This window comes from Eucalyptus grandis, chromosome 8, assembly GCF_016545825.1.
Source record: "Eucalyptus grandis isolate ANBG69807.140 chromosome 8, ASM1654582v1, whole genome shotgun sequence".
Taxonomy (NCBI): Eukaryota; Viridiplantae; Streptophyta; class Magnoliopsida; order Myrtales; family Myrtaceae; genus Eucalyptus; species Eucalyptus grandis.
The window spans coordinates 42,734,695-42,806,783 of record NC_052619.1 but is presented as its reverse complement, the minus strand read 5'-3'; the positions used below and the strand labels follow the sequence as shown (position 1 = coordinate 42,806,783).

The 72,089-nt window shown below is 39.0% G+C and overlaps 4 protein-coding genes and 1 long non-coding RNA gene across 5 annotated transcripts; all 5 read left to right on the top strand.

Moving 5' to 3' along the window:
• The first annotated feature begins 13,967 nt into the window (after positions 1–13,967).
• On the top strand, positions 13,968–17,863 carry LOC104414512 (inorganic phosphate transporter 1-4). Its single transcript, XM_039299455.1, has 2 exons — positions 13,968–14,023; positions 16,022–17,863. Exon 2 carries the CDS (start codon positions 16,043–16,045, stop codon positions 17,624–17,626), a length of 1,584 nt encoding a protein of 527 aa, XP_039155389.1. The 5' UTR covers positions 13,968–14,023; positions 16,022–16,042; the 3' UTR covers positions 17,627–17,863.
• A 1,675-nt stretch (positions 17,864–19,538) lies between these two features.
• On the top strand, positions 19,539–24,121 carry LOC104414511 (probable inorganic phosphate transporter 1-3). The gene is made up of 3 exons (XM_010025655.3): positions 19,539–19,661; positions 19,870–20,143; positions 22,293–24,121. The coding sequence occupies exon 3, from the start codon at positions 22,314–22,316 to the stop codon at positions 23,895–23,897; it is 1,584 nt and encodes a 527-aa protein (XP_010023957.1). The 5' UTR covers positions 19,539–19,661; positions 19,870–20,143; positions 22,293–22,313; the 3' UTR covers positions 23,898–24,121.
• Positions 24,122–26,400: 2,279 nt separating this feature from the next.
• Positions 26,401–29,527, top strand: LOC120287075. The gene is made up of 2 exons (XR_005545643.1): positions 26,401–27,480; positions 29,245–29,527. It is a non-coding gene; the product is annotated as an uncharacterized LOC120287075 (long non-coding RNA).
• A 6,344-nt stretch (positions 29,528–35,871) lies between these two features.
• Positions 35,872–44,584, top strand: LOC104417217 (low affinity inorganic phosphate transporter 1-like). Its single transcript, XM_010028526.2, has 3 exons — positions 35,872–36,163; positions 38,004–38,239; positions 44,291–44,584. The coding sequence occupies exons 1-3, from the start codon at positions 35,872–35,874 to the stop codon at positions 44,582–44,584; spliced, it is 822 nt and encodes a 273-aa protein (XP_010026828.1).
• Positions 44,585–57,576: 12,992 nt separating this feature from the next.
• LOC104414509 (low affinity inorganic phosphate transporter 1) lies at positions 57,577–60,330 on the top strand. The gene is made up of 3 exons (XM_010025653.2): positions 57,577–57,648; positions 58,175–58,963; positions 59,453–60,330. Exons 2-3 carry the CDS (start codon positions 58,187–58,189, stop codon positions 60,263–60,265), a joined length of 1,590 nt encoding a protein of 529 aa, XP_010023955.1. The 5' UTR covers positions 57,577–57,648; positions 58,175–58,186; the 3' UTR covers positions 60,266–60,330.
• The last annotated feature ends 11,759 nt before the right edge of the window (positions 60,331–72,089 follow it).

Genomic DNA, 72,089 nt, shown 5'->3' with positions numbered 1-72,089 from the left:
TGGAAATTGTTTCCAGAAAATTCAATTTCAGAGAAAATAAATCATTTTCTTATATTTGTTTAGGTAAAAACCAAATTGAAAAAAAAAAAGTTTTATGTTATTTGATTGTAAGTTATCTACTAACGACAGGCTCATATCATTATATGGCCATGAATGACTGGCAAATTAGAATCAACATAATCTTTATTTATTCTGTAATCCATCAAAATACGATTAATTGTAAAGAAATTAAGAAATCATATTGATAAAATATTATTTATAATCATGTTTTTTGGGAGGTTGAAGAACCCGAGCTTAACGGAGGGAGGGAGGGAGAGAGAGAAAGCACGATGACACAATTTTAGGCCAAGCAACGTTCTACCAACATTCAAGAAGGTTTCCATTGTTTTCATACTTGAGAGAGGGAGAGGGTTAAAATGTACTTGCTTTGGGGGATGCAGATCATCTGTACTCATTTGCAGTCTCTTCCATGGGATGTTACACTTATCCATCCAATTATAAGCTTCGTTGTACCTAATTCAAATCATATCAAACGCTAACACATAAATCTATATTCTCTCCTCCTCTAACCCATTGGTTGCCTTATGCCTGACTGTTGCGCTTCCCTCGTCAATCACCATCCCTGTCAGGCCACGCCACGGCGCACCTCCGTTCCTACCATCTTCTCCTTATCGTCTTCCCGCACTTGTTCAAATCCTCAGTTGTTTATTTCAATCCGGCTTGGCTTGACTCTCAATCTTGGAGCACCTCCATCCCTATTGAGATCTTGATGTTTGTCGTTGAGTCTTGCAATAGTGTATGGATCGCCGGTCTTCGAATTTGGAGGCTCGACGCTTCCATGGACGTCGAGCCAGCACCACGGCATGGGAAGTTACGGAGGTAGACGACAACAATTTTGAAGTAACAAACCAAATACTGAAATATTAGCACAGTTATACTGAAAATCTTCTATCAGTCAGCTTGAAGAGATCACATCAAGCAATGCATATATGAGCTGATTATTTGGAGATTTTTCCTCATTTTCCTTTTTTTTTTTTCTTTTCATGTAGATCAAATTGTTATTTTTATGTTTAACTTATACCAAAATTACATTAGGCGATATCTACCTCTTTATACCATACAAAATATCAATAAAATATGCATGCTTCATCGACTCAATTCTCCAATTATTTTAATGCTATTAGAGCTTGTATCTGGCCCAATTTATTTTACACGTGCCCTACCTTGGCAAGTGGTCGTCAAATTCGTGTAAGTTTTAATTCAATTTGCATGTGAGAAAGGGTGTTAAAAGTATTTCACTCTCATATCAATGGGGTTTTTATACTATTTATATACATGTGGTCTTTTTTTACTAATCAATTAAAGTTTAGAGTTAAACTTTCTAATAGAAATAGTGACCCAAGGTTTAGTAGTTGATGTGGGTGAGATGGAGGTTGAGGAGTGGTAAAGAGAGAAGGAAAAAGGCTCTTAGAGTTGGTTAGTGGGAGTTGGCCCAATATGAGTGAGCACTTATGGAGAAAAAGTATAAAAAATGCCATATACCTATTGCCTTTATGCTAAGTTGGTCATAAATCTTTTTATTGTGTCAATTAAATCATAAACATTTTGACAATTTGCCAATGTAGTCTATCGAGCCAATTTTGATTGGAAATTACTGATATAGACGCCAATCATTCTTAATAACATGACTAGGATAGCCAATATTGAGATGGACAAATTTGACAAATTTAAATATTTTTATTTTCTTTTCTCTATTATTTTCTTTATATATATATATATATATATATATATATATATATATACAAAACTCCGAGCCAATGAGGGCCAATGACCCTTGCTTGATTTGGGTGGAGGCATCACAACCCTCCCCAGCCACAAGCAAGGCCTCCATGTCGTCACCAAGGTCTTGACAAGAGCCATGACACCCTCGCCAACCATAATCAAGGAGCTCAAGCGATGGCGTCAAACCTTCACCTTTGGCCGGCAATGGTTAGCGTTGACCTTGCCGGCTCACGGTTGGTGGAAAAATATTTTTAAAAAAAAAAAAAAAAAGAAAGGGGAAAGTAAAGAAGAAAAGTAATTCAGAAAAAAAAAATTATATAAAAAAAATTATCTACATCAATACTAACCATGCCACTTAGGACATTCTATATCTATGTTGGTGGTTTTTGGTCAAAATTGACTGGATGTATTACATTGACAAATTTTTGAGATTTCAATTAATATAATTGAAATGTTTATGATTGAATTGGTATAAGTGCAATATGTTTAAAACTTCTTTTTTATACCTCCCCCACACAAATGGAGTTTTTAAGACTTATCCAATTTTTGGTTTTAATTTAAGTGTTTTCTAAAATTTTTCTCTTTTTTTAAATTAATTTTTAATAATTATTTTAATTTTTTTTGTACAATTTTCTAAAACTCTAATTTTTTATTGATTTTCGAATTTTCGATTTTTTTTTACTTCCTAAAGTTTTTAAAACTTTTTATCATTTTCTGAATTTTTAATTTTTTATTATATTTCGAATTTTGTAAATGTTTTTTAATATTTATTTATTTACTATTAATATATTTTCAAATATTAATATGAAAGTAATTCGGATCGGGTTGGGCTAAAAATGTTAAGGGCTAAAAACGTTCACCCGGAAGGCCCATTCGAAATAATTAAATAAGCCCATGAACACTTCTCTTCTTTTTAATTTTAATTTTTTGGCCCAAATTAAAAAAAAAAGCCAGCCCACGACCAATCAGCCAATAGCCCATTCTCCATTCTTCCTAGCCTTATCATTTTTCTTGCGGTTTTCCCCCTTTTTCCTTTCTTTTTTTTCTCTTTTTTTAATTTCTTTTCTCCTTTTTTGTCTTTTTCTCACCGCATCTTCTTCAACCTCGCGACTCCTCCTTCTCCGAAGATTTCCTCACCTGCAGACCGTTGGCCACCGCTCTATATCAGACGGCCAAACTCTCCGAACCACGACCGACCACCGGCCTACGCCACCAACCACCGCCGGCGTCGTCTGCTCTGACGATAAAAAAAAAAAAATCTTAAAAAAATCTCACCAAACCGAGGCATTTAATAGCAACGAAGCCAAACAAAGATGCACTGAAATGCAGCGAAGTGGACTGATTGGTACGGCCTCAAACCGCTGGCTGCGCTGGTGAGGGGAAAGTAGCTCCAGTGGAGGGGGAGACTCAAAGCCAAACTACCATCGACCGATTGTTTTCCACGAGCTCACACAAAAACTCAGCGAATAAACACAAAAATCAGTCGCCTCCGGTAATGTGTGAGCAATCAAACATTAAACAGACTTCTGATGTTGAATCAGACAACATGATTTTTTAAACTTGATTTTACCTGCTTTGCTCAGCTAAGGCAAAGCAGGACTCTCCGAAAACGAGATTTTACCTACTTTGCTCGGCGGTATGAGATCCTCGTCGGCAACGTTGGGTAAGAGTTTTTCTAATGTGTACTACATGAATTCATATTATGATTTATCGTTTACAGGGTTGATCTAAAGTGAAATATAAGGTTTTTTAATTAGTCTAACAAGACTAACTAGGCCGAGTTGAGCCTGGCCCTTAGTGATATGATCTGATTGAAAACTCTATAAATAATACTTAAATCTCTCATCTAACCATAATTCTTACAATTATCATCAAGTAATGTTTACCTCTGAGAGGGTCATCTTAGTGCAATAAAAGAGAAAGACTTGTGCATGTTTCATTGAGCCGCGATAAATGAGAAAGACTTGTGTATGGATCATTACTTTTCAACTTTTGCATTAAGAACAAAAATTCCAATTCATTGCTTTTTCGCTTCCGCATCAAGAACGATGAATCTAGTGTGTTAATCTTTTTAGTGTTCTTGCTATAGTTATGAAAATCATAGATTGCACGTTTGCATCTTACAATACCCACTTCCTAAAATGTCACTCTCTCTCTCTGCTGTGGTTTTTTTCAGCGAACCAACGATCCCCAAAGAGTTCTAGCTCACCCCTTCTCTCCTTTCTCTCTCTTGTCTCCAATGGCGGAACTTCTCTCTTCCCTCAAAAAACCAGCCAGCCCCCCAGCAATGGCGGCCATGCCCGATCCTCTTGTTTCCGTGAGCGTTCCCTCTGCCTCCTCGCGCACCCACCCTCGCTTGAGCGTCCTCCCCCACCTCTCTCCGAGAAGGAATCTTTCTGTTTTTCTCTTCTTCCCCCTCGCGCCAGCTACTGCATTCCAGAAGGTTTTGGATCGCGGCTTGCGCCACGGCCGGCACACCTCACCCTTTTTAGGCTTTCATGGGCTAAAAGGAAATGGTGAAGATGGGGTCTAAAGAAAAGAAGAAACGAACTTATTTTTGGGTAAAATTAAGTGAAAATTAATTGAACTAGGGTTGATCTCTGAAACCACACTTGACATGTAAAATCCGATTTCATTTTGTTATGCTAACCCATGCTGCACGACTGCTCTTTGGAGATAAGTAAAGAGCCTATACTCAATTACATATATTCTTTCTAAACATCATCATGCTTATCCTTTGAATTCTTAGATAATAAGCCTATTAAATCAATTAATCACTATTATGCATGTTCAACTTACAAAAACCGCTTAATTGGACGGCCAACATAATTTGAAAAGAAGTTTTTGATCACGTAGAAACTCAGATGCTGCATATTAATCTTTTATTGGGTTGGCAATCCGGTGGTCTAAGCAAGAAGAACATACATGCTTTGGCCTCTGGAACCCATCATTTGTCAGAAACAGTTGACCTTGAGGCTGACATCATTCCCGCCTGCAAATACCACCACTCTATTAAGACTTCCCTTTTAGGTCGTATGGATTAGATTTGAAAGCTACCATGTTAAAGTGCTCGAGAGAAATTCGCCGGATGGCGTGAATTTGGACTTTATGCAGTTTTGACTTTACACACACGCGTGTCTGTATGACATCTAAAGATAAGATGTTGAGAAGGTTCAATTTTAAAGCTTTTTGAAGTTTCTAGTTCTTATTACAATCATATTCTACTAAAATTATCGGCCCCAGATAATACCAAATGATGTCTTTCATAGGGTAAGAACGATCTCTACACAAAAAGTCAATCATATTTAAGTAATTAATGCGTGGCAACTTGCATCTGGGACGTAGAGAGGACGATAGCAATTTAAACAATGATTAATGTTGTTTTCGTTACAGTTGGTGATACAAAAGCAAAGTGGGGAAGCAGAATTAATTGTTTTTTAATAGAAGAAAATAACTTAAAATCCATCCCCAAGATTTATCCCGTTCCCTTTTAAATTATCTTTTTCTGGAAGTACTATTTTGCATCAAACCCTTCCCTTTCATTTATTTTTATCAAATTCCGAACTACCTTTGACATAAGAATCTATTTGTTTCACCAAAAACCTTTTGTCACTGGAAATTGTTTCCAGAAAATTCAATTTCAGAGAAAATAAATCATTTTCTTACATTTGTTTGCGTAAAAAACAAATTGAAAAAAATTAGTTTTATGTTATTTGATTGTAAGTTATCTACTAAAGACAGGCTCACATAATTAAATGACAATGAATGACTGACAAATTAGAATCGACATAATCTTTGTTTATTCTGTAATCCATCAAAATAAGAAGAATTATAAAGAAATTAAGAAATCATATTAATAAAATATTATATATGATCGTGTTTTTTGGGAGGGTTGAAGAACCCGAGCTTAAGAGAGGGAGGAAGGGAGGGAGAGAGAGAGAGAAAGCACGATGACACAATTTTAGGCCAAGCAACGTTCTACCAATATTCAAGAAGGTTTCCATTGTTTTCATACTTGAGAGAGGGAGAGGGTTAAAATGTACTTGCTTTGGGGGATGCAGATCATCTGTACTCATTTGCAGTCTCTTCCACGGGATGTTACACTTATCCATCCAATTATAAGCTTCGCTGTACCTAATTCAAATCATATCAAACGCTAACACATAAATCTATATTCTCTCCTCCTCTAACCCATTGGTTGCCTTATGCCTGACTGTTGCGCTTCCCTCGTTAATCACCATCCCTGTCAAGCCACGCCACGGCGCACCTCCGTTCCTACCATCTTCTCCGTATCGTCTTCCCGCACTTGTTCAAATCCTCAGTTGTTTATTTCAATCCGGCTTGGCTTGACTCTCAATCTTGGAGCTCCTCCATCTCTATTGAGATCTTGATGTTTGTCGTTGAGTCTTGCAATAGTGTATGGATCGCCGGTCTTTGAATTTGGAGTGGGCTTCTCTAGATTTGGAGGCCCGACGCTTCCACGGACGTCGAGCCAGCACCATGGTATGGGAAGTTACGGAGGTAGATGACGACAATATTGAAGTAACAAACCAAATACTGAAATATTAGCACAGTTATAGTGCAAAATCTTCTATCAGTCAGCATGAAGAGATCGCGTCAAGCAATGCATATATGAGCTGATTATTTGGAGATTTTTCCTCATTTTGCTCTTCTTCTTTTTTACTTTTCATGTAGATCAAATTGTTATCTTTATCTTTAACATATACCAAAATTACATTAGGCGATATCTACCTCTTTATACCGTACAAAATATCAATCAAATATGTGTGCTTGATTGACTCAATTCACCAATTATTTTAATGTTATTAGAGATTGTATCTGGCCCAATTTATTTTACACACGCCCTACTTTGGCATGTGGTCGTCAAATTCATGTAATTCTTAATTCAATTTGCATGTGAGAAGGGAGTTAAAAGTATTTCACTCGCATATCAATGGGGTTTTTATACTATTTATATACATGTGGTCTTTCTTTACTAATCAGCTAAAGTTTTTGGGTTAAACTTTCTAATAGAAATAGTGACCCAAGGTTTAGTAGTTGATGTGGATGAAATGGAAGCTTGAGGAGTGGTAGAAAGAGAAGGGAAAAAGGCTCTTAGAGTTGGTTAGTGGGAGTTGGCCTGGTATGAGTGAGCACTTGTGGAGAAAAGGTATAAAAAATGTCATATACCTATTGCACTTATGCTAAGTTGATCCTAAATCTTTCGATTGTATTAGTTAAGTCATAAATCTTTTGACAATTTGTCAATATAGCCTATCAAGCCAATTTTGATTGGAAATTATTGACATGAATGCCGATCATTCTTAATAGCATGACCAAGATGGCCAACACTGAGAGGGACAAATTTGACAAATTTTAATATTTTTCTTTTTTTTTTTCTCTATTATTTTCTTTATATATATATATAACTATGAGCCAACAAGGGCCAATGACCCTTGCTTGATCTGGGTGGAGGCATCGCAACCCTCCCCAGCCACTAGCAAGGCCTCCATGTCGTCACTAAGGTCTTGACAAGAGCCACGACACCCTCGCCGGCCATAGTCAAGGAGCTCAAGCGAGGGTGTCAAACCTTCACCTTTGGCCGGTGAACCTTGCCAGCTCACAGTTGGGGGAAAAATATAAAAAAGAAAGAGGAAATAAAAGAAAAAAGTAATTCAAAAAAAGTATTCTATGTCAGTGCTAACCATGCTACTTAGGACATTCGATATCTATGTTGCTGATTTTTGGTCAAAATTGACTAGATGAATTACATTGGCAAATTTTCAAGAACTCAATTAGCATAATTGAAATATTTATAATTGAATTGATATAAGTGCAATATGTTTAAGACTTCTTTTTTTGTACCTTCCCCACACAAATGGAGCGTTCGCATATCATCATCTTGTACATAGAAATAACAGATGAAACTATGGCCGGATACTGTGGAGTTGTGACCAGCTTCGTGACCTCAATGTTGGTTGATGTTAACTCAGCATTTTGCAGTCCCGGGGCACGATTTATAATGTTGTGAACAAGGTTGAGAAAAAATCGAAGTAGAATCGTTCAAAACCAGTACAAATGTCCAAAGTCTTTCGAAAAAAGTCAAGCTATATTTTACTATGAAGCTTCCTTTTTTGTCAACGCCTTTTGCTTCTACTCGGTTCCCGAAACCGGCGAACGAAGTTAGAAAATGTGAAGATAATGTCAACCAATCAGCGCCGGTATCTTGCAAAGATCAAAAGTCAGCGCAAATGACCAATGAAATGTGATCATGATGAAATGTACACGTCGTTGGGTGTACTCTTCTTTTTGATTAATTACTGATTGTCAGGATATTAATTATAAATTTGAGGAGGATATTAACGCGTGGCCTCACTTATATCCGTCTCGTTACGCTAAAATGACGTATTATTCAATGTTTTAGAGACGTTGTATCTAGGGTAAGTTGTTGACCGAATCTCATAATGGTACCCACGACAAATTCAGCCATTGCCGGCCTCATCAATAGCCGATCACGGTCGCCATCACTGGCCTGGCGACCACACCCTTAGGTGAGGGTTTCCTCGCCAACCTTGACAAGGGTGAACCTCATTCGTGGTTGATAAAAAGGTAGAAAGGCTAAAAAAAAAGTATATAGAAGAAAATAAATAAAATATAAAAGGTTTATGATTAAATTGGTAAAAAGTGTAATAGTTTTAAAAATTTTGAACATTTTCTTCCCGTTGATTAAGTTTGTTGAATTGAACTGATTGGTTGTGCGATTAATTCTAATATAGTATCGGTATTAAATGTCACACTTCATTTCTCTTGTTCCTCGATTCTTATTCTTTTTGTTGTTCCCTACAAAGCTTGACTATTATTTAGTATCATCCACTACTATATTTTAGCTCTCATACCATAACATTTTTTTAGCCCTTAGGATCGACACAATTGGTTGGGGTACTTGGAAATTTTCTTCTTAAAAAACTTAAAATAACTTGTTCACAGCCCACCAATTGTGACACAAACCCCTCCAGATCAGAGCCATCTACATAGACCAAAAGTTTGGACATAACCAATTACTGGGAATAGAAGCTTGAGTGATATTGATGTGATGAATACTTTTCCAATATCAAAGGTATATGAAGCATATAATGGAAAGATGACTAGAAGCTCGGAGAACCTTGAAAGAGGGAGAACAAGTCAAGAAGAATTGGAAGTTTGTGAAAACTTGAAAGTACTATTACAAGGTGAACAACTGAGTGAAGCCTAGATCACTAATATACTAAGGAAAACTAATGTATAGTGGTTTGGAAGTCAACTACCAATCGGTAGCTTGGATATGCTCATGGATTGCTGAGATAGGCAACTCCCCAACTATGAAGGAAACGATTATCACATGCTTATCAAGTGAATAAAAAGACCTAGATATACATTATGAAGTACCAACACTCTTCGGAAGTTTTTGTGTCGTGTTGGATACCCTGGCGCGTTTTCGACACTCTTGGACATTCTCTAACACTCAGTCAACATATGTCAGAAAATCCGATACCTAATTAACTTTCTCGACATTCTTTAATACTCAAGTTAAAATTCTGACATGCGAGTTTCAGATACGTAATTCTGACATGCGATATCAATTTTAGAAATTTTTAATAAATAAGGGGTCAAAATGTATATGTGTGAAAAAAAACAATAATAAAATTAATAAATGGGAAAATAAGAAAAACTTACTCTTATATTCTTTTCTAACTCTCACTTTTCGTAATACACAATTCACTTTTCCAGTTCTTTTCTTTTCTTTTCTAGACACATCTGACCCGCGAGTCCAGAATATGAATGGCTTATTTTTTCTTCAAGTTTTATGGACTATTGAAATAGAGTTGAATTTGTTAAAATAAAATAATGAATGATATTAAAAAATGGTAGATTAATGTTTTTGGTGTAAATTCATTCTAGGCTTTTATTATTATTTATTTATTTGTGAATTTGAATCAAATTAATTTGATTGGAATAATCATAATAATGATATTTTATTATGTATATATAAAAATATACATTTAATATATAATGTATCTCAATGTGTCGAAATTCTCTATTTTTTGAAAAACGGCATATCGACGTGTTGTATCATGTTGTGTCACGTGTCATGTGTCGGTGTTGTTGCTACTTAGGATATAGTTTTGGCTTTTGTTGGTTAAAAGGGTTAAATGACTTGGAATTTTGAAAAGAAGAACAGGAGATAAATCAAATCAGTTCATTTCTATTTTATTCACTCAATTAAAGGAACCCTTACATTCCCAAAAGGATTTGATTGTATTGACAGCCAAATATTGTTTCCATAAATTCATAATGACTAATTGATTCTCTTAAAGATTATCCAATAGCTAGTTTGCAGATTAATTACTATATATAAGAGAATCAATGCACACTAAAGGAAATAAAAGGGGAAGAGCAAGAGAGTTACAAATACTAATATAGTCACATTCTCTCTTATTATTGTGATCATGCTTATACTTACATCCTATACTCTTTTGAGAGTTGTTGCCGATTGTAATATGTTGTTTGAGAAGTGTACAAGTGCGTTAGTAGTGCTTGATAATTGATAATATGATCTATCATTTTTTGTTAGAAGCAGCATGTGCTATGTTGTGACTACTCAAGATATTCGTTTGGGAGAGTGAATGTGGGATTGGTCTTAACTGAACCATTATAAATATTTGCATGCATCATTATTTATCTCTTTACTTATTTTGATAATTATCTGATAAAAGTATACCGAACATGATACTATCGATTTATTTATGCACCTATCAAACTTAAACCGAGTTATTCCGTAAAAAAAAAAAATTTATTAAGTTTTATAAATCAAGCTATTTACCCCCCTTAGATTGCATATTTAGCCATAGAGAGAGAGAGAGATCCAAACACCATGAAGGACCAATCTTGGTGAGTTTAGAACTGAAGGGAAGACAAGATGGGAGGGGGGCGTCGGCCACTGCACGGCTACTGCAATGGTCGTATCGATGGCAGGGACAACAGTGCAACTAGTGCGGTGGCTATGGATGCAGCGGCTACGACAACACGGTTGTGCTGTAGGCCAGGGTAGATGAGTCGAGAGAGGAGAAGGAGAGTGGGAAGAGAGAAATTTTACCTTTATTGTTTATTTAAGATAAATTGCCACGTGCCTCAATTTTACCAGAGGGCCTACTTAAAGCTACTAGTTTCAGACCCACCGTACTTTTTGCCAGCATTAAACCTTGGGGAGGATTATAAGAAATCAAGCTAAGGATAGAACTGAAAACAACAGCAAGCCTTAAGAAAATCATGTAAATGGCTGCAAATGGGAGATGGGTTTTAGCAGTAGCTTCATAATTGATAGGGAGAGAGTCAGAGGGAGGTCCTCTCTTCATGAAGAGATTTCAGTAGTCGGTATTAGGGGTGAGAAGTGGTCTAGGGTCGACCTTAGACGGACCCTGGACCGGCCCAACCCTGCCGATCCTAGTCCGGTTCCTAAGGAGACCGGATCGGTCTTTGGTCCTGAAATTTCAGGATCAACACTGTACAGGTTGGTCCTCGGTCCTAAGAGTTTTGAGTCGGTCCAACCCTAGACCAATCATGCATATTATATTATATTATATTATTTATAATTCTTTTATATATTTAAACCTAAGTAAAATGTCTGTTATATTATATTATATTGAGATATTCTATCAATAGCACTAATAGTAATTTCAATTTAAAACTTTTGTTGAGTATTAATTATGTGTCGTTTGTTTTGTTTTCAGGTGTTTAGAAGTTCAAGTGAATTAACAATATGTGAAGTTATATATTCATGGTTTATATTAAATATTTTGAACTTTTTATGGTTTAATTGTATTTTACTAATGAATTTCAGCAGCACTTTGCTTTTTAATTTGTGTCAAATGGTAGAAGTTTTTGAAGAGTAGAGTAGTACTGCAGTTGCTACGATGATTTGCTAATCAAGTGGTGTGAAGCTTATTTTTTGGTTGAGTGGACTCTACATGATCAAATGCAGGAAAATGCTTTTGCATATGGTGTTATGAATATATAGATGATTACAATAACTTTCCATCTTGTCCCATATCTTGATGAGTGGTTAGCAGGTACGAAATTTCTATTATTGTGTCATCTTAAATTTGCTAAATATGTATTGGTATTTATAGTTTAGTTGCACAATGTCGCATTATCAATATATATGTAATTTGGATTTGTAGATTTGTTTTTTTAGGGAGTATAAGACGAAAAAAATTATCGATCGATCCCGGGTTGACTCTGAAACCGGACCGAATCCATTGGGTCGGTCCGGTCCTTGGTCTTAAACTCAATAGGGTCGGTCATCGGTCCTAAAAATTGAGGATCGACACTGTATGGGTTGGTCCTAGGGTTAGGTAGTGGCCCAGATTAACCCGGACTATGCTCACCCTTAGTCGGTATAACTTTTGGTTGGTATTCTCTAAATCATCGATTATACTTCGTTACGGGCACGTACGGAACAGTTGACATCAATAAAGTCAAATGGTAGAGGAGCCCTTCTTAGGGTTCAATAACGTTGACAAAAAAAAAAAAAAAAAAAGAGAGAAGGTCGCACGGAACAGTTGTTTCTTGCACGGCTCGACCTCAGGTAACGAGCCAATATGGAGGAACTTTGAGCTGAAATCCACCTCAAATGATTCCCTTTTTAACATTTAAATAAGAAAAATTTAAATTTAAACTCTGAATTCGTGCTATGTTTTGGATATTCCATATCCCTCGCCTTAGATATATACAACTCATATCAGGTGAGCTGCAAAAACCTTTTCTTTTCCGAAAAAGCAAACAAAAACAACATTCTCATTAGAAAAAACTCTCATAAAAAAAAAGTCCACGGCCTTTTCTTTTCCCTGAAAACGATAAATCAGGCGGCGTGCAATATTTATTTATGTTGAGGATGTTCTAATCTTACCCTTGCAATTCAAATGGACAATTCCCTACACACTTTAAAAAGTTATAATACACCTTAAATTGAACTGACGAAAATAAAATTAAGAGAATTAATTGAACAAAATCACAGAGTGAAAAGAGTGAAAGTTGTCATTTATTGGAGACACAACTGCATGCTGTTATGATAATACAAGATCGTTCATTTTAATCAAAACAATTTGTGTAATTCCACCACATCTAGTTATTTTCTGTTTCTTTTCATACAAAATTTATTTCCTTTTTCACACTTGCTAATGTACTTAAGCTGAATTATTTGAGAACTTTTTCATAATGAGTTTGAACCTTGTTCGTAATCTTTATTGTTAATTATCGATGCAATCAAAATAGCGAACTAGCAATAAAATTCCAATTGATTTTGAAATTATGAATCGAAAAAATAAAAATAAACATATCCAATAAGAAAAATCAAATTTTCAGTTTAAAAAAAGGTAATTTAGATAGACTGCCTCTTCTCGCTTATGTTATCCATTTTTTTTAACCAAAAAAGACTTCTTGTTTGTATCACAACCAATCAAACGAACCCATATATAGACAGATATTTTTTGTTGAATGAAGTAAAGTAAAAAGCGTATTGCTTGACGTAAAACGGATAGTGGATTTGTTTTTGTCTTTTGTTGAATCTTTTTCATGGCTCGATAAATAATTTGATAAGTCAATGATTTTTTTTTCATGTTTCAGAATACGATTGACCAACATGTTAACTAATCGATTACGATAAATTGGATCGGATTTTGCGGTTTTTTCTTCTACAATACCTCGACGTGACATAAGCATGATTATTTTTTCCCCTTAATTGCGATTATCATTTCTTTCTTTGGGTTCGAATCACAATCATGATCCCCCTCCACTTTTCTCTACTTTTCTCTGGGTGTGAATATTAGGAACGCCAGCCGTCTTCGCTTATCATTTCACACGGAAAGCAGAAGCAATGTCTCCAAGAAATTTTTCTGCCTTTATACTTCTATTGCTCTTTTTTTGTTATTTTCCAGCTGACGCAACGCGAAGGAGACACTTGCTGCGAAATCCATGGAAAATGCACATCGTTTGAGCTCACCCGTTTCCGAATTTATGAAAACAAAGGTCACCCATTGACATTGAATTTTGAGGGATATGCCGGCAGATGCCCGTACTGTTTCTAGTTTTCTGCCGGCCAAAGAAGCATTTAAATACCCGACCATCCCTGCTCCCATTTCACTCACTCCATATCCAACCCAGCAGCACCACCATTCATTCCTCTGAGCTAAGCTAAGCTAAGCTGGTCAGTATCACTCTCTCTCCGTGTCTCTCTCTCCATGAGTGGAGACTCCACTACAAGTTTTCCTTTCAGTGGTACTAGGTTCAGAGAGATCTCTGCCTAGGAGCTTTCTGCTTTGCATGCACAATGATTTCTTTCCCCTTTTCTTTCAATAATTAAAGCTCGAAAGGTCATGAGATACAAGATGGCTTTTCTAGCGACCATCATAGCACTCTCTGTGGCTCTCTGCGTGTTATAGCGTCTCGTACTTTGAACTCAACGGGAGCATCTTGCATGGCATGAACGAATGATGGTTCTTGACTTCTAACATATGTAATCCTCATGCTTATTCCTTTGCTGAGATTAGAGATAAATATAGATCTGCTCATTTATGCTGAACTGTTGTTCCTCCTAACTCTGTCTTCTTCCCAGAAAACAAAAGAAAACAAAAAGATACTTTTCTCTTCACCATACTCATATGGAAATAATTCCTCCTGCATAGATAGGTGGACTTTGGTATGCTTTGATTTTGACCTCTGTGCTCCCTTTAGAGTCTTTCGATACTCGTTCATGGCAAATCCTTTTGTAGCAAACTCGCATTTTTACTCGGCTTTGTCAACAGTTTGAGAGAAATTTTCCTTTCAATTTTTCTGCTTCAGTGTAGTCTAAACTCTGAAACATATGGTAACTGTAGCCTAAGTAGCACTGACACGATACGCGATACGTGACACAACACGACAAGACATGCTAATCATAACACGTTGTATATTAAATATAAATTTTTATACATACACACTAAGTTATCATTTTTATGATTATTTCAATCAAATTCATAAATATATAATTAATTAAAAATTCTTAGAATGAATTTACACTGAAAACATTAATCCGTCATTTATTAATATCATTCATTGTTTCAATTTGACAAATTCACCCCTATTTCAATAATTAAAAAAACTTAAAGGAAAAACAAGCGATCCATATTCTAGACTCGCATGTAAGATATATTAGAAGAGGAGAAAACAAAATTAAATGGTGAATTGTATATCATAATAGAAGAGAAGACTAGGTTTTTCTTATTTCTCCATTTATTATTTTTATTATAGTGTTTTATTTTTTCATATATATTTTGAACTCTCATTTATTGAATTTTTAAAATTGACATTAGTATCGAAATCATGTATCGGAAACTCATAGGTCAAAATTCCAACTCGAGTATCGGAGAGTATCGGAAAGTAGACCAGGTGTTGAATTTTTTAACACGTGTTGACCGAATGTCGGAGAGTATCCGAGAGTGTCAATGAGTGTTAAACATGTGTCGAAATGTTTGACACGATACGAACGCTCTTGAAGAGTGTGGGTGCTTCATAGACTATAGCTAAGAAACTATTTACATGGTTGACGTGAAACTTGGGTTTCCAGTTATCAAGCGTTTAATGGTATGTGTTGAAAACAGTTCCAAGACCGAGAGTTGTCAAAACATTGACTTCGAAGGTCACATATACGAATGAAAACCGTCTGGTTGGTTGGATTATCTTTCTTCATCTCGGAATAAACCGTACCGGACTTGCCAGAGTTGACTATTCTTTAATTGGAAATCCCACCAATCTGTCTCTATCTTCTTATAGCTGCCTCTCATATTAAAAGGTTTAAGTGAAGTCTTTTTGATGATGCTAGTGTCCTTAGTCCCAATCGGTGGTATATTTTTGACCGGTTGGTTTTTTCTCATCGAGAGTGTTCATCGAATATCGCGACGGCAGAGAGGTTCCACGAATCTGACTTTCATTTAACGCGTTGGCCTTTGTCCAAGCTTCGAAACAAGTGTCGAAAGTTTCACTCTTCTTCCATTTGGTTGACTTGGCCACTAATTTGAACCGTTGAAGCTGATAGCTCATGATTAACCTCTTGTTCTGTTACATTTTGACTAGACACGTGTTCGATTTCTTGTAATTCCGCCACTGAAGGTACAGTAGGAATACGGTGCATTCATTAAAGCGACTTAAATGATCTTTCATTCTACAGAGGTGGGATTGATTGCCAGCCATGGCTCGAAACCAACTGGGGGTTCTAAACGCTCTCGATGTGGCCAAGACGCAATGGTATCATTTCACCGCCATCGTGATCGCGGGGATGGGATTCTTCACTGATGCATACGATCTCTTCTGTATATCTCTCGTCACCAAGTTACTTGGCCGGATATACTACACTGAGCAGACAGCTTCCAAGCCCGGCGTTTTGCCTATCAAAGTCCTAGCTGCTGTTAACGGAGTCGCGCTGTGTGGCACTTTCGCTGGGCAGCTCTTCTTCGGGTGGCTTGGTGACAAGTTGGGACGAAAACGAGTCTATGGCGTAACCCTGGCCATCATGGTCGTTTGCTCCATCGCCTCTGGGCTCTCGTTAGGCAAAGAACGCAAGGCCGTTATGGCCACCCTCTGTTTCTTCCGGTTCTGGCTTGGGTTCGGCATCGGCGGCGACTACCCATTGTCCGCGACCATCATGTCCGAATATGCCAACAAGAAGACCCGTGGTGCATTCATTGCCGCGGTCTTCGCCATGCAAGGATTCGGGATATTGTTTGGAGGGATCGTGGGCCTCATTGTCTCGGCCGTATTCAATGGTAGGTACGGTGCTCAGCCGTACAATGTCGATAGGAAAGGCTCCACTGTTATGCAAGCCGATTACGTCTGGAGGATCATTCTGATGTTTGGAGCGATCCCGGCTGCTATGACCTACTACTGGCGAATGAAAATGCCTGAGACCGCTCGTTACACCGCCCTAGTGGCCAAGAACGCTAAGCAGGCGGCGGCCGACATGTCTACGGTGTTGAACGTTGACCTTGAGGCCGAGCAAGAGAAGGTGGAAAGGATTGCGGAGGATAGATCTAACAACTTCGGCTTGTTCAGCACAGAATTCGGTCGCCGCCACGGGTTCCACCTCCTCGGGACTGCCATGACTTGGTTTTTGTTGGACGTTTCTTACTACAGCTCCAACCTCTTCCAGAAGGACATCTTCACTAACGTGGGTTGGCTTCCCAAAGCAGAGAATATGAATGCGATTGACGAAGTCTACAGCGTTGCCAAAGCGCAGACCTTGATTGCGCTCTGCGGCACCGTCCCTGGATACTGGTTCACGGTCGCTTTCATTGATCACATTGGAAGGTTCGCTATCCAATTGATGGGCTTCTTCTTCATGGCCGTGTTCTTGTTCATTCTCGCGATCCCTTACGATCACTGGAAGCAAAACCACGCCGGTTTTGTGATCCTGTACTCTTTGACCTTCTTCTTTGCCAACTTCGGGCCCAATGCCACAACATTTGTCGTGCCAGCAGAGATTTTCCCTGCAAGGCTCCGATCGACTTGCCACGGCATATCAGCAGCGTGGGGAAAGGCAGGGGCAATCATCGGGTCCTTTGGGTTTTTGTACGCTTCTCAGGATAGAAAGAACCCGGACTCCGGTTACAAGCCTGGCATTGGAATAAAGAACACGTTGATCGTGCTCGGTGCGCTCAACTTCTTGGGGATGTTGTTCACTCTGTTAGTCCCTGAATCGAAAGGAAAGTCGCTTGAGGAGCTCACGGGTGAAAATGAGGACGATGAGGTGTCCACTGCTAGAACACTCCCAGAATGATTTCAACTCCTACGTGACTTTGTGTTGACAAGTGAAGTAGTAGAAATTGAGTGCTGAAGAAACTTCCCGTGTTGCCGAATATTATGGAATCGTCAAGCAGGGTGAATAATTTACCAGTAAAAGTCCATGTTGCATTCGAGTAATAGCAAAAAGATGTGTCTATCAAGTTAATGTATTATATATGAGTGGTTTGTTTTTCATGTTTTCAATTTGGTATTTTCACACATTTACTGTCTGATGTGTAGCAGATGAGATTAAGTTCCTACAACACGCTGCATCTGCTAGAACATTGGAAAAGATAACGCGACATGAACCGGCATCCGAATTCAGTACTATGGCAATGAGGTGCATCTTTTCAGTAATGTGACCTGTGCTCATCATTGCCGTATCAGCAGATGAAATCCTGAAAACTATAACTCAGAACAGACTGAGATAGCTCAAAACCAGAACAGCATACAGGGAAATGTTGATCCTGTCTTCATCAAACTAAAGTTAGGGCCCAAATTAATCTTTGATTCGTTCTGTTTCACTTGAATTTGCCATTGACTGAAACAAAGGATGAAATCCACCAAGGCCTTTGTTGGAAATGGTGATCCATTTTCTAGAATTTCCTAGAGTTGCTAAACTTCTAGAATTCCCTAGATGAAGTTTTTGGAAGAAAGAGAAAAATGTAGAAACATATGTGTAGAACTCTCTAGAAGAAGAGAAGATAAATTACAATCTAGAACTCTCTAGATTAAGCCAAAGTGGATAACATTCTACACAAATCTAGAATGTTGGTAGAGCACCCTATAAATAGGAAAGATGGGAGAGCATAGTAGAACAAACATAAAAGAGGGTGAGAGGAGCACGAGATAATACTCCATATCTTGAAGCTCCTCCACCAACACTTCCTTCAACTATTGTAAAATTATTTTATCCAACTAATGAAACTATTTCTCATATCCCACGTTATTTGTCTTTCAATTATCCTAGTTTATCCCTTGTCCATCCTCTACAAACTATACCATACACTTGCACACAACATCACTAATAAAAAACTATCATCAATACCAAAACCATGCTTCCGCGCACATTTAAATTTTAACAGCCTTCAATCTCCCCATAGCTGCAGTATTGTGGATCGCTCCAGAGCTGTCGATCATTTGCTTTCCCCATTCGATCTCTCAAATTCTTCTTGCAGCTCTGGAATCTAAGTCGGTTTGATGTGTGATCCGTTGGATTCGATAAAGATAAAAAGGGTGCTTTAAATTATGAAAAGAATCAATGCTGGATGGTCCTGAAGATGTGAAACTGCCCATTTGCGCTCGTGGCTCCGAAACCACTCGGGCAAAATAATGAAGCAGACCATCATGGGCTTGACTGAGATCACATGCTTTGACAAAACAAGCGTACGCATCAGCATACCTTTTTGTTCTTCTCAAAAGAACAAAAACATAAAAACTGGTAGACAAAATGGTCCTTTTCCAGAAGTTAAACGGTCAGAAAGGAACAATTATCTAAATGTAGCTCGCATGAAACATGTTGTGTACTGCTTAAACTGAGTCAGGCCAGGTAACGATTTCTCCAGCCACATAAATTTCTCTACACTTTAAACGTCGCAGAGTTCTTTCCTTTGGCTTCTTTTATTTTAACCGGGACCGATGATTGCCATGTAAATGCGAGCTTAATTTTATAATTTTGCACCTGAATTCTTCTTTTCTCTGTTCAATACTTATTTTAATGTAAAGATTTCGCATGCACGTCCCAAGTTCACCCCAAAATCTCACGGCAACCTATTGCTTCTTATACCTTTTCTTTCATCTTGATTCCCTGTGCCCACAAGAAGGAACATGGTGAGAGATGTGACATCCCCACCATTCCTCTCTCTCTCTCTCCCCGCCCACCCCACACCCCCCCCCCCCGGGCCACGGATCAAGTCGTATCACCATCACAATCTCTGTCGATCTTTGCCTTGCCTCCTCCACGATTGACTGCCTTCTCCAGCTCCGAGCTCGCGATGGTGCAACCAAAGATCGAGGCCACCTGATTAGAGGTAACATCACAATTATGATTCACACACAGAGATATATATTATAAATTATCATCATTGAGGTTATATTTCTCTACTTCTTTTCTCTGGGTGTGAATGTTAGGAACACCGGCCGTCCTTGTTTGTCATTTCACACGGAAAGCAGAAGCAATGTCTCTAATAAATCTTTTGTCTTTATACTTTTATTGCTCTTTTTTTTGTTCTTTTGCAGCTGGCGTAACGGGAAGGAGATACTTCCTGCGAAATCCCAGGGAAAATGCACATCGTCTGAGCTCACCCGATTCCGAACCAATGAAAATAAGGTCACCCGTTGACATTGAATTTTGAGGCATATGCCGACAGATGCCCGCAGATGCCTGTCCTGATTCTAGTATTCCGCCGGCCAAAGAAGCGTTTAAATACCCGACCATCCCTGCTCCCATTTCACTCATTCCATATCCAACCCAGCAGCACCACCATTCATTGCTCGGAGCTAAGCTTAGCTGGTTAGTATCTCTCTCTCTCTCTCCGTGTCTCTATCTCCATGAGTGGAGACTCCACTACAAGTTTTCCTTTCGGTGGTACTAGGTTCAGAGAGATCTCTGCCTAGGAGCTTTCTGCTTTGCATGCACAATGATTTCTTTCCCCTTTTCTTTCAATAATTAAAGCTCGAAAGGTCATGAGATAAAAAGATGGCTTTTCTAGCGACCATCATAGCACTCTCTGTGGCTCTCTGCGTGTTATAGCGTCTCGTACTTTGAACTCAACGGGAGCATCTTGCATGGCATGAACAAATGATGGTTCTTGACTTCTAACATATGTAATCCTCATGCTTATTCCTTTTCTGAGATTAGAGATAAATATAGATCTGCTCATTTATGCTGAACTATTGTTCCTCCTAACTCTGTCTTCTTCCCAGAAAACAAAAGAAAACAAAAAGATACTTTTCTCTTCACCATACTCATATGGAAATAATTCCTCCTACATAGATAGGTGGACTTTGGTATGCTTTGATTTTTGCCTCTGTGCTTTCTTTAGAGTCTTCCGATGCTTGTTCATGGCAGATCCTTTTGTATCAAACTCGCCTTTTTATTTGACTTTCTCAACAGTTTGAGAGAAATTTTCCTTTCAATTTTTCTGCTTCAGTGTAGTCTGAATTCTGAAACTCATGGTAACTGTAGCTAAGGAACTATCTACATGGTAGACGTGAAACCTGCGTTTCCAGTTATCAAGCGTTTAATGGTATGTGTCGACAATAGTTCAAGACCGAGAGTTGTCGAAACATCGACTTCGAAGGTCACACATACGAATGAATACCGTCTGGTTGGTTGGATTATCTTTCTTCATCTCGGAATAAACTGTACCGGACTTGTCGGAGTTCACTATTCTTTAATTGGAAATCCACCAATCTGTCCCTATCTTCTTATAGCTGCCTCTCATATTAAAAGGTTTTTTTTTTTTTTTTGGACAAGCTCATATTAAAAGGTTTAAGTGAAGTCTTTTTGATGATGCTGGTGTCCTTTGTCCCAATCGGTGGTATATTTTTTGACCGGTTGGTTTTTTCTCATCAAGAGTGTTCATCGAATATAGCAACGGGAGAGAGGTTCCACGAATCCGACCCTCATTTAACACGTTGACTGGTTGGGTTTTTCCTCGTCAAAAGCACGTTTGGTAACCATTATGTTCCGGAGAATAATTTTTTATGAGAAATGATTTTTTCTGTTTTTATTTTTGGGAATAATTTTTGAACAAAAAAAGCATTTGGTAAATTACCAACACTTTTATTCTCGAGATAGAAATATATTGGTAAAATTATTAGGTTTTTTTATTTCTTTTAATTTTTTAATTCTTTTATTATTTTTCTTATTTTTGGTGGTTGGCGACCGATTGGTGACATTTGGCAAGCTCGCTGGAGCCTCGCCGAGGCCGTAGAGAGAGGCCTAGCAAGCTCACCGGAGGCTGGGCGAGCTCAGCCTTACCGAGATATGGACGAGGTCAAGCCTTGTGCGGCTACGACGAGCCATGAGTCGACAAGCCTCACCGTGGCTCGATGTCTCCGGGGGCTGGCGATGCTCCGACAAGGTTGCTGGCCCTCGTCTAGCCAGTCGTTGGCGCCGGCCATGACCAAAGCTAGCGACTAGCCGAAGAAGGAAGAAGAAGAAAAAAAAAGAAATAAAAAAAAAATTGATTTTAGAAATTGTTCTTGATATCAAAAAGTTATTTTTTTTTTATTTCTTGTTTCTGTTCTAAATCTATTCTCGGGAACATAAATTTTAATCAAACACATTTTTTTTTTTTTTTTACATTTCCCAAAATGAAAGAACAAAATTTTTGTTCCGCGAAATAGAAATAGATTTTACCGAATAAGTCCGAAGAGCATTCACCCAATATAGCAACGGGAGAGAGGTTCCACGAATCAGACGCTCATTTAACGCGTTAGCCTTTGTCCGTGCTTCGAAACAAGTGTCGAGAGTTTCACTCCTCTTTGACTTGTCTACTAATTTGAACCGTTGAAGCTGATAGCTCATGATTAACCTCTTGTTCTGTTACATTTTGACTAGACACGCGTTCGATTTCTTGTAATTCCGCTGCTGAAGTTACAGTAGGAGTACAGTGCATTCATTAAAGTGATTTGAAAGATCTTTCATTCTACAGAGGTGGGATTGATTGCCAGTCATGGCTCGAAACCAACTGGGGGTGCTTAACGCGCTTGATGTGGCCAAGACGCAATGGTATCATTTCACTGCCATCGTGATCGCGGGGATGGGATTCTTCACCGATGCATACGATCTCTTTTGCATATCTATCGTCACCAAGTTACTTGGCCGGATATACTACTATGATAAGACATCTTCCGCCCCCGGCGTTTTGCCTATCGGCGTACTAGGTGCTGTTAACGGAGTCGCACTGGTTGGCACTTTGGCTGGGCAGCTCTTCTTCGGGTGGCTTGGTGACAAGTTGGGACGAAAACGAGTCTATGGCTTAACCCTGGCCCTCATGTTCGTTTGCTCCATCGCCTCTGGGCTCTCGTTAGGCAACGACAGTAAGGCCGTTATGACCACCCTCTGTTTCTTCCGGTTCTGGCTCGGGTTCGGCATCGGCGGCGACTACCCGTTGTCCGCGACCATCATGTCCGAATATGCCAACAAGAAGACCCGTGGTGCGTTCATTGCCGCAGTCTTCGCCATGCAAGGATTCGGGATATTGTTTGGAGGGATCGTGGCCCTCATCGTCTCGGCCGCATTCAATGGAAAGTACGGTGCTCCTAGGTACTCTGACGCTAGGCTTATCTCCACTGTAGTCGATTACTCCACCGTTCGGCAAGCCGATTACGTGTGGAGGATCATTCTGATGTTTGGTGCGATCCCGGCCGCTATGACCTTCTACTGGCGAATGAAGATGCCCGAGACCGCTCGTTACACCGCCCTCGTGGCCAAGAACGCTAAGCAGGCGGCAGCCGACATGTCTACGGTGTTGAACGTTGACCTTGAGTCCGAGCAAGAGAAGGTGGAAAAGATTGCGGAGGATAGATCCAACAACTTCGGCTTGTTCAGCACAGAATTCGCTCGCCGCCACGGGTCGCACCTCCTCGGGACTGCCATGACTTGGTTTTTGTTGGACATTTCTTACTACAGCTCCAACCTCACCCAGAAGGACATCTTCACCAGCGTGAAATGGCTTCCCTCCGCAGCGAAAATGAACGCGCTTGAGGAAGTCTTCCGCGTTGCCAAAGCGCAGACCTTGATTGCGCTCTGCGGCACCGTCCCTGGATACTGGTTCACAGTCGCTTTCATTGATCACATTGGAAGGTTCGCTATCCAATTGATGGGCTTCTTCTTCATGGGCGTGTTCATGTTGGGACTCGCGATCCCTTACGATTACTGGAAGAATCACAACGCCGGTTTTGTGATCATGTACGCTTTGACCTTCTTCTTTTCCAACTTCGGGCCCAATGCCACAACATTTGTCGTGCCAGCGGAGATTTTCCCCGCGAGGCTCCGGTCGACTTGCCACGGCATATCAGCAGCGTGGGGAAAGGCAGGGGCAATCATCGGGGCCTTTGGGATTTTGTGGGCTTCTCAGGATGCAAAGAGCCCAACGGGTGGTTACCCAAAGGGCATTGGAATAAAGAACACGTTGATCCTGCTCGGTGCGATCAACTTCTTGGGGATGATGTTTACTCTGTTAGTTCCTGAATCGAAAGGAAAGTCGCTTGAGGAGCTCACGGGTGAAAATGAGGACGATGAGTCAACTGCTTGAACAGTCCCAGAATGATTTCAACTCCTAAGTGACTTTGTGTTGAAAAATGTAGTAGAAATTGAGTGCTGAAGAAACTTCCCGTGTTGCCGAATATTATGGAATCGTCGAGCAGGATGAATAAGCTTACTAGTAAAAGTCCATGTTGCATTCGAGTAATAGCAAAAGGATGTGTATATCAAGTTCATATATGATATATGAGTGGTTTGATTTTCATGTTTTCAATCTTTGTATTTTCGCACATTTACCGTCTGATGCGTAGCATATGAGACACGTTCCTATAATCTTAAGTTCTTAAGACACTGCATCTACTAGAACATCGGAAAAGGTAACGTGACATGAACCGGCATTCGAATTAAGTACTATGGCAATGAGGTGCATCTTTTCAGTAATGTGACCCTTTTTTTGGGTCGGAAATGGAAATATTTCATTTACTCGGCAAAAATGAAAGGCCCATTAAATGGGCATCATTACATAAAAGCTCCCAAAGAGTTTGGGGGAGGGGACAATATCCAATTTGGAGGTAAGTAATATTTCTTGTGGGCTTTGGCTATCTAGTCCTCTACAAGTTTGGCATCTCTAAAGCAGTGCATCATTTGAATATTTGAGAAGGCCCTCAATCTGTCCTTGCACTTCAAGATAAGTGGTTGAGTCTCCCAACTAGTTGCAAGTTGTCTAACTCAAGTACAAGTACTTCGTGCCTTTTAGAAATGAAGTGATTTGAGGGCTTCCTATAAGGCTAGGGTTTCATCCATCAAGGGAGAGGACGCCCTAACCGAAGCAGCTGCTCCTCCCTAAATTCTCCCGACTAAATCTCGGCAGACGCAAGTGATGGTGCTCTCCACCGATCTAGTCATGTGACCTTTGCTCATCATGCCATATCAGCAGATGAAATCCTGAAAACTACAACTCAGAACAGACTCAGATAGCTCAAAACCAGAACAGCATGCAGGGAAATGTTGATGCTGTCTTTGGCAAACTAAAGTTAGAGTCCAAATTAATCTTTGATTCGTTCTGTTTCGCTTGAATTTGCCATTGACTGAAACTAAGGATGAAATCCACCAACGCCTTCAATCGCCCAATAGCTGCAGTATTGTCGATCGCTCCGGGGCTGTGGATCATTTGCTTTCCCCATTTGAGCTCTCAAATTCTTCTTGCAGCTCCGGAATCTAAGTCGATTTAACCTGTTATCCATCGGATTCGATAAAGATAAACAAGGTGCTTTGAATTATGAGAAGAATCAATGCTGGATGGTCCTGAAGATGTGAAACTCCCCCTTTGCGCTCGTAGCTCCGAAACAACTCGAGAAAAATAATGAAGCAGACCATCATGGACTTGACTAAGATCACATGCTTTGATAAAACAAGCGTACACATCTGCATACCTTTTTGTTCTTCTCAAAAGAACAAAAACATAAAAACCGGTAGACAAAATGGTCCTTTTCCAGAAGTAAAAACGGTTGGAAAGGAACAATCATCTAAACGTAGCTCGCATGAACCATGCTATCGACTGCTTAAACTGAGTCAGGCCAGGTAATGATTTCTCCAGCCATATAAATTTCTCTACACTTTAAACATCACAGAGTTCTTTCCACTGGCTTCTTTTATTTTAACCGGGACCGATGATTGCCATGTAAATGCGAGCCTAATTTTATAATTTTGCACCTGAACTCTTCTTCTCTCTGTTCAATACTTATTTTAGTGGATAGATTTCGCATGCACGTCCCAAGTTCACCCCAAAAATCTTACAGCAACTTATTGCTTCTTATACCCTTTCTTTCCTCTTGATTCCTTGTGACCCACAAGAAGCAACATGGTGAGAGATGTGACATCCCCTGTGACATCATGAATTTTGACTTCGTTCCGAATATATAAATAGACATTTCGTCGACGCGCCGATGGTCCTTTTTCTCTAAGCTGATCATTTATGAGTTAATCAATCTATTCTATTGGGTGAAGCCGTTAAGAGATATAACCGCGGTAAAATCCATAAAAGCTAGTCAATAGGTTGGATCGGCCTAAAATCACGTTCGGTCGATTTTAACCACGAAATTGAATTCGGTTTCGGAAATCGGACATTCGGGCATGTCACGGTTCATTTATAGGACGTCATCTTGTCTTTTGGAGAAGTTTCGTCGAGTTTGGGATTTTTACAAAAAATCGTTTCGGACGTCGCAGAAATTAGCAGAAATTCGAATGGGCTCAATCGGAGGAAATTTGGACTTACAAGACAAGCCTTTGAGTGTTGGGGACTTATTGAAAATTGTTCGGGATTTTTCCACACCAAAATTGGACGTTGATTTGGAGAATCGAACGAAGAATTGGAACCAAAAATTAAGGAAATTCGGAATCGGACTAAGGGCTGCATTTTTTGCTTTAATTTGGTTTATTTTGGTGGAAATTGGTTGGAAAGTAAATGGGAGACATTAGGATAATCATGTAGACTTTTGAGGGGACCACCATCTCCTTCGACGCCTCTGCTTCTACCGCATCTGGATTCTCCTTCATTTCATCTTTCGTTTTCTCTGCATCTCAATTTTCAGTTTCTCTCTACCGCTCATCCTTTCCCCCATTCATGAACGTCCATCTCCACCATCAGCTTTTCATTTTGGCCACAATTTCTTTGATTCGGTCAAACCCCTTGCCATGAAGCCCTCTTGTTGACCGTCATCTCCACCGAGGCTCTTGGAAACGGCCGCGTCCACGTTCTTCTTCAATTTGGTTGACTCCTTGCCGCGCGTCCATTTCCTCTTGCCTGCAAGCCCACAATCCACCGAGAAGCAAGCCTACCGAATCAACCGCTCCATTTCATCTTCGACCGACCGAGCTGCCACGTCCGCCTTCGCCAAGTCAATCATCCATCTTCAACGCTCGAGAATTTCAGCCGACCGAAGCCAGCTCAACCACCTTCGCGGCTTCTGTCTCCAGCTGGCCGCGTGACGTCAAACGAAGCTGCTTCCTCTCTGTCGCTGCCTTCAACGCTCGTGGATTTCGGTCTGCTCGAAGACCAGCTGCTTCCTCGTCTGCTCCGTCTTCGACCGCACGCCTGCAGCAGCCCCGTGTTCGCTGCTCACTCGTCCAGCATCAATTCGAGCGAAGCCAGCCCCATCTTCTTCGTTCGGCCCAATTTGAAGCCGAAGTCAGCCTTCTTTTCCAGTCCACGAAGCCACCTCTGTTTCTTGCCTTGCGTCCACGAGTAGCAGCTTCTTCGCCGCGTCTTCTTCAGCTCGTGGATCTGCCGCAACAAGCCAGCCCAGCATCCAGCCCATCATCAATTGGATTTGAAACCCAGCAAATTTCGGCCCAGTTGAAGTCTTCAAGTCCAGCAAGTGTCTTCAGCCCATTGAATTTCAAGCCCAGCAAAATTTGTTGGTCCAGCAGCTCATTTCAGTCCAAATTCGGCCCAAAGATTTAATAACTCGGCCCAGCTTTTTGAAGCCCAGTTCAGTTTAGTTTCAAGCCCCGCATCATTTGTATTTCAGCAAGGCCCAACAAGTTTAGCCCATCTTGGGCCCATGAAGCAAGTCGGCCCAAGTTCGGCCACCGTCGCGTCGTCGTAGCGGTGTTCCGGTCTTCGCTTTGCTCAAGTGAGTTTTACTCACTAATGCCTTCTTAGTTTGCTAATTATACTTAAAGATTGATTAGATTTAATTAAGTGTAATTAGGTGGTTAGATTAGAGTAAATTAGTGATTATTAGATAATTGTGATGCATGTTAGTCAATTGGATTGTGCAATTAGCGAGTATGCACGTAATACTATTTATTGGATGCTTCTTGGGATTTTCCCGACCCTTATCGGGTATTAATTAGGCAATTCGGGACTAATTGGAATTTTTAGGAATTAAATATTATTTTTGAAATTAATTATTTATTTATTTATTTTCCGGAAATTCAATTGGGATGGCCAGTGACCATGATTTTATGATGATGATCGTGGTGCAGTCCATTTATTTAATTGAGTTTTATGTGGTGCTAATTTGGAATTATTGTATTTAATTTATTTAATTTTCAAAATTAATTATTTAATTATTTATTTTCCGGAAATTCAACTGGGATGGACTGGTGACCAAAATTTGGTGCTGATTGTTGTGGCGTAGTTTGTTTATTTAATTGAGCTTTATTTTGTGCTGAATTGAATTATTTGTGAAACTAGGAATTATTCTTTAATTGAATAATCTTTAGTTATTAATTGAAAAATAACCGGGCATCGGTTGACAATGCCAAAAATATTTGAATGGATTGCAGAAAAGGTGGGAGTTATGGAAAAAAAATATTATATTTTGGCTAAGGCCAACCGTATGCCCACGCATGAGATTTTATCGGATATTTTTAATATGAAGAAATTAGGCCAAGAAGTTTTTTGAATTGAGGAATTTAAATACGAGGCACAATGTCATTGGGTCATGAGCAAATAAAGGACTAAGTACTACACGAGTAGAAGACTTCATGTGAGTCACATCTAGTGCATTATACCATTGCTTATTGCAGTTAAGGGCTAAGTATTACATGGCGACTTGAGTCGCATGGGAATTATCTTTAGTGCCTTACATCATTGTTATGCATAGTGAAAGGCTAAGTGCTACACGATGGTAAGACCTCGTGTGAGTCACCTCTAGCGTCTTACCCTATTGCATTTTGTAGTGAATGATTAAGTACTACATGATAGCGAGATTTCATGTGAATTACCTCTAGCGCCTTATACTATTGTTATTTGGGGGCAAGGACTAAGTACCGCACGATGACAAGATTTCGTGTTGGGGTCACCTTTAGCGCCTTGAGCCTATTTTTGAGTGAGAATGTTGAATTGGAACGTTGAGAATAATTATCGAGAATGATTTGATCCGTTTGTCAGTTGATTGATTGAACCGATCGAATCATCGTTGATATGTAATCGATTTGATCCATTTGATCAATTGATTGATTGAAATTCGTGAGTGGTCTTGTTGGCGTGTAATCGGCCGGGGAATGGTTATCGTTGGATGTCTATTTGATGTGTGCTATGCATTGATTGATTGAACGATTGGCCAGGGAATGGTCATCGTTGATCATCGCTTTTGATCATTACTTTGATCGGCGTTGTGAATTAATTGATTGAATGGAAATGACCGTGAGTGGTCTTGTTGGCGTGTAATCGACCGGGTCGATTTGATTGATGCTTCGATCAGTGATGTGATTGCTTGGATGTCTATTTGATATGTGCTAATAATATGCAGGTGGAATCTGAGGCCAAAGTAAGTCATCTGACTCATATTGTGCATAGACAGCTTAAGGTGTATTAGTTTACTAATTGGGTTTTAAGGAGTAGAACTTGCTGAGACGTGGTCTCAATGGTTATTGAATAACCATTTCAGGACCCTGATGAGGAGCCTGAGGAGGAGGAATCTGAAGAGGAGAACCCTAATGTGGAACTAGATGAGAAGAAAGATTTTAGAGAAGAAGATGACCATGAGGAGGATCCTGAGTACGATCCGGATAAGGACTGAATCCCATCCCATTTTGTCAGACCTTGATTATATGTGGATAAGTGTTAGATTAGACCCCTGTGAATAGTATTGCATTATATATTATGAGGTGCTTGTATAAAAGAATAGTTGTGAATTTCAGTATGAAAAATATGACCCTACTTTTATATCCTATTGCTTTATTGTCTAGGGATTTATAACTGCTTCCGCATGTGCATATTAAAAATGAAAAATGGTTGGTGATACGTCTTGGGATATCGCTTTCAAAATCGACCAAATGTAAGGGATGTGCGTGTGCTTGAGGATCGGGGTGTGACATCCCCATCGTTCCTTTCTCTCTCTTTCTCTCTCCCTGCCACGGCTCAAGTTGTATTACCATCACAATCTCTATTGATCTTTGCCTTGCCTCCTCCACAATCGGCTGCCTTCTCCAACTCCGGGCTCATGATGGTGCAACCAAAGATCGAGGCCGTCGCTATATCCCAAAATTTAGTTTAGGGACTTAGATGGCCTTAACCCAAGGTCTTGAGTAGTGTGTGGCTATAACGGCAGGGCATGGAAGCATTTGAGAGAGAGTCGAACTCTAGGGGGATGCAACCGCAACGAATCTAGAACTGAGGCGGAGACAAGATAGAAGGGCAGCACTGGCCATTGGGATGGTCATGTCGGTGTCGGTGTCGGCTCGGGCTCCTATTATGAGCAAATTTGAAGGAACTCTGAAGTAAAATCCACATCGAATCAAAGTTTTAGAAAGAATAATTAAGTTGAAAAATACACAATATTTGTTTTGGAGATTTCATGTGTCTCGCATTAAATATACGACTCAAGTTAGGTGAGTTGAAAAAAAGAAAAAGAAAAACAGAAAAAAATGGTTCCTTAATTGAAAAACTCTCATAAGAAAGCAAGTCCACGGTCTTTTTCCTTTTCACGAAAACGAGTTAAATTAGGCGATGGGCAATAATGTTTTTTATACTTACGATGTTCTGATCTTACCTTGCGATCGAGATACATAATACTTTTAGATCTTATGTACTCGTCAGCGTTCGTGCATTTCATTTTTATGACTAGTCAAAGCTACTCTCTTTTTTCTTGCTTTTTTTTTGAAAAATCATAATAATACAAAAATCCTCATTAAAGGCTCATAATACGTTCTCCTAAGATTATGAATGATTGAACTGCACGAAATTAATAGCTTTCCATGAAAGGACTCTCAAACTGGTCAAAAAAAGAAACAACAGTCAGACTTTGCTAATTTGTGAACATTGCCTCCCATTATCAAGACAATAATTGATCATGTGTGACATGAGTGAGAAATTCCGAAGTTCTTTTTCTGGGTAAAAATATACGTGAGAGTGTTTAATGAAAAGGATGATGGAAAGGTTTTTAATGGATGTGTATGTATGGGAAAATGGCATATGAATAGATTGAGTTCACCACCAAGGCCTAAAAATTCATACCACTAGCCAAGCTTAAAGGACTCGAGATGAAATTGCCATTAACAAACCATCCACCAAGTATAAAAGACTTCAGGATCTAGATAAAGTTCACTACCAAGGCATAAAGGATCACCACTAGTCAAGCATAAATAACTTATGGTTCACCACCAAAGGAATTTGATAAGAAATCAAGATAAAAATTCACCAACTTGAGGAAAATCTCATATAATCATCAAATTCAAGTCTTCCCCTACAAAAAGGGATTGCACCTCTTTTTAATAGAGGGGCTGTACTAAGCAAAAGAAAATGACTTTTGGAATTCTATAATATCTTGATGACTATGGATAGATATGTAATAATGACTCTTAAAGCCATCAACACACTTAAAACTGATAAAGTTAGGACTTTTAACCAACAATAGTATAAGACGCATGATAGCTAGGACTAAATGTGTTTAACTAAGACTGGATACATTGCAATTAAAAGTAGACCCTCCAAATTCGTCCACCAGCCTTGGAAGCTGAATAGCCACATTCGAAGATCAAACAATAGCAATGAAAATCAACTAGAATAGACTTCCATTGCAAGGTAATTGATTAACAGCCTCAAAGTCGATAGCAAACTTGTTAATGGACATGTTAGCAGTCAATCAACAACCATTAAATTGACAACTAGTCCATTGACTTAACAACTTCATTCTAGAATAGATATCTTTAATCTTGGACCATCGAATCAAATTGTAGTCGAAATTAGCCTTTACTTGTAGGAGGACGGATTGGGCTAGATTGATTAATGAGACCTAAGTTGAGCTTAAGAGTTGTTCAATGGAATATGGCATTCCTACATCAACCTCCAAAGGTTAATTGACTCAAATTTGATAGGCCTTTATCTTCAAAATAAGCCAAAAGTCTCACATTGAAAGTAGTCAAGATGCCATAATCTTCAAGGGATCAAACTTCTATGCATTGTCACCGATTCTCTCAAGTATTTTAAATAGGCCATTAGCTCTAGGGATGAGTTTGTTCTTTCTACGAGATAGAAACCTCTCTTTCCTCAAGTGTATCACACAAGATAACCTAGCTAAAATTGAGCCTTCTTTCTATACTTGTTTTTTTTTTTTTAAAACTCATTTTCCTTTTCAATCTTGGATTAAATCTACTAATGAAGTTTCTTCTTCACCTTGGCTCTCTAATGGAAATCAAGTCAATAGGTGTGAGAGGGTTGATTCCATACACAACTTCAAAAGGTGATCAACCAATAATGTAACTTGGCGATCAATTTTAAGCAATTAAGCATGCATAAGCTTTAACTCCCAATCCTTCAAAGTCTTATTCACCATACTTTGAAGAAGAGTTGTGAAGGGTGTGGTTTGTTACTTAGTTTGGCTATCTATTTGTGGATGACAAATGATGTTGAATAAGAGTTTAGTGCCAAGAATTCTCCTTAGGTTCTCCTAAAAGTAATCTAGGAACTTGGAATTTTGATTAAAGACTAACTCCGTCATCCGTCTTACAACATGGAATGAAATGTGTCATCTTCAAAAATTGATCAACCACCATCATGATGGTATCTTTCTTCCTCTGAGTTCTTAGGAGTGCCACAATAAAATCCATGCCTCCTCCCAAGGCTGTGGTGGAATTGGAATTAGAGTATAAAGCCCTTGATGGAAATGACTTTTTGCCATTTGACATGTTGAACATTTGGAAATAATTACATATAAATCTCTATTCATTTTCGGCCAATAAAAACATTCTTGAAGTCCTTCAAGAATTTTTTTATTGATTTAAAAGTAACATGCCAAGTTTCTGTCATATGCTTCCCAAATTGATAACTCTTTGAAGAAACTCTTTGGCACATAGATTTTTTTTCCTTTTTTGCTTAAAGAGGAACCTATCCGGAATCAAGTAAACAACATGAACTCCATTTTTGCAGTTGTCGATGATGATCGAGAACTCGATATCTTCAGCGTACAGTCTTTCAATGAATTGAAGCCAAGAACCCAAGGTTTATAACAATGAGCATTGAGTACCTTCTCGACAGGGCATTTGCCACAACATTAGTCTTACCAAGTTTATATTTTGAGACAAAGTAAAACAATTAAAGGGATTAAACCCATTTGGTGTATCTCGAGTTGAGTTTATGCTGGCCACTAATATACTTTAGAGTTTCATTATCAGAATGGAGAATGAATTGTTTGCGCCTCGTGTAGTGACTCCAACAATTGAGAGCCTTTACGATTGCATAAACTCCGCATCATAGGTAGAATAATTCCTTCTTGACCCTGCTAGCTTTTTATAGAAATATGTTAGAGGTCTTTAAGCTTCGATAAGAATAGCCTCAATACTAACTCCACTTGCATTGCTCAATCTCAAACACTTTATCAAAACCTGGAAGAACAAGGATAAGGGACTCGCAAAACTTGTGTTTTATGATTTCAAAAGCATTGTGCGCGGTGTTAGTCCACTAAAAAATTCCATTCTTCATGCATTTCATAATTGGAGCCATGATGCTAGTAAAGTTGTTCACAAATCATCGGAAGAAAAATGCAAGTCCATAGAAACTCCTTACATCGGTCGATTTTGGAATTGGCCAAGTCTTGATTGCCTCCAATTCGACTAATTGATAGAGATCCCGTCCTTGGAACTACATGGCCAAGAATATGATACTTGTCAAAAGGAACTGTTATTTCTCCAATTTCGCATAGAGTTTTTGCTTTCTCAAGACTTCAAAAACCCGTTGTAAATAAGAGACATGCTCCTCCTCAATATTGCTATAAACAAGAATGCCGTTGTGACAAACAAATTCAAAAATCAACCAATAAAGGGACAAAGGATCTCATTCATCAACCAATAAAGGTGTTGGGAGCATTTGATAAACTAAATGGCATGACTAGCCACTCATAAAGGCCCCCATTGGTCTTGACAACCGTTTTTCATTCATCTCCTTCTCTCATTCAAATCTATTGGTAGGCACTCGTTAGATCAATCTTGGAGAACACTTTTGAACCATGCAACTCGTTGAGCATATAATCTAGTCTAGGTATGGGTATTTATAATTGACCGTTATGTTGTTGATGGTTTGGCTATCGACATACATTTGAAGGATCCATCTTTCTTCGGCATGAGTAGGGATAGAATTAAACAAGGACTCATGCTGTCCATTACATATCCTCTTGCAATCAGCTCATTGTCTTGTCATTGTAGATCCTTGGTTTTCTTGGGATTGTATTGATAAGCAGTTTTGTTGGGTAGAGAAGTACCAAGAAGCAAATCACTCTTATGGGAGGTAATGTATGTGGCAAATCCGTTGGAAAAATATATAAAGCTCATCCATCAATGATGAAATTACATACCTTACTGTTGATGGTGCAACATATTTGAAATATATTTTCCCTTTGCTCCTCCACTTTTGGAAAAATAGTGGTATGCAAAGCTCTCCCAATAACAAGCAATTCTCACTCCTCCGGTTGTTCTACATTCTCATCTTCCTCCTCAAATCAAATTTAATGTGATCGATGTTATGTTTTTTTTTTTTTTTTTTTTTTTTGGGTGAAAGGTAATTGTATTAAGCTTAACCAATAGGTACAAGCAAACGGCACCAAAGCTTACACTCAAAATGAACAAGGCATACTGAGTGGAAGGGTGCTGAAACAAGAAAAAACAAAAGCCTACAAGGCAGAAGAGCAAGAAGGCACGGTCACACAACGACGGTCACAACCAACAGTAGGACCAATACAAAAGAAGGCGACCAGCCAGCCAAACAGTGGCAATCGAAGCCCAAAACCTAGGACTAAAGAACCCTGTCCACAAGCGACAACGAGAGACTCCACGGAAGCAACAAAGCACCGCAACGGCCCACCCAGCAACAAAAACCGAACAACAAGAATGCTAAGTAAGTATTGAAGAGGAATAGAAAATACAAGGGTCAATCCCCCATCTGCGTTGAAGCCTCCTATTTCTTGGATTGTCTTCAACATTAGTGAAAGTCGGGGCCTTATCCTTAACTACTTTAATCAAGTGATTCTTCAAAGCTGGAACCGTGAAGGTGTAATTTCTAAACAGAATCTCATTCCTGTATCTCCAAATAAGGTAGCAAGGAACTCCAAAGGAAAATTGGGCGGTGGAGTGATAGAAGTCCTTACTGGGAAGGAACTTCTTGATATCCCATATTAATCTTCTTGATATCCATATTAATCTTCTTAATATCCTTAAAAGTCACAACCCATCAATTAGGACAATTGGCTTGAAAATATTCTAACCGTGGCACTTGAAGCACTTTCGAATGCTGTTGTTAGCCTTTTTGGGGAGTTCGTTGATAATTTCGCGACTATCTATTTGTCTTTGTCCTTTCTTTGAGGTATAAAAGAAGCAATCATGAAAAGGGGTGTCCTATTTATTGATGATTTGGTCGACAAACCCTTAACACATTTTAGTTGTTTCTCAACCTTCATGACTAGTTCACAAACTCTTCAAATGATCAATATAGTTGAAGTTCGACCAAATTGGCAATCTCCATATTCATACCACCAAGAAAACGAGCAATGGTCTACTTCTTGAATATCGTGCCTCATAAGGAGTTGCTGAAAATCTTGGATATATTCTTCAATGCTCATTTCCATGCTGCTTGACAAATTTCATCTTGAACGAGTCTAGCTTGTAGTTATTGGGCAATAACTCCTTCTTTATAAGTTTATTGAGTTTTCCCAAATTTTAATTTGACTCCTCCCTTTCCAAAGTCTCTGATTCTTCAAGTTTTCCCAAAAAAGTGAAGCATACTTCTTCAACTTGAAAAACAACAACTTTTCATCTCTTTTCATCCGAGTATGAGTGGAACTCAAGTACTCATCAATAATGTGTAAACAATCGTCAAAGTCATCTAGATTGAGGTTTCCCTCAAATCTAGTGTTTCCAATTTGACTTCAAGGTCATTCTCCTCATGCCTTCATTTTCTCCTCCTAACTCAGTAAATGGAATCACTAGAGTTGTCTCGAGATAAAAATAAAACAAGTGCTGCAACTTTTGTACGATGGTCACTTGAGTGCCATAACTTTTTTTTTTCTTTTTCTGATCACTTGAGTGTTATGACTTCTAAAATACATTTATTTGAGTGTGAGCAAAGAGAAGAAGGAAGAGCAGATAGAGAAGAAATAGTGGAAAGAGAAGAAGCAGGAAGAGAAGCTGTAGAAGAAGAGGGTCGGGATGACTCTTATGAAGCAATGATTGCAATATCCTTATCTGAGGATTCAGAAGCAACAAGGAGTGGACAAATAGGAGAAAAAACAAAAAAAGAACATCACTTTTGTGCTGATAACGAGAAAGAGCAAGAAGAAGTTTTCCTTTCTCCACCTGTAGGAAAGGAAACATGGGGAGCTTGTGAGAAAACAAGTGCTTCTTCTCCTCACTTTACAAGTGATGATATTAGTTGATCTCCTGCCGACCTAGAAGAAGTCTTTGCTTCTCATTTTCCTGTAGCTGATATTGGAGAATCTACTCCAAGACTTGGAAGTAGACCAGTTGATATTCCCTCATCACTCAACACTCCACGAATTCAACATGCTGAGGCTAGTGTGCAAACAAAACCTAATGCAAATTTTCAAAGGCTGCTTAAGCTCCTTCTAGAGATAAAAGCACAACAATATAGTATGGAATTTGAGATATAGAAGCTTCACTCTACTTTGCAATCTACTTCAGATTCTCTCAATGAGAAGGTGCAGTATTTAAACTTACAAGTTCAAGCTTTACATCAGCAAGTTTCACAGACTGCCAAGATCAAAGATGTTGAGAAGCTGAAGGAGACAGTGTGAAAGTTGGAAGAGACAGTTCAGTCTATGGGGGATTTCTAGCTCATTCGAATTCCAAGACAAATTTGATTTCCTCATATCTCTTTTCGATTTTAATTTTCTCCACTTTTTGCTGCTGATAAAAAAAGGGGAAAAAATCGTGCAAATTTGAACTTTTGTTTTGTTGTTTATTGCATTGTTTTTTTTTATTATTATTGCAGATTTGATTTCTATTTGACTGTTTCATATTTATATTCTGCAGAACTTAACTATTGTGGAATTTTTGTGGTCATGATTACGGATATAGATGAAGGCTTAAATCTTGATGTTTGACTATTTTTCAAGATTAACATGTTTTCTGTGGTTGCAGGATCGAGTTATCCAAAATCCTTATTTTTCTTTATATCATGTACTGCTAAAGTGTTGTTTTGTAGGTTATAAGTTCTTAAAACTACATGGAAGTTTTGTTACCATAAAAAATGGGGAGATTGTTGAAGAAAACTCCTTTGATTTTTTGAAGTTGATAAAATTTATCCAAAGTCTATTTTGAAAATTTTCAGACTTTAGTGTCAAAGTTTTTTAGTGTCAAAGTCTATTCGACATTAGAAGTCTATCCACACTGACAAATTCCAAACTAAACACTACTAGAGAATGAAGACTTATCCATATGCGAGATTTTATTTATCTTTTCAGGAGTTCGATTCGTATGGTTTATGGATGGCTTTTTGGATGAATATATCACCTACGGGATTGATTATCTTTATTGAAATCAATCTAGATAAATCAAATTTTTTTGAATTGCAAGTAAATGTGGAAATAATCTACTTATGGAAACCAAGATCCTGATTGTATGGGCGAACATGATTGATAAGCTTTCATCACAATCTTCAAATGGCTCAAGATCTCCTTGATTGATTCTGTCCAACGGGTAGATTGGAAGAATTCCCTTGGAAAGTGCCAACGGTTGAGAAGGCATGAAGGAGTATTTAAGGCAGACTCTCTAGTTGTTTGATAGAGTGCGTGAAAGAAAAATTTCAAAGTCTAAAACTTTCCATTTCCTTGTTATTCCAAATACTAAGCTAAAAGTTGTATTCAAAAGAGAGATTCATAGTGAGACTTTGTGAGAGAGCAGTAGAGACTCTTCACTATGAATTTGAGATCACAAGGCTGTAAAATCTCTTTTGATTCTTAGTGAAATCTAGCCAGAAGGCTGTCAGCATAGAGAGTGGACATAGATTTGATCTAAGCCAAACCACTATAAATTTTGTGTTCTTATTCTCTTCTCCAAACTCCTTTATTTTGTTCGTAGTTCTATTTAACTGGTAAAGTCTGAACTCACTCAAAGTTTGTTGTACTTCAGACTCAGTCTTAAAAGTGAAATATTTCTACTATTCCTTGCGAAAATTGTCTTCACACCTATTCACCTCCTCTAGGTGTTCATATTAGTACTTACAGAAGATTCGCTATCCAATTGTTGGGCCTCTTCTTCATGACCGTGTTCATGTTCGCTCTAGCAATCCCTTACCATCACTGGACTCTGAAAGCAAACCACATCGGCTTTGTGATCATGCACTTGCTGACCTTCTTCTTCACCAACTTCAGGCCCAATGCCACAACATTTGTCGCGCCAGCGGAGATTTTCCCAGCAAGGCTCCAGTCAACTTGCCACAATATATCAATAGTATGTGGAAAAGCAAGGGCAATCGTCGAGGCCTTCAGGTTTCTCTATGTGACATCCTGATTTTCAATTCTGATTTCGATGAGATGAAATGGGCATTTTATCGACACGCCTATAGTCTTTTTCTCTGACTTGGCCACTCACGAGTTAACTAATCTATTAGGTGAAACCGTTAAGAAATTTTGACGTAACAGACTTGAGAATTCGACCCGACAACGACTGTTCGACCGTACTAATCTGCAAGGGTTATTACGACATTGTCAAAATCGATCATAGACTGGAGACATATCAATTCGACAGAGGTATGAGATTAAGTGTGGGTGATTCTACCTAATTGCAAAATTCTCGTCCATTGGCACTATATCGATTTCTCTGTCATTTTAGTACCCTGTGTCTATATTTGAAATCTCGAGATTTTCACGATAACCGAGAGTCACTGATGTGTCGAAGATGCACTTTGTGGCTCGAAAATGATCGACCACAGGTCAAAAGCATTAAAAGTTTCTAAAAGCTACCCAGTAGATTATGACACGCTAAAATCGTGTCAGATCGAAATTAATCGCAAAATTGAACCCGAAATTAGAAATTGAAAGTTCTGTCATATCACGAGTCATTTTAGGACCATTGACTCATCTTCCAAAAAAATTTATGCAAACTGAGATTTTCGGCAAATTTTCAAAGTAAGAGTATTTTGGACCGAAAAAATCCAATGACCGTTTTTTGTCGCATTTTTGGGATTAAAGTTGGATGGATTGTCGAGGAAAAATATGAATTGGAATGTAGACACCTTGGTGGGATTTACGGACTCCAATTTAGGTCCAATTGGAGGTTAGTTGGAAGAGAATGGAATCCAATATAGGGAGAAGGTGCACAAATTTGTAGCTCCCATATCCCTCAACCTTTTGGACCACATAAGACTTGTTCTAGGGGGTTTAGTGTGCACAAAATTGGCTAAGGATGACAATCCAATGATGGGGCCTTGCCAAAGGGACCTAGGGATAGGAGAGGAAGACTTTTGGGGCATATGGGTCCTTTCACTCTTCAGCCAGTTGCTTCTTCTTCCTCTTCAACATTCCTTTAACCATTGTTGAAGTGTTGGGAGCTCATAAATTGCAAAGAAAACCGAGCACAGCGTCCCCCTAGCCGGTCGCACGCCTACCAAGCCACCGGACCCTCTCTCTCCCCTGTTTTCCTGTCTTCCTGTTTTTGCTCCGACTGACTTTCTTCCAAAAACATGAATTAAAAGTTGTCTTCCCGTGCGAATCAGCTCCCAAGCCACCCACCATTATGCTCGGGACAACCAAACCATACAAACGAGCCCAATCGCTCGCTGAACGAAGCCGTCGGCCGACCCGCTCGCTAGCCGGAAGTCGCCGCTTGCCAGATCGCCTAGAATCCACCTAGTCTACACTGTTTCATGATTTTTGCCATTTTTCTCCCATTCCAACCCTTCCTTCGCCCACCCTAGCTACCAGCCACTCCCCCTCGACCCCCAAGTGCCGTTGGTTGTCGGCCAACCCCTAGCCGAAGCTTTTCAACTCGTTTCTCCTCCAAAGAGTCCAATTTTTGGTGTTTCGGTGGGAGTCCGAGTTTGTGGTTGTTGTTCCAACCCCAGGACCATCTTAGATCGTCATGGTAGAAGTCCCGGTGTGTGCCTCCGTCGCCACCGCCGTCCAGCACACCTAACTCCACTGCCGCCGCCGATTCTCCTCCTTGCTCATTTCAGCCAAGTCGAGCAACCCTTTGGTCCTTGGATAGAACCGAAGGCTAGCAAGGGCTTTCAGTCTTTTTGGCCCATTTTAGGTCACTTCCCGACCTTGGTTGGTGTCACAACTTTGGAGTTTATCGCTCGTCTCCGCGTCGTCGTCGCCGTGGACTCACTGGCTCACAAATCTAGTGAGTTTACTTGCTAAACCTTGCTTAGGAGGTTAATTATGTTTAAGGGGTGTTTATATTAAGCTAAGTATGGTTAGATGGTTAGATTAGTTTAATTAATTGTTAATTAGATTAAGGGATGTGATTAGTTTAGTGGATAATTAATTAATGCTAATTATTTCGAAATTATAAATATTATTTTATTAAATTATATTAATATAATATATTATTTATTTATTTAATTTCGGAATATATTTAATTATTTATTATTTTCTAGAAATTATACCGAGATAGTCGATGAACTTGGGAATTTCATGCTGATTGCAATGGTGTGTTCAGCTTATGCAATTGGATGTTAAATTGTGCAAATTGAGTGCTGATTAGATTTTTGGTGATTTATTCAAAAATTGTGAGTTTCAAGTATTTATTTAGAAAATCCCAGATGTTGGATTTTAGCACCGAAAATGGTTTTATATACTATATAAAATAGTGAGATTTTAAATTAGAGGTTATGAATTTTTTGAGTTCGATTTAATCGTGTACCCAAACATAATTATTTTTACAGTGTTTTTAATATGAAAAAAATAGGCTTGAATTACCATTTTAATGGAGGCATTTGAGTGCAATGCACGGTGTTCTGAGCCGAGATTGATTGGTTGTGTGTTGGTTAAGAAAACCCGTTTTGAGCTTTTAAGCCGAACATTACCCTTTATAGGATACCCACTCAGTGGGACTCCAATGTAGATTTTGGACCCACACTCCTTCGGGAAAGCCGTCTTTGAGAGACGTCGTTGTGCTCAATGGTGGTGAGACGATGCCTGGTTACGCCAATAGACACCAAACTTATGAGTAGGTCGTACCCTTGAGGGGCAAATTTAACAATTGGAACGCATGATTGATTGAGTTAGATGCGCTTGATTATGAGACAAAACTGTATGGCATGGTATGGGACGTGTTATAATGGTTTAGCCTCATAATCGAGACCCTTGTAATTGATTGAGTTGTTGAGGCGTTTTATATGCATTTGTGATTATTTGCATTGTGAGAACATTAAACTCTCCTCTATTCTATTGTGTGGTTGTGTGGCTAGAGCACCCTAAGGTGTATTTTCTTCCTAATAAGGGTTTAAGGGCATTAAATTTTTAAATTTTCAAGTCCTTAGCTAGTGGGGTTGTAGAGGGCCGATGCCCCGGAGTCCTTGGAGGTGGAGTTTGAAGGATTGGCGTATGTGTCTGGCTAGTATGTCGTAGGACAACTTCTTTTTGAGAGCCGACCTTTTTGTAGACTTTTGACCAAACTCGTTTTGTATCTAAACCCAATGTTTATAAAAGTTGGCTTTTGTGAAATATGCCTTGTTTTCCTATCCCATGCTGTTTGTTACTAGAGGTATTATTTCGCTTCCGCATGTGCATTAAAAATGAATGGGTTGGCGATACGTCCTGGGAACGTCGCATTTGTATTGACCGCAGAGGGATGTGCGCGCGCTCGAGGTTCGGGGTGTGACACTTTATGCTGCGCAGGGGAAAGGATTAGCAGATAGAGACGCTGGGTATTGGTGTCAAGTACTCATTGATCATGCTAGGCATCATCAACTTTTTTGGGATGTTGTTCACTCTGTTAGTCCCTTAATCAAAAGGAAAGTCACTCGAGGAGCTCACGGGCGAAAATGAGGACGAGCCCAGTCAGACGGAGCAGCCTCAGGAGGTGTCCGCTCCTAGAACAGACCCAGAATGATTTCAAACTCCTAAGTGAGTTTGTGTTGAAGACTGTCGAAGTAGACAGCGAGTGCTTAAACTTCCCGTGTTGCTGAATGTTAGGGAATCGTTGTGCATGATGAATAAGTTTGTCAGAGAAACTCCCATCTTGCGTTAAAGAAACAATAGGAGACGTGAATATGAACATCGTACGAGATATATGAAGGTTATAAGACACATTCTTATAACCTTCGACGTTTCTATGACTTTGTGCCTCTATTAGTACATTGGAAAAGGTACCCCGCACTGAATCAGCATAAGGATTTATCCTGTTGGCAGATAATGAGACCTAACGTGTTTGGCGGAATCTGAGCTTGCTTATCATTGTCGTATTCTTAGATTCCTAAAAACTCCAACTCAGAGCGGACTGAGATAGCTCAACCAGCGTAGTATACGGGGAAATGCATGTCATGTCTTCGGGAAACTAAAGTTCGACCCAAAATTAATCTGACGTCGTTCCTCTTGCTTCTAAATTTGTCATGGAACTCAAACCAAGTATGAAATCCGTCAAGATTTTAAATTTTCCAATTAGGAGTAGTATTGTCGAGGATGGTGGAGCTCCAAGGCTGTGGGAACGTTTGCTTTGCTCATTCCAATTCTAAAATTCTTCTTGCGACTCCGGAATCAATGTCGATTTCGACGACTTACTCCTTGGATTCCATAAAGGTGACAAGGGTGCTTTGATTTTTCACGAGAAAAAATGCCACCTGGTCCCAATGATGTGAAATTGCACCTTTGCACTTGTGGCTCCGAAGCAACTCGCAAAAAATAACGAAGTAGACAATCGGTGACTTGACTGAGATAATGTGTGTTGGAACGATAAGAACGTCAAATCATCTTAATCCCATAGTATTGCTCCCTATTAGAGGATAACTTAATTGGGGATTTACCTTTGTGGAGGTTAGCTTCCAAGGGATAATTCTCTTGGTCATCTGAAGCAGGATAAACATTGGATGTTTCTCTTCTTTTCTTTCATCTCTTTTCCATTCATGATCATAATTAAAACATGGTAATAGGACGAATCACGATCTTATGGTCGGCATTATTATCAATGCTTTTGCTAGTCTATTGGTGACTAAGAATTCGAGCTCTTTATTATTGACCAGCCCGTTGTGATTTTTTTTTCCGACAATCTTATTTTTTAGATCGATCACTCTTGGTGGTTCCAATAGCCTAAGACGTTTTCTACCTTTTATGGATTTATTTTTGCAGTGGTTTTTGATTTGCAGAGGGCGATCATGGTTTGCTTGTCTCCATGGGATTTTAATTAACATAGTGCTCGGCTTTTTTTGCTCTTTGGGAAACTTCACTAGCGTGGCAACAAGTGCAAGCAGTCGCATCCCTTTTTGAGTAGATGTGGCGCATTTAAAAGGTGTTCGCTTTTTGCATTCTTGTGTCATCGTGGCAACACTTAGGTATCCTTTAGTTTAATTTTATCCAGTTAGTAGCTACATGTTCTTCGCCACACCTACTCTTTTACTGGACTCGATTGAGTCTGAGATAAGTTTGCTACACTTTATGCCCTTTTTCCGTCTTCACCTTGGGTCAAGATTCGTATATCGTGCTCAAGCTCGACATATTTTAGCACAGGTGATAGGGAAGGCTCCACCGTTCTGGAAGCTGATTACTTATGGAGTATCATCCTGATCTTCGGAGCGATCCCGGCCACTATGACCTACCACTGGCGAATGAAGATGCCTGAGACCGCTCATTACACTGCCCTAGCGACCACGAAAGCGAAGCAAGCGGCAACCACCGACATGCCTAAGGTGTTGAACGTTGACCTTGAGGCCTAGGAAGAGAAGGTGGAAAGGATTGCGCAAGAGAGATCCAACAACTTCGGCTTGTTCATCAGAGAATTCTCTGTCCGGTGGCACAACGAACGTTGTGGCATTCCGAAGTTGGTGAAGAAGAAGGTCACCGAGTACATGATCACGAAGCCAATTTGGTTTGGCTTCAGGGTCCAGTATCTGCTGACACCTTCCCCTGAGCAGCATACAAAAACCCAAAGGCCCCCATGATCGCCCCTGCCTTTCCACAAGCTGCTGATATGCTGTGGCAAGTCGACCAGAGCCTCGTGGGGAAAATCTCCGCTGGCACAACGAACGTTGTGGCATTGGGCCCAAAGTTGGCGAAGAAGAAGGTCAATGAGTACATGATCACGAAGCCGTGTGGTTTGGCTTCAGGTTCTAGTGACGGTAAGGGATCCTAGCGCGAACATGAATTCGGTCATGAAGAATAAGCGCATCAATTTGCGCTTGCGAACACTTACCATCACTGGACCCTGAAGCCAGACCACATTGGCTTCATGGTCATGTAATCGCTGACCTTCTTTGCCAACTTCGGGCCCAATGCCACAACGTACGTTGTGCCAGCAGAGATTTTCCCTGCGAGGTTCCCGTCGACTTGCCAAGGCATATCAGCAGCTTGTGGAAAGGCAGGGACGATCATCGGGGCCTTTGGGTTTTTGTACGCTGCTCAGGGGAAGGTGTTAGCAGATAGAGACGTCGGTTACCCACCATGCACTGGGGTCAATAACTCGTCGATCATGCTCGGCGTGATCAACTTCTTAGGGATGTTGTTCACTCTGTTAGTCCCTGAATCGAAAGGAAAGTCGCTTCAGGAGCTCATGGGGGAAAATGAGGTCGAGCCCGGTCAGGCCCGGCAGCCTCAGGAGGTGTCGGCTGCTAGAACAGTCCCAGAATGATTTCAACTCCTAAGTGACTTCATGTTGAAGAATGAAGAAGTAGAAATTGAGTGCTCAAGAAACTTCCTGTGTTGCTGCATTTTTAGTGGAATCTTCTTCAAATAAATAAGTTTAAATCTGTTTTTTGGTAAGAAATAAGTTTAGCATTTTTTATTTTTTTTTTCTAGAACGAGAGAAACAGAAAAAATCTACTCTACACTTTTATCCCTCAGACTAAGTGACTTCATGTTGAAGAATGAAGAGTAGAAACCCAGTGCTCAAGAAACTTCTGTGTTCCCATCATTTTGTGGAATTGAACCCTTAAATAAGTTTAGCATTTTTTTTTTTGGTAAGAAATAAGTTTAGCATTAAACAATAGAAGATGTGTATAGGAAGCTCATAAATGATACATGAGTGGTTTGGTTCACACTTTTTCAATCTTCGCATCTCCACTTTTATTTTCTGATGCCTAGCAGATGAGACACGTTCCGATAACCTTTGACATATTTATGACATTGTACGTTTGTTAGAACATCGGAAAAGGTAACGCAAAATGAACCAACATCCGAATTCAGTACTATGCCATTGAGGCACATTCCACTTTTATTTTCTGATCCTAGCAGATGAGACACGTTCCGATAACCTTTGACATATTTATGACACTGTACGTTTTGTTAGAACATCGGAAAAGGTAACGCAAAATGAACCAGCATCCGAATTCAGTACTATGCCATTCAGGCACATTTTTTCAGTAATTAGACCTTTGCTCATCATTGGCATATCTCTGCAGATTAAATCCTAAAAACCCCAACTAACAGACTGAAATAGCTTGAAACCAGAACAGAATACAAAGAAATGTCGATCATGTTTTTGACAAACAAAGTTGGAGCCAAAATAAATTTGGATTCATTAGTTTTGCTCGTGAATTTTTCTTGGACCAAAACTAAGGATGAAATCCGCCAAGTTCTTAAATTGTCCGATTAGCTGCATTGTTGTCCATTGTTCGAGGCCTGTGGATCATCTGCTTTCCCCATTCAAATTCTCAAGTTCTTCTTGCAGTTCTGGAATCTAAGCTGACTTGATGTCTTATCCCTTGGATTCCATAAAGGCGAAAAGGGTGCTTTAAATTTCTCAGAAAATCCAATGCTACATGGTCCTGAAGATGTGAAATTGCACCTTTGCTCTTGTGGCACCGAAACATCTCAGCAAAACATGATGAAGTAGACCATCATTGACCTACTGAGATGATGTGCTTGGACAAAACAAGTCAACACAAGGATGTTTTCGCTCACGGCAGTTTCTCGCTTCTCACCCTTTCTTTCTTTCTATCGTTTTGATTCCTTCTTACCCACAAAAAGATACATTGCGCACAGACAAATTGATCAATGTAAGCGATGTGACATCCCCACCAAAGAGAAGAGAAAGAACTTCCATTAGGTCCAAAGCCACAACACCATCACTCACATTACTTAACTGCCTAAGTCAAGATTGCAAGAAACACTCGCATCCCTTAAACATGATGCATAATGTCTCTTTACATCCTGTGGACTCCACATGGTGGATAACTCTCTACATTTGTTTCACTGGCGCAGCAAAGACGGCAGATTCGAAGAGTCCCATCCGTCTGCTACAAAAGATCTTTTTTTATTTGCATTCCGTTCGCTGGTATTGATTGCTCTATGCGCTTTTGGGGAGGAAGTCGACAATGGGCCATGCCTGTATACTTGAATGCACGGTCAGTTCATTGGTTCATCTCTTTGTAACCAGCTTGGCAGATTCTTCACAAAGCGCTCGGACTCGAGAATGACGCTGACACCTTATTGTCTTCGTTAATGGTTACTCTTCGCTTCAAGTTGCTGGCAAGATGTCCGAGAATATATGACAAAGACAATATTTTGTTCTGGCCCACTGCTATTAACGTAGTACGGTGAAGTGTGTTTGTGGGGTTTCGCCCTTTTTTGAAATTTCTTCTGTGCCCACTAAAGATGATCGGTTCCTGATCCACTTTAATCTCACACCAAGTGTGGAAATTAGACCAAAGGACCAGTTTTTGGGTGGTCAGTGGAACCGGTTGATTTCAAAGGAGAGAATGCCTTGAACTCCATGAGAGATAAAGGAGACCATGAGCAAAGAAAAGACAAAAAAGGAGAGTAGGTGTAATCATCAAGGAGTAAAAAGGAAAGGTAAAAATATAAGAGGAGGTATGTGTGAGACATTTACAAAATAAAATAAATAAATAAAAACAATCGATTTGATTTGGCCAAGTTCTTCCTTGGATTTGGGAACCAAACTGTGCAAACACTAATTCAACTTTTAGGAACTTAAAATCAAATCACAACTCCCAAAAATCGAACCAAACTAGCTAATTTGGTCAATTTGTCTTGCTCACTCCTAATACCTACGTCATAATTATATAATCACCTGTCAAGGCCGTCTCCTCATTATAATTGTGTTTTGCTTTCTTGGATAGTTCTTCTGGAAGAAGTTTCTCTTGCAATGTTCTTTTTTTTTTTTGTTCCTCTTAGATTTCTTTTTCCCTCTCAATAATTTACATCAATCTAATCTTCTCTCGAAATTTTTATTTGCTTTTACTTCCTGCCGTCTCACTTTCCTATACGGAAAAGATCTATGTGATGTTTTATCCACCGGAGCCAATAATTCATATGAACGAAAGGATGCTTGCGTGATTAATTAATTAGTAAATATATCGACGGTGGATTTTTGTTATGATATTGATAGATACATCATCAAGATAGTGGATATTCATCCCAGACATTACCGACTCATGCCCGTTCGGCTTAAAATTGGAGTTTGCCGATGGAGTGTCACTTCATTCATGCCTTCTTTTCCATCTCTTTTTGTCCCATGAAAATTCATTTTGGATTGATGGATTTTGAACCAATAAATTACCAGTTCGGTTGGGACCGTGTTCAATGAAAATAAGAGAAACACAAGAATTTGTAAGATGCGTAGGAAACTGAAAAATTGCGAGTGGATAGTCTAAAGATTAGGATCCACATTTGGTCATGTTAAAAATAATGTATTTTATCTACCATGTGCCTAGTCTAATAATGCGCATAGGATTGAGTAAATAGCACGATTTATAGATAATATCGATCTGATGTGATCCAAAGAATCTTCCCACTTGGGTTAGGGCTTAGGCTTATTTTGAAAGCGCAACCTACTACCGATCTGTACTGGCTAAAGTTCCTCAATAGGGAAGTTGGATCCATTCATCCATGCATGAATCGACTTGATGGCATGATCTCACTAAAGCTAAGCATGGTAGTGCATGGTTGGACGGTTGGACGGTTTTGGAAATTTGATAATGCTTTGCTAGCTAAGTTGGCCTCGAGGTTATCTAGAGGCATGTGGCCATGTGGCCTTGCTAGTAGAGGGATTGGGGGATGGGGCCGGAGATTGTATGAAGTTCGCAGTTCGATCTTCGCAAGTAACTTATGTACGTAAAGAGATGTGAGGAAATAAAAAGTTGGTCCTGAGGTTCATCCATTCACCTAATGCATTATGGGTGCCTCGGGTGAAAATTTCTTTTTATTATTTTCTGTCTACGACATGGTATTTATTTATTTCTTTCTTCTCTAAAATTAGATTTGGGCAAGGCAAACTAATGCGAGCCTCGCTCACCCTCGCTTAGGATCTAGCGAGGCCTTATTTGGGCTTGGCAAGCTAGCCAACCTCACCTAGGGTTGGTGTTGGGCAGTGGCGGCACCCCAACGGTGAGGCTTCTAGTAATTCTTTTATATTTTTTTCAGTTCATTTTTTAAAAGCAAAACTTTCCCTTTTTCATTTTTTAAAATCTAATTTAAGTAATATTGTGAGAAGAAAATAAAAAATACCTCATAGAAGAGAGAAAATAATAATAAAAAAAATGCTACGCTTGCATTTTCCATTAGCTAAATAGATGGTGTTAATAGAAAGATTTGATTGCATTAATTTAACAAATTTTAGAATTTTATTGTATTTTTTAAAAGTTTTGAGAATTAATTGTACTTTTATATAAGTTTTATGAACTTCTAGTACGTTCTCAAATTTTTATATAGATTGAAGTTTAGGCCCCAAACCCGGACTTCACCAGATCAGTTTAATTCAATCTTGGCCTTTTCTTGTATGACCAAGCCCGATCTACTCGAGCGGGGCCAAAAAATATCTCGTGGCTTGACCCATTTGGCCCGTGCTCACCCATTAATCAACATGAAGAAAGAATTATAGCGTTGAAGGCTCGTCAACTGATCGATACGGAAAGCGGGTATTTGCCCAAAATGGCTATCTTGAGCAGAACCTTGACTTTTAGAAGGAATCAAGGTTAGCTGGTGTAGCCTTATGAGCATAGCGGGAATAATTTCTGAAACCTGCATATTGCTTCAAGAGCTGACTGAGAATCTACCATATAAGGTCCTTTTCTTCTAGTATTATTGATGGGAATCTCTGGAAATGGATTGGGGCCATCGATTGGTCTTAAATTCAATCATTCATCCGAATTGTCCAATCTAACACTATGGCCTGTGTGTGTTCGGATTCGTGGAAAGGGAAACGAGGCTGTGTTTTGTCGCGACCTACCCTCGGGGGGAGGGAACAGGTTTAGGGGTATCGCCTAAAGGACGGGCCTAAGGCCCAAGATTAGGCACGAGCTCTCCCAAGCCCATACCCCGCGTGACGTTGGGATATTCTTAAGAAATTTTGCACAAAATGAGTCGCCACTAGCCTATTGGGGTCGGCTAGAAACCAAGCGAGGTATGGGAGTATACCTCACTTCCTACGCAACCAGAGAATCTACGTTCGGGGACTTGATTACACTAATTAATCAATTAGTGCCCTCTCGGTACCTAATCCTGTTCATTTTAACAAAATGATTTTTGGCAAGCAATTTGAATTAATTTTATACTTATCCAGTGACATACGAGGTGATCATGCGGGTGCGTAATCATTAAAGTAATAATCATAACTATCGAGATCCTAATTGCCATAAAATTAAACACATGCAATCAAACATAATTAGATATACAAATTAAACATGCAACGTAATCAAAAATACGAGCACATAAAGGTCTAATTACGCTAAAATGGCAATACATGGCAAGTCCTAATCAAACCCCATCATTTTTGGATTTTCGAAATTTTTAATTTTTTAATTTTTTTTTAAATTTTTTAAAAAAATAAAAATAACTAATTTCTAATTTTTAAATATTTTTTTATTTTCGAAATTTTTTTAAAATTGTTTTAATTTTTTTAATTAACTTTTTTAATTTATTTTTTTAAAAAAAAATTAAAAGAAAAATAACTAATTTCTAATTTTTAAACATTTTTTCTATTTTCGAAATTGTTTAAAATTTTTTTAAGAAAAATAACTAATTTCTAATTTTTAAATAATAATTTTTTTGGATTTTCGAAATTGTTTTTTTTTTAATATTTAAAAAATTGGACCGGGCTAGACCGGTCCGGTCCAACCTGACCCGGGTTCGGTCCGGTCGGCGCGGATCGGGTCCGGTCTCCGACCGGACCCGGGTTCGGTCCGGTTAGGAGCAGGTGGGCCCGAATCACGGGCCCAACCCAAGAGGTCCCCTCTTCTCTTTTAAAAGAAACTAAACCTATAAGCCCAAACTTAAACAGCCCAAACCCACAAGCCCAAAAAAACATAAGCCCATATGCAATAATAACCTAAATCCGGCCCGAATTAATTAAAAGAACATACCTAGTTTTGGGCCGAAACCCTACCCGACGGAGCTTTCGCCTAAACCGGCCAAGACCCGGTTCGTCCCACCTCTCTCCTGCTGTGTTGCGGTGGCGAAGGGGGATGGTCGAGACACCGAGCAGCGGTTCTGTGTCGACGGTGGCGGCGGGTGGCGAAGGCGATGCGGCGGGCGGCAGCGGCGTTGGCTTGGAGGACGGAGCAACGAGGCAGCAGCGGCAGGGACGGCGACGCGAGCTGGAGTGCGAATCGCGGGTCGTCCGGTCGCGGCGTCGATTGGCGAGGCCACGGGAGTAGACGGGTCGCGGCGTCGACTGACGGAACCGTGGGAGCAGATGGGTCGCGGCGTCGACTGGGCGTGAAGAAGCCCGACGTCTACGGGCGTCGCGGGTCAGTCGGGTCGCGATCGTTGAAGCTTCAGCACGGGGGGCTCTGGCGAGGGATCTGGTGGAGGCGAGCGCCTGGAGTTGGACAGGGCGGAGGCGCGGTGGCTCGGACGGCGTCAAGTTGTCGCGGGCGGAGGTGAGCGCAGTTGGTCGGGCGGCAGCAAGCAAAGGCCGCAAGTCTTCTCCGACTTCCTCTCCTTCTCTCTCGCCCCTGCTCGCGGTTTCTCCCTGTTCTTCCTCCGAATTCTCTCCGCTCGATTGGCGTCGGGAGCTGCGGCGACGGGTACGATGAGTCGACGCTCGGAGGGCAACGGCGGCGTCGCAGGGGGTGGCGGTGGCGCAGCGAGGGCTGCCACCACGACTCCTCCTCCCCTGTGCTTCTTTTTCCGTTTTCTTTTTTTCCTCTGTTTTCTTGTGCTCCGTCCCCTGTTCTCCCTCTATCCCCCTCTAATGTTTTTCTCCTGTTTTTTCCCTTTTCTGGTGCAGATCTCCCCTGCTTCTCTTTGCGTGGCCCGCGAATCAGCTCCGCGTGCGTCCGAATCGGCTCCTCCCAACCCGCCGACCTGCCAGCGAGATGATGCTGTCTCCTCTGCCTCTGCCCCTGCTTTTGGCTTCGCCATTTCCCCACGCGAACGGCTACTTTCTGCTTCGCTGGTTCCCCGTGCAGCAGGCGGCTGAGGGAGAAGACAACGGGGCGGGCCGGGCCGGAGGAAGAAGAGGGCTGGGCCGCGTGAGGGAAAAGAAAAAAGAAAAAAAGGAGAGGGATTGGGCCCAGGCTCATTCGGGGGGGATAAAGGGAGAAAAGGGCCGGGTCGGGCCAAGGCCGAATCCGACCCGACCCGGACCCGCACGACTCTTCTTTTTTTTTTTTTTTTTAAAAGAAAAATTAATAATTAAAATTTTTATTTTGATTTTGATTGATTTTTTTTTATATATTTTTATTTGTTTTTTTTTTTTTTATAAAGAAAGATAAAAATTAGGTGTCAACATGTTTCAACATTCTTTGCAAGGGCAATGGTCTTGGTCAGTAGAATCAAGAAGGCCATAAGGGAGTGTACTCTATGTATGTGTGAGTAAGTTGTGTTAAAAAAATCCCATCGGAGAATTGATATGATGTAGAGCAAGTTTTCAAATGAAAGTAAATTTAACTGAATATATTGATAGGTTCGGACTTGATCTTCCTCTTAGTAATCTCCTCAAACGAAAGGTATCACACTTCCGTTGCACGCTCCCAATGAACATTATGCTAATGGGAAAGGAATCAACAACAAAAGTGACAAGGCCAATGTCAAACAACTTAGAGATCAACTGCGATGGAGCTTTTGAGCGTAAACATAAGGAGACAGCTTAGGTGTTGCCGTTGGAGACCCACTATGGAGAGATTGTTGTCGGAATTGGCAGGTCAGTTTATGCTGTTGATGTGGAGGCTACATAGGCTTGGCAATTTGACAAGGCTTACTATTTGCTGGAGGCAAAGGGTTGCAACATATTGCACTGGTGTTGGCACCAAAATTTGGCAGGGGGGATGCGAGAAAAGCGTCTAATATCAGCAGCAGATAGAAAACAAGAGAGGAGCCTTGACCGGTGGGAATGATCAATCTACATAGAACATCAAGGAAGGGCTGTGCCACAATGTGGAGAAGCGGCTGGACATGATTTTCTGAAGCTGAGGTTTTGTACCCTCCATCATCGACGAAGGCAGCTTTTTTCGGTATGAAAATTGATCGCCCGATTCTATCGTACCTTGCTAGAAATGGAAAAACAGCTTCGTTTTCAATTTTATAAGACTGAGCTTGTGATCTCAGCGACGGACTTGGCCAGGATGGCGTTAGGGACCTGATGAGTTGGTGGAGCAAATTGTTGCTAAATTCAAACGAGCTAGGACCAGTTGTTACATTTCTTTTGCATTTGATTTTCCTTAACATGAAGGATATCCCACCATGAATCGGGTCGTTTCCTTTGTACGTACTATGGTCTGTAGATGAATTTCACTATCTATTGGCCAAACAAAACTTGTCCTCCTTCGCCAATTAGAATTACGGGTTTTACGCTCCGTTGATGCCGTTCACGAGTTAAAAGAGCGAGTAAAGAGAGGGCTTTGGGTTCTTCAAGCGCCCTAGATCATATGTCGCTGGTCATTACACTATAGAGCCGACATTAAGCGACCGACATCTCCTGCTTTGGCGACGATAGACTTGATCTTACACTTTTCATCCTTATATGTTATGACAGGACAAGTATGCTCAGATCTGGGACAATTAATAAAACATTTAATCGTAAAATCGAATCTCAATTTTCTACCAAAAGTTATGATTGAAAATACAAATTTGTTTTATAAATAAATGAATATCAAAGGGATTTTTTTTTTTTAAGTAATAATATGAAACGTTGACTTTTTAGGTTTCATATTTCCTTTTTTAAGACATGATTCGACGACTAACAGCTGATGCTTTGTAATAGTGATCAACTAGGAACGCTAATTGCGATCCACGACGATCAACATGGCAAGCCAACAAGGTCTGATCATCACGTTGCTTATCATATCCCATTTGACTATCGCCACACGGTCTCATCCGCTTGAATTGGAATGTTAAATGCGAAAGTTGGACTTTTCATTAATTCTATTTTTGGAAGAGTGTATAAGTTATATGACTTATCGCGAATATGTGATTAAATCTTATATTTTTCAAAAGAAAATAATGCCATGAAGTTTTAAATCTTATTAAATTTGGGAATTTTGAGCTTATCTAATTTGACAACCAATCAAACTAACTAAAAATGTTGATATGACATTTCCTTTGAATACTTTTTTAACGCACGGTGCTGATGTGGAGATAATTAGGTCTTGTTTGATAATGCTTCTCCTCCTCTATTTTCTTGTTCTTTTGTAACCCTGGACTAGAAAATAAAATAAATTCATTTGATAACATAAGCTATTTTTTCTATTCCTTGAAATAGATTAGTGGCTAGGGAATAGATTTTGAACAAAAACAAGAAATAGAAAAACCTACTTCTTTATGACAGAGAAAATATGATCATTTTAGAAAAACAAGCTCAACATAACCTAATGCTTGTCTTTACACAAACGACACAGGGTATGGTCTCCTAATCCAAACCGAGTCCCTATTTTTGGTAATAAAAAAACTAAAAATATAAAATTTCAAAAATTTCAGAAAAAGTTAGAAATTAGATTTTGAATAGTTTAGATTTTAGTGTTAATTATAGTCTATAATTAGTTTATCATTAAAAAAAAATGAAAATCCTTTGATGAAAAATTGGATTCGGAATTGAATAAGGTTTTAGAGCTTTTCTATATGGATTTTTGAATATCATTTTCTTTCGGAGATAGTCTAGAGCCTAAAAGCTTGGTGACTCCAAGTAATGTTTGCTCTTCTTCTTATAGCTAAAAAAGCTTAAAAGGTCCGCGCACCTATTTATTGTAATGCACAAACATTTACTATCAACCCCAGCATATTGTGAGCCAAACTTATGGATTAATTGTTAATTTTAGAGAGTGTGAGCCACTCCATGTTTAAGAGAAGAGATTAGAGAACATGGAACCGCTTTTAGCTGATCAATAATATCCTTGCCACCGCAGCATGGCCCACAGAATAAAATGCATGCAAAAGTCAACAATTTGATGACATGATTTGTTGCATAAACAAGCCATCAGATATCGAATTTGGGGCAGTTGAAAAAAAAAATAATACAATAATGAACAAAAAAAAAAAATACCAAATATTGAATTTACATCGTTCACTTGATCAAACCAGCGTTCACGAAAAAGCTGCACAGGATTTCCTAGCGATCTAGCAGCACATTAGAAATTAAAATCCACTATCCTACAATTACACCTGATTATCCAATAGGTCTTATCCCTCACAATTTTTTATGAAATAATCTTTCAATCTAACATATAAATACTCAAAAATCCTTGCACAAGATTTCTTACTACCAAACAAAGAACTTGACTTCCATTGCCGCACAGTTTTTACCTCTCACAATTTCTAGAGAAAACGATTCCATCTCGGTCTGTTTCTTTTATCCCCCTTTTCTATTTAGCTTGAATAGTTAATGCTGGTGTAAGTTTGAAACCGAAGAACTTAAATAAAGATTTTAATTAATTATTATTTCTTGATCCTGCTATTAAGAAAGCGACACACTAGATCGACATGTTCCCATTTTCTATTTAATGCAGCCAACTCTCTAAACTTGCTAGAGATCGTGTATCGTGCTCCGGATAATGCGGCTGGCTGACCTAAGGTTAAATCTTTTTTTGTTCTCCAACTTGCCATTAAAGTTTTCCGTAATTCCTCCATTGACTTCTCGTACTTGAGATAGATAAATCAGTGCGGAATTACGTCAGGTTCTTGATTTTTATCATTCTGAACAAATTAGCCATTTAAACGAAAAGTTATATAACCACTGGGGTTCTGAACAAAATAGCAATTTAAACCCGAAAAGTGGGTACTATGCCCCTGAATGTAGAGTAGGCGTAGAGTAGAGATGACCAAAAAAAAAAAAAACGAAAAGTTATATGCCCCTGGTGCAATTATATAATCCGAAGTTTTGTTTGTTGGTGCAAGGACCGATGGTGTTTTCCCTTCAATGAATCTCGAAATGGGCTTTTCGAAGATACAAAATGGTAGGGCAACGGTTGACTTTTGGTAATGTCAACTCTCCAACTTAAGCGTGATGACCAAGTCGGGGGCGTCCCCGAATGTCATTACATGCAAAGCTCACGACTCTCAAGCTCTGTTTGTTTATGAAAAATAACTTCCAAAAGCTTTTTTTTTTCAAATTTTTCAGCGTTTGTTTAAAAGAAAATAAATTGCTGGGAGAAAACATTTTCTATTATGGGAAAATAGTCTTTTATATTAGGGAAAATACTTTCTATTTTTGAAAAATGAAAAACATTTTCCTCACTTGATCTATTTTATTTCACATCCCTATAAGCCCTCACTTCCTCTTCCTCCTTCCTTTTATTTTATTTTAAATTTTTTTATTTTATAATTTGAATTATTTTTATTTTCTTTATTTTCCCTCTTTCTCTTAGTTAGGCGGCGACGGCAACCGCCACATCTAGGCATGCGGCAGAGGGAGGATGAGGAAGAAGAAGGGAGGCAAAGAAAAAGAAAGGAAAAAATAAAAATTTGATTTTTAAAAATAAATAAAAATTCAATTTTTTAAAAAATATATTAAGTTTGTGGTCAATTAAAAATATTAAAATTTAATTTTTTTGTAATTTTCCCCAAAAAATCAAATTAGATCAAGAATAAAAGAAAACATTTTCCACTTAAATTTCAAGTTTTAGTCGAATACTAGAAAATATAGTCAATTTCTAGAACGATGACTTCTTAGAAAATATTTTCCGGAAATGTAATGTTTTCCATGAAATGAACAGATCCTCATGTTAGCCTTTCGCTGTCCCGATTAAATGAGTTACGATTGTTCTCGGATAAGAAATAAAAAAGGAAAAGGAAAAATGATGAGGATGAAAAAGAACTAGGGGTCTGATTTGGCAGGATGAGAATTTTGGAGATGGTTTGTAAAATTTTTGTTCATGAAAACAATTTTTTTTCCCAAGAACAGATTTAGAGTAGAATCAAGAATAAATAAATAAAAATTGATTCACACTCTAGAATCAAGTTTACCTTCTTCTTTTTTCTTTTTCCTCCTCCTTTTTCTTGTTCTTCTTCCCTTTCTCTTGTTCTTCAAGTGACCAAATTCTTGTTTAAACTTGAAATTGCTATACTGGTATTATGACGTCAAGATAACCACTTTGGTGAGCCTCGATATCGGCGAGAGAGGCACGGCCTCTGAGGTTACATCATCCGAAGGCCGGTGAACAGCCACCTTCAAGAAGAAGAAGAAGAAGAAGGGGAGGAAGAAAGGAAAAAATGATTTAACGTAGGAATTAAAAAATTTCTATATATAGAATACATATTTAATTTTTTATTTTAATTTATTATTTAGTATTTATATTTATAGTTTATACTATAGTTTATTATTTACTATTTAATAAAAATTTGATTAGTTAATATTTTTATTACTTAGTATAAATATAGTTAATCAATATAATTTCTATGATTTGATAAAATTTTAGAATTGGAATAGAAATTTTATGTAGTTACCAAACGCATTCTTTTGCTTAGAAATTGTTCCCGAGAAAAAGAATAAAAAAGAATCATTTATGATCAAAAATTGTTTCGAGAACATAATGATTACCAAACGCGCCTTAGACGTCACACTTGGACTTGTTTAAACTTGATATTTTGCTATACGATAATGTTTCTGAGGAATGATTTGAACATTGAATAAATGGGGAGGAAAGGGGTAATGATATGTTTTAATCTTTGTATCTGGACACCTAAACGAGCCCTACATCTGTTGGAGGTATGCGAGGATTGGACCAAAGATTGTGATCTACATCAATCCAAAAATTTCAGGAGATTATAATTGATAAATTATATCAATCCATGATTGAATTTGATTTAATACATCTTCCTTTATTTTCCTTAGTTAGACATTCATTGTATTATAAATAGGAGCTTGTACAATATAAAACACAATTGAATATGCAGAAATTACAAGTTGTTCTCTCATTTTTGGCCCATTCTTCAAACTCTACAGTATCCAAGCAAATTAATATTTTCTTTTCCCAATTGATGTAGAAAGCACTACTTGCCAAATATTTTTTTGAAGGGCCAGCTAAGAAACCCAAAGTGGAAAGCTGTACGGAAAAGATCAAGTCCTGATATTCTCAAGTTGACTTAGAAAATTTTTTTTTTAATACATATTGAGATAGATTTTTAGGAGAAGGTATATGCCCTAAAGATGCCCGATCAATATGCCCTAAAGATGCCCGATCAATCACATAAATAGCTGACACTCCGCGCCACCTTTCACCATTCTCATCACCACCATCTTCTTCTTCTTCAGCGCTTCACCTGCCTCTGCCATTAGAGGGTTTTAGCGACTGAGGGAAGTAGGTGAATCTCTCACTGTACTTGTGCTCCTCATTCTGCCATATAAGGCTCCTTGCTAGTGGATTTTACTAAACTCCTCGTGAATAGCATTGTCATGTTGATGTTCAATCAACGATTTTGGAAGATGTTTTTCATGATTTTGTGTTACCCTTTTTGGAAGATGTTTTTCATGATTTTGTTACTTTTACCCATTGTAACACATTCCAATAGTAGTAATATAACGTTTTATATATACTTGAAGTCATCTTTATTCCTTTAAAATCTATTTTCACGAAATTATTGATGCATTACATCCCCCAATCTTGTCGCAATATATGTTCCGGGATTAGAAGTTATCACACTTGATTCCTTTATAACTGATGCTTCTACACATGCTGCATAACCCATATCAAATGAGATATGAGATGCTATCTTTTCAACTTGGAACTCGTGGATCCAAATAGACTTATGCCAGATGAACGTATAAAATTTTCGAAGTCGTCCTCTGTTATACATTTTGATGATAACTTCAACTGCAATTTACATATAGACGCATCAAACCATGGCTGGGAATCAATTGATAGTGCTTAACGCACTCGATGTCGCGAAGACGCAATTGTACCATTTCACTGCCATCGTCATTGCTGGAATGGGCTTCTTCACCGATGCGTACGATCTGTTCTGCATCTCCCTCGTCACCAAACTCCTCGGGCGGATATATTATCATGTGGATGGTGCGCCGAAGCCCGGTTCATTGCCTCCAAATGTCTCTGCCGCTGTCAATGGCGTGGCATTCTGCGGCACTCTGGCAGGCCAGCTCTTCTTTGGCTGGCTCGGCGACAAAATGGGGCGGAAGCGCGTCTACGGCTTAACCCTAATTCTTATGGTCGTTTGCTCCATCGCCTCAGGACTTTCGTTTGGGGATTCGCCTAAGGCCGTCATGGCAACCCTCTGTTTCTTCAGGTTCTGGCTCGGTTTCGGCATTGGCGGCGACTATCCTCTTTCTGCCACCATCATGTCTGAATACGCAAACAAGAAGACTAGAGGGGCTTTCATCGCGGCAGTTTTCGCCATGCAGGGTTTCGGGATTCTTGGTGGCGGGATAGTAGCTCTCATCGTGGCGAGTGCGTTCGACCATAAATACAAGTCTCCTACATACGAGGTCGACCCCATCGGCTCCACTGTGCACCAAGCTGACTATGTCTGGCGGATAATCTTGATGTTCGGAGCTCTCCCCGCCGCGGTCACCTACTACTGGCGGATGAAGATGCCGGAAACCGCCCGTTACACCGCACTAGTGGCCAAGAATGCAAAGCAGGCAGCTGCAGACATGTCCAAGGTAGTTTAACTTCTCATCAGGCTTAGTATTTTATAGCCTCATAAATTAGGCTGGCAATTAGCGGGTCGTGTATTTTCCTGCCATCACAAAAATATTCCACCGTGATTATAGTGTTTTCCATTATGATGAGTGAAAACATGTCGTTTTGGATCAGTTTCGGCATGTTGAATTAGAGTCTCTTTTTATAAATTAGTATATATGCGAGGCGTGTTTTCATATCGTGTTGGGAGCTGTCATCCCTAACTACAATAGATCTATGAAATGACGCAGAAAACATCAAATGGGTGCGTATGTAATTAATAAAATGCATGCACAAAGTAGTCGGCATGTTTAAACGCACCAGATAAGATACTCTTATTAAGTTTTAGCAAATTTTTAATTTGTCGATCATTGTTAAAGTATTTGCATCATCACCAATCCCCCTTTGACCATGATTTACTCATACGTGATTCTAAGTCACTTGGCAATTCTATTTAACATCTGTTACAGGTACTGCAAGTAGATATTGAAGCTGAACAGGAAAAGGTAGATCGGCTCATCCGCAATAAAAATTCCTATGGCTTGTTCTCGAAGGAATTTGCCCGCCGCCACGGCCTTCCTCTCCTCGGCACAGCCAGCACTTGGTTCCTACTGGACATTGCCTTCTACAGCCAAAACCTCTTCCAAAAGGACATCTTCACCGCAATCGGTTGGATCCCACCGGCTAAAACGATGAACGCAATCCATGAAGTGTACAAGATCGCAAGGGCGCAGACTCTCATCGCCCTATGCAGCACGGTGCCAGGGTACTGGTTCACCGTGGCTTTCATCGACATCCTCGGCCGGTTCTTCATCCAAGTCATGGGCTTCGCCTTCATGACAATCTTCATGTTCGCACTTGCAATACCGTACCATCATTGGACGCAAAAGGAAAACCACATCAGTTTCGTGGTCCTGTACTCGTTCGCCTTCTTCTTTGCCAACTTCGGGCCAAACGCAACCACGTTCGTGGTGCCGGCCGAGATCTTCCCAGCAAGGCTGCGGTCGACATGCCACGGGATCTCAGCGGCTGCTGGGAAGGCCGGGGCAATCGTCGGGGCATTCGGGTTCTTGTATGCGGCGCAAAACAAGGACCCAACAAAGACCGACGCTGGATACCCTGCCGGAATCGGAATTAAGAACTCCTTGATCATGCTCGGAGTCATAAACTTTGCTGGGATGTTGCTGACTTTCTTAGTTCCTGAATCAAAGGGCAAGTCCTTGGAGGATCTGACCGGCGAAAATGAGGAAGAGACAGCTGAAACAGAACTGCAAAATGCTTAAATCATATGATTCAACATCGAGTGATCGTAAGGAAAATATAAGAACCTATCTGATTGTCATCTATGTTTGGGGATTGTATTCGAAAGTGTGTTCAATTTGTTGTTAAAGGTTTTTCATTGTACGTCTATCAAATATGGAATTTGTGTGTGAAGCTGGTTTTGATTTACATTTGCAAGGATCACTTTTTCTGTTTTTTTGTTATTTCTTATTACTTAATCTATTATTCTAATAGGTAATTCAATTTATAATTTTCTCTACTAATCATAATGATTGTACTTTCATTTTTTATCCGAAGTACTTTGCTATCCCACATGAAAAACCTGATGTTCAGCTCATTCAATTACTTAATCTCCCCAGAAAATTTGCTAATCTTTCATTTTAGTTTTGAATCCATTGAAGTTTTTAACAACGTTAGGTCAACGGAATATTCAGTTGAATTTCTTTCGAAATTTCAATGTTGCCCATCATCCTATTTCTTGTTTGTTTGCTTGTGCTTTTGAAAGAACCAAACGGGAACAAACTTGTTCCAAGAATTATATCTTCTAATGCTTGTTGCCTAACTACATCAAAAGAAAATAATTAATCTCAATCAAATATGCACTAGCGAGATCATCACCTTGAGCAAAAAAAATCTTATTTAGAGATTATTAATCTTGCCGATTGTAATATTACGAGGAGACTGTGAAATGATGCTAGCCCTCTTACTTATATATATTTAAAAAAAAAAAAAAAAAAAAAGGATTTTTTTTTTTTTTTTTTTTTTTATCTTGGAACACGCTTTATTCACTCATTCTTTAGTTTAGATACTCCCATTTCTTTGTATTTTGACCATACTATCTCTTGGGGAAAAGTACCAAAAAATTCTAAACTTATTGCATTAGTACTAGTTCAGTCATAAACTTTTCAATTGTATCAATTCAGTTCTAAGCATTTTTACATCGATACTAATTCAGTTCATCCGGCGAATTTTGGCATGCCGTGCTGACGTGGATATCGGCCAGTGACCGGACATTGATGTGGCAATTTTTAAATATTTTATTAATTTTTATTAATTTTTTTTTCATTTCTTTTTTTTTTCTTTTCTTTTTCCTTTTCTTTTCTTCCTTCTTCCTCCTTGGACTATTCTAGCCTAGTGATGGCCACCTTCGCTCGCGACAAGGCTAAGGCGAGGCTGGCCTTGCCTGGATCTAGGCGAAGCTGCCTCATTGGCGACCCTGGGAGAGGCTGGGCGAGGGCCATGACCCTTGCCGGCTACCGCCAAAACAATCTAAGGAGGAAGAAGGAAGAAAAGAAAAGGAAAAAAAAAAAAAAAATGACAAAATTAAAAAAATTTAAAAAATAAAATAAAAATTTATTTAAAAATTACCACGTCAATGTCCGGTCACCGGCCGATGTCCACGTCGGCGCAACAGGCAAAATTGGCCAAATAGACTGAATTGGTACTAATGTAAAAGGTTTAGAACTAAATTAGTCAAATTGAAAAGTTTAAGACTAAATTGGTACAAATATAATAGGTTTATGACTTTTTTGGTACTTTTTCCCCATCTCTTGTATAGCCCATCACTTTCATTAGAAACTCTACAAAATTTGTTTTGTTGTTTTTTTTTTAGTCGGTAAAGTGGTTTTGTTTGATCAACTCTTTTTATTTTGTTTCTTCTTTTTTTCTTGTAGGTCTCACTTTCCTTCTTGTTTCTTTTTGGGTAGTTCATGTCTGGTCCCTCCACACTTTATAATGAATTCATCTGGAAATTACTTGAAAAAAGTATAAATAGATTGTACGATAGTTAATTCAAACTTAAACATTTGATTGTACTAATTTATTCCTAAGCATTTTGATGATTTGCCAATTTAATTATAAACTTTTCAATTAAGCCAATTTAATTATAAAATTTCTAACATTCTACAAATTTAGTCTTGAACTATCCTATGTGGCACAACTGAATGACCAACGTTAATTTTTTTTTTAAATTTTTTATTCTTTATTTCTTTATTTCTTCTTTTCATTTTTTTCTCTTTTTTTTCGTAACCCTAGGCTAGTGAGTTTGCTGGTCAAGGCAAGGGCATTGGCCATCACCCGGATCCAAGAGAGGGATGCAACGCCCTCGCCAGCCAATAGGCGAGGGCCTAAGGTTAGAAGAAAAAAGAAAAAAAAGAAAAAGAAAAGAATAATTAAAAAAATCAAAAAAATCAAAAATTTCTATAAATAACTAAAATTTATAAAATAATCAATCTCAGTACCGACCATGTCTCATAGAATAGTCGATGTTGTCTAGATCAAAAGGACTAAATTGAAGAATAGTCAAAAAAAAATTTTATGATTAAATTGATAAATCATCAAAAGATTTATGACTAAATTGGCATAAATGATAAATTTATAATTGAATTGGCAAATCGTCAAAAAATTTAAGGTTAAATCGACTTGATTAAAAGATTTAAAACTGAATTTATATAAGCACAATAAATTTAGAGTTTTTTTTTTTTGGTAATTTTCTCAATAATATCTCATAATTGTGTGCGAAGACCCTACACTTACATTTGTATTGAAACAACATGCAGATACTTGATTTGATTTGAGTTGGGTTCACTACAGAACATTTGAAAAGTGAGAAAAGGATCACTCACGCTTTTGGCTCCGATCATTCAATCGATCATCTATCAATTTACCTCGCTAGGGGTATTCTAGCCTACTTGAGCGAAGATGTTTCGAGAACCGTACGTGCCGATTTTCTATTGTTTCTTGCAACAGTAAAGGGGGTATAAAATGATTTGAATCTTGTAAAGACTTGAAGTCTAGCATTCAAATACCAGAATTTGCAACTCCAGAGTTTGTTCAGCCACTCATTTATATATGTAAACAGAAGTTATGGGGAGAAATTGTTATGAAACGAGAACCTTCCGTAACTGTTTGAGATATTTACTCAACAACAACCTCAATAAGACAATGAAAGCACAAAGAGCGGATTCAAAAGGAATAATGACGCCAATATTTATGTGGAAAGCCCTTTTAATGTAAGAGGAAGACCTTTAATTGTAAAAGGGGAAGAATCACGGTGCAACGAAATCCGGAAGTCAACTTTAATCAGTGTACAAGACATTCAACCACACCACGAACATACAAGTACAAAAGCTCGCCCTCCTACAATTTATTACATCACCAATCTTCAAATTACAAAGCATGTTGCTAACCCCTCTCTCTCTCTCTCTCTCTCTCTCTCTCTCTCTCTCTCTCTCTCTCTCTCTCTAAAAAGAACAAACACAACTTTCCTGGAAGCCCGGTACAACCTTGTAAAAGAACAAATAGAAACTCCCGGTTGTGCCTTCAATTTTTGGACGCAAAACAACCTTGTTGTCGAGAAAATTCTAACCCCTCTCTCTCTCTTTTTATCTGTTTGTGTGTGCAATCTCTTAGAAATAGACACACTACAAGATCCATGGGCCTAAGTTTACAACTCATGGGTCTAATGGTATTAGCTATAGCTGGGCAGATAAAAAGCACTAATGTCTTGGGACGACTCGTGCTTCAAAATGTAGCCTCTGAAAATGAATTCGATGGTTTACTTATCTTCACTCAATTGTGTTAGACACTACAAAACTTTGGGATTCGGCTAGTGAGAAAAGTCGCCGTGCATATTCGGACTTTTGAAGCATGATTTGTTCTTGATGAATTTGTCGAAACTCCCATCTCGTGATGGACACACACCAACAAATACAGATTAACACGTCCAAAGTTTTTATTGCGTGCTCTCAACAGTTTCAATAATATCTTAGCTCTAAGAAGATTTCAAAGCTGGTGGAAAATCAACTTGATCACAAGATCAAAATATTTCAGAGTGATGGAGGAGGTGAGTTTACTAATATCAAACTTCAGAATCATTTACAGCAGTGTGGCATAAAACAGAGTATTTCCTGTCCTTACACACCAGAACAAAATGGAATCTCTGAAAGGAAGCATCGACATGTGATTGAATTAGGCATGGCAATGTTATATCATGGTAGAGTACCTTTGAAATATTGGGTAGATGCCTTTATGACAGCAGTCTATATCATCAATATCCTTCCTACAACAAAGCTACACATGACTTCACCTCATTATAAACTGTATAAACAAAAACCAGATTATGCTCATCTACGAGTCTTTGGATCCGCCTCGTTATCCTTGCCTCGTGCCCTATAGACAACATAAATTGATCCAAGATCTCTCATATGCATTTTTCTGGGATATAGTGAGAGACACAAAGGCTACATGTCTCTTACCTACTAATGGACATGTCTATATTTTGTGCAAATCTATTCTCAGCTATTGGATTAAAGAGCCCCAATCAGAGCCAAAAGTATTTTATGGGATGGACAAGCAGATATGAAATCTTACATGCTAGAACTAAACATGTTGAAGTTGACTTCCACTTTGTTCGGGAAAAAGTTTCCTCAAGTTCATTACAAGTTATGTTCCAAGTCATTGCCAACTTGCCGATATCTTTACTAAACCGTTGTCACGACTAGTACATCATCATATGCGAGTCAAATTGGGAATTAGTCGTCTTCCCATTCCCAATTTGAGGGGGAATAAAGAACAAAGGTCAAAACCACGGTCTTACGTGGATAAAGAAACAGAGCAAAACAAGCTGAAGCAAGAACGGAGCAAAGTTTTGAGTTGGCAATCCAGAAATAGAAGATTGACCTGCTATTCAATATAACATAGTTAGTTTGATGATTCAATCTTGTAACAATATGAGTCTGTAAAAAGAAGTTTATGGAATGAAGATATAAAAGCTCCGCTTATTGTAGCCAAGATGAAGAACAGATGATTCTCTCAATTCTCTCAATTGCTTTCATTTTCTTTGGTAGAACTACAGTTGATTGTATAGATTGAGAGAAGTAGAAAAGAGATCTTACTTGATGTAATTGATCGATTCAGTTCTATCAATATACAGAGTTCTTTACCTCATATGCAGTTCATCTTTGATATCTGCATCTTCACAGGGTGTTGGTCAGCAAGTGATTGTCTAGTGTTTAAAATGATAATGTGTCGAGAGAAGTGATTGCATTTTCTGAAACTTTGATTTGCAAGTGTCTAAATCAAATTGTATAGTAAGTGCCTTAACTCTATTCGAAGGACAACTTTTTTTTACACTACCCAAATTATTAAATAAAAATACTTTATGTTGTAGATCACCTCGAAGATATCATATTTCCATTTTTGGGTAGTTAAGTTAGGTAAACATTCCAATCGACCAGCCGTAGAAGGTCTTTTCTCCCATCACTTATGAAATAGGAAAAGCTTCTTCACTGCTCTTACTCTATTCCTCTTTCCTCTTGACAGTCAAATTCACTAATTATTACTTCTAGGCGAGGGGTCCCTTTTCTCTCAGCCTTTCGTTCCCTTAACACCTCGCATACCGAAGGAGCTTCCTAGACCCCATATGGTCTTTCATCTTGATCATTGCATGAGATTCGATATCGTGATTATACTTGGAAATTTCACCGATTGCTACTTAACCGCTACCAAACCTCTCATTCCCATAAAGATAAGCCATTATCTAGTTCTCATCTTCTTCAGGACCATTTGAGGAATATTGGCAGAATATTGTCATCATATTACAAGATTTTGTTGGATTTCATGAGATTATAGTCTTTTTTCGTTATTTACTATGTTAGCTAGTTTAGTTCGTAGTTTACTTCTTTTTTATGTGCATGTTGATCGGATGCAATACCCCTTGAACGTAATTAATTATTCATCTTAGTAATACACAACTCCTTTGTCTCTATCTTTACAACTTTATATGTGACATCACTTCTCTACCTGCATTAGGAGATGGACCCAAATACCCATCGGATATGATGTACAAGTTTTTCACATACATCTTTTTTTCCCCTTTCTTTAAAGATATTAATCAATATCACTTCTAATTTCATGGTCCTATTGATTTGATTCAAATTTTGAATTTTAACATTTTTTGTTGACTCAGGTATTTCATAACGATTTATATGTCTTTCCAGTTACATGTGCAAGGCTCCATAATTTGTTATTTCATCTTGAAGTTCTGAATGTCTTGTTAATGGTAGTAGATGATATTGTCATTTGAGAGCTTAAAGATTTGCGTCCAAGATTAACTCCTTAAGCTCGGACGATTTCTTATAAAAACATAAGTTCTCTCCCTACCTTCTATATACGATGAGGATGAAATTGTTTGGAGCTAATCCATGATGAACTTATAGTGGAAGTAGTCCCTTCACCCATTATAATTGATCCATTTGATTCAATGATATATCCCAATATAGTTTTTTTAAATTTTTTATTTATTTTTAACCATCAGTGGATGAATCACTCTTATACATCGTATCTAATAGGAACAACGCCACGGATAGTTTTGAAACTGTAATAAAATCATACGCCAAGAAAAACATAGATGAGATTGTTACTTGTAATCATATGCACATAAAATAGTCACGATTGTCACGGTTTGCGAGAATGACGTTAGGGTACTTAGATTTTACTGAATTTTCTTTATTGAATCATATGAGGCCACGTATTGACATTTGTTCATCGGTGTACCTAAAATTCATGAATGATATGTAAATTGACGCTTTCATATTCATTTTGTCCACGTGCACATGGCTTCACTCCGCCGTAATATTTCATGACGACATAATATGTACTACAAAACAACAATTCACACTGTCCATGTATATAGATATCACATAATTGTGTGTGGAAATCCTAGACTTACATTTGACGAGGAGCAACGTGCACGGTGACATACTCGATTTGATTTAATTCGTGGCCACTACCAAACATTTGAAAAATGAGAAAAAGGAAAGCTGGCGCTTTTGGCTCCAATCATTTAATCAATCGTCAATCAACTCACTTCCTTAGTGGCATTTTACCCAACTCGAGCTCAGAAGTTTTGAGAATCGTGCACGTGGAGTTTCCATTATTTCTTGCAAAATCTGGGGCTAGAATGAATTAGGGAAGTTTTGAGAACCGGGCAAGTGGATTTTCCATTATGTCTTGCAAAATCAGGGGTCTAGAATGAATTAGGGAAGTTTTGGCAACCGGGCAAGTGGACTTTCCATTATATCTTACAAAATCAGGGGTCTAGAATGAGTTAGGGAAGTTTTGAGAAGCAAGAGTTAGGTCAGCCATAAAAAAGGTATTTTCCACCATCAGTCCCGAACTAGGAACAGCTTCTCCACTATCATTATTCAATTCCTCTCTTCTTTTGATACTCGATCTCACCACTTATACTCTAGGCTAGGGTTCCTCGTGTCTTGCTCCTTTCATTCCCTTTATGCCTCGGCCGTTGAAGGAGCTTCCTCAACCCCATTTGGTCTTTATCATAATCATCACATGAGATTTGATATCATGATGCGAACTTTACCCACCGCTTCTTGCCGGCACCGCACTTGTAGGCAACATTCCGAGCGCACTAATTTTACTCTAATAGCAAAACTCTTTACTTGGTAAAATTTTGTAGTGAGTTAGAAAGAAAAAAAATTAGGTATTGATGATATAGAGGTGATGTTAGAGAAATCTGGAAAATAAACTTGATTGCAAATCACAATTCTGCCCGATTGCTTTGTTCATCAACCTCTATTTGTCAAGAAAAGTTATCACCTCAAATGCTCAGTACCTTTTTTTTAATGGAGTTCAGAATTCTAGCAATTAATGCGTATCACTTATGAAAAAACATTGGTGATGCTCACCTTGAAGAGAGAATATTTACTGTATTGACAAAGGGTCAAGTGAAACTTGCAAGGGCTTAATCCATCATTAATGTTCTTACATGAGATGGCACATTAAACAGTGATTAGGCCATATAGTGATACTTGGTCAAGCCATTCTGTGAAGAGCACTACTATAATTACTGAAAGTGTCACTCAAGAGTTCTCATTAAATGGTGTTTGTAATTTTTACGACCTTAGACAAAGAAACGATGAAGGAATCAATGAAGAGGATGACAATCTAGGATTTTTTGTTTTCAAATTTTCAAAATATGGCTAATTGAAGAATTAAAGAGAGAGTGTTATGGATTTCTACTAAGACTTGTCTCGTCAACTAAGTTATTACTATGTGTCATTCAATTCAATAATTATATGATAAAAATTGATGAAAGTTACTGGTAGGTAAATGTGTCACGCATATACTAATTTGGAGTTTTTGATGACTCCAAAAATTAGTTTAGAATAAATTTGTCATATATGTACCAATTGTGGGGTTTTCATGATATTAACTTAATAATTTTTCATGTGAATTTGTCACGTCAATTATCATGCATCATCCAACTCAACAATTTAATAATAAAATTTGACGGAAGTTAATGGAGGGTAAATATGTTATACATGTACCAATTTGGGATTTTTGATGACCCAAAAAATTAATTTGTCATAAATTTGTCACAAGGACTAGTTTAATTTTTCATAGTATTAATCCACTAGCTTATTATTGTGAACCATTTATTCGATCAAAGCCATTCAGCAACTCATGCAAGAAGCGTCGTCCAAGTCCAAAAGGGGCGACCGTTGGTTACCTATTGGCACTCTATATGGACCGAACAACAAAGATGATCCATTGTGGGTGGCAGATCTTATTGATCCGACACACAAAACCTGGAACCAACCTCAAATACTCCCTCTATTAGGTGAAGATATCACAGCCCAGGTATTGAATATACCAATCAGACATATTCCTATCGTAGATCGAATCATCTGGACAGGAACAAAAAAAAAGTCCAAAAGGGGGCATCCCGTTCCCAAGTCACAATTGAAATTTGAACGAGCTCTTGGTTTTCAATGATCAGCAAAATGGTTTTTCGCTTATTCAACTAAAGGCTCAAAACACGACGCCATCGGGTTTTTCAGAATCGATGCCCCCTCCTACCGCTACTCCTCGCAAAAAAACCATGAGTCAAAGTTCGGAGACATCTTTGACCTAACGTAATCCCTGATTAGGACAGGCGTTGTCCTGGAGTCGTCAGCTGTTTCAGCTTACTCGTCGAAATTGAGGGCATGGTAAATTCCGTGCTCATTTTACATCCATCAGGGAATTAAAATTCAGCATGCTTGTCCTACAGCTCCCGAACAGAATGGACTCTTCGAGCGTTAACACAGAAATATCGAAGAATTTGGCTTAACAGGGTTGTTTCATGGTGAAGTTACGGATAGAATTTGAGTGAAACCCTTTGGGACCGTGGTTTGGGCTGATTAATCGGTTACCTTCGCAGAAACTTTCTTAGAAGTTCATTTGAGGCGCTATTACATAAAATACCAGATTATCGAAGCCTTTTGGACTTTTAGGGACTAAATGCTTTGCTTCCGTAAGGGATTAGACGAAAGATAGAGATCGACCCACGATCAAGCCTAGTGTTTTCTCGGGTACAGGGAGCGAGTTTCAAGAGGGGCATCGCTGATACTATCCACCGGTCGGTTGAACATATATCTGTCGTCATGTCGTATTTCATTTCCCACCCATTCAAGGCGCTTGGGTCGTTATTTGAAAATTCTCATGCAAATGAATCAACGAGAGTTCCATGAGTTTCTTGCAGGAGAATGTGAATTGAATCCGATATCGGATCCATATCCATGCACTTCGTTGTCTCCACCCAAGGAAGACCTACATGATGAGATAGAACCAGGAGCAACCCTGTGATGTGATCGTGCAAAAAATGAAGATGTGGGGAACATCGTGTCCAAGCAAGAAAGCGCTCGAATCACTTCAGATGGAGCTGACCCATCTATCTACTGTGATTCAAACGAGCGTGCTTTTCCGCCGGACGACAAGAGTGCAAGTTCCCCCACCAGATACTTGAGATGAATACAGAGAATTCCCCTTCTGTGGCAACACAAGCTGAAAGTCTTCTTGATCGTGCAACACCTGGGAGGCTGCAACCTTGTATCTAGGCCAATGTTCATCGATAGGATTGGAAAGAATCAAATCAGTTTAGCGATCATCAATCTTATCGAGATGTTGTCGGTGGACTTTCAGGATGCGACTTTCGTTGGGAATTGGATCGATGGGGTTTAAAATGAAGGAAAAATCCCGACTCTAAATCTGAATCAAAATTTTTCTTAGAAATAGAGAGAGATAAAACAAACAAAAAACGGATGGGTCATATCGATTATTAACTCTCGGGACTTTGTTTTGAGACTGATCCGGGTTTGGTCACCTGAGTCATCCAACATCAGGCCGGCCTCATTTAGAATCCCATTTTGAAATTGTAATTTGAGTGCGTGTCTTAAAACTAGAAACCACAAACTTTCAAAGTACAATAACCACACAAATACGATTTGAAAGATATTGACATCTGAATTTTGGCTATTCTGTATAATCATTAATTGCATAAGAAAATTAGGATTGGTTCAATCCCCTAAATAAAAACATTGAAAAATTGCACAGCATTGCATTTAGAATTATTAATTCGCATCAATCATATTGCAGGATAGCAAAAGCGGATAATTTCACAGGATATTTTGGCATCGGGAGTTTTAATCATTTGAAACGGATGGCCAATTAGGAGACAAAATAAATTCAAAGGAAGAATGCTTTGCGGATAAAAAAGATTGCATTTTTAGGTAAAAGCGTAGAAGATTGGGTTTGTTGTCCTCGTGCGGGCATACATTGAGAGAGACAGAGAGAGAGGACATTGCGAACGCCCTGAGAGAGAGACACGAAGACCCTATTCCCGTAGCCGTGCGATTTCATCCCTACTGAGAGTCTGAGACCGTGCCTCCTCGTTTCGGCGTTCACACCTAGTGAGGCCCGCGCAAGGGCGTACTCGTTTGCCGCTGCGTTGCTGTCGTTTGCTGTTGTTCGTCACTGTTCACCGCTGCTGCGTCGCTGCTGTTCGTCGTCTTTTGCCGCTGCTGTGTTGCAGTCGTTCGTCGCCGTTCACCACTGCAGTTCGTTGTCTTTCACCGCTGCTGCTCGTGGTCAGTTTGCTGTCCAGTTTTTCCGCTGTTGCCGATTGTTGTTGGCTGTCCAGTTTAGTAGCCGCCCCTCGCCACCACTGTTTTCCGGAGATCATTTGCTCGTTCCTGTTGCCCTAGGGTTACCGTCCGATTTTGTGTCAACTCGGTGGTTTCGTTGACCGGTTTTTATCACTTTTGTTTCTGGACGAACCAATGTTGCTGTGAGTTTGACGTGGCTGCTCCGATACCGGTTCTCTGCTGTCGTTCACCCTCGGCCAAATTACACCCCACATCGGGACGTGATTTTTTCTTGGGGCTGTTCTCTAATTTCTCTTTGTGCGGGTGCTGTTATTAGCGACAGAAAGCCATCGCCGATTGTCCGACGAAACCGGAGAAAGTGCATCAAGGTTATTTCCTAATCTCTGAATATTTAAATTGCCTAATTTGCAATATATCTGCTGCAAACATGATTTTCTTGAGATATTAGGTTTATCCTGATTAGATGAAGTTCTTGTGTTAAGAAAAATTTTAATAATCAAGAATATTGAATTGCGAGACATACGATCAGATTTTTTATTGTTTTGATTTTCCATCTTGAGTTGGGGCAAATTATGTGCTCTTTATTGTCGATTACATTGCCTATGTTGATTTTTAGTGAGCTTATAAAATATATATATAATCGCATTGCATGATAGGTTAGATCACAGTATTTCATGTCGGAGTAGCTTTTTAGTTGGTTTTTCATGTTTAGGATGACGTAGAAACTTAGGAAATTTCATAAGTTGAAACAGACTTTAATTATTCCTCAGCCCAGATTAGGCCATGATATATATGAAGTAATTTCTTATTTTAATCATAAAAAATAAAAATAAAAAATGAAAAATCATAAAAAGAGTATGCATATGCATATAGCTTTACT

What these genes read in the sequence shown, in the direction of transcription:
- LOC104414509 (XM_010025653.2), top strand. Translation starts at nt 58,187, where the DNA reads ATGGCTGGGAATCAATTGATAGTGCTTAACGCACTCGATGTCGCGAAG. An exon ending in CAGCTGCAGACATGTCCAAG is followed by an intron (nt 58,964 to 59,452) that starts GTAGTTTAACTT and finishes CATCTGTTACAG; the next exon opens with GTACTGCAAGTAGATATTGA.
- LOC104414511 (XM_010025655.3), top strand. Translation starts at nt 22,314, where the DNA reads ATGGCTCGAAACCAACTGGGGGTGCTTAACGCGCTTGATGTGGCCAAG.
- LOC104414512 (XM_039299455.1), top strand. Translation starts at nt 16,043, where the DNA reads ATGGCTCGAAACCAACTGGGGGTTCTAAACGCTCTCGATGTGGCCAAG.
- LOC104417217 (XM_010028526.2), top strand. Translation starts at nt 35,872, where the DNA reads ATGACTTCTAAAATACATTTATTTGAGTGTGAGCAAAGAGAAGAAGGA. An exon ending in AAAGGAAACATGGGGAGCTT is followed by an intron (nt 36,164 to 38,003) that starts GTGAGAAAACAA and finishes CACCTCCTCTAG; the next exon opens with GTGTTCATATTAGTACTTAC. An exon ending in GGCTCCAGTCAACTTGCCAC is followed by an intron (nt 38,240 to 44,290) that starts AATATATCAATA and finishes TCGACTTGCCAA; the next exon opens with GGCATATCAGCAGCTTGTGG.